Here is a 59,757-nt window from a genome sequence, read left to right on the forward strand (position 1 = left end):
CAGATCAGGCCCCGATGCTGCGAAAGGATCCACCCCACATGACGTCTCAATGACACCCAGACAGGCCTTGTGCCAGATCCAGGCCTTGAGTCAGACTCAGAACATGGAAATGTTCTAATCCTTCGGTTGGTGAGCAGCAGCACCCGGGCCTTTGGGTCCAGAGACAATACCCCTGACAGCATCTTTAAAGGGTCCTGGCTCTAGCCTGCTACCAATCCCGGTACCAAGGGGTGTATGGGGGAGGGATGCAAACAGAGGAGAGGGGAGTCATAAACCTGCAAGCGGTTTCACCTCCAGCCTCCTCCATTTTTTTCTGCCTCTGCCAGACCTGGTGCACCGGTGGGCTGGGTCTCCTGTGCCCCACCGGTATTTCTCTGGCTGTTCTGGGCACCGCCACCTGGGCTTCTCCAGGTATTTTATTCTCCGTGACCCACCAGGGTTTTACTGCACCACAGAATAGCAGTGGCCTTTTCCCCAGACAACCCTTCAAGAGGACCCATACGGCATTAAATAGCCAGATCCACCACGCCCGTTGTACTGGGTACTTTATTAATTCAGAACACGGAATATACCATAAGAAGCTGGGGCCAGACACCCCCCGCACACACACTTACTCTGCTGCACGCACTGGCTGTCTGCACATTCACAGTTGTAGCAGATACAAGATCCATATCCTCCTGCTCCAAAGCCACAGGCCTTAGTCTTTTAAGGTCAGTAAGAATCCCTGTTAACAGTATAGGGCCTATGACCCATAGTTGGAGCAATTCTGAGTCCATCCAGGAGAGGGCCGCTGAGCACACAAGCACTAGCGAGTTCCTCACAACACAGAGGTTGTTTTAGTGAGCTCGAGAGGTGAGAGATTTGGGGCAGAAAGAGACCACCATCCTTCCGCTCTGTGTACTCCTGCCAAGTTAAGAGAGTCTGAGCACAGTGTATGAAAGACTGAGTTGGTCAGAGCATGAATAGTCCTTGCCTGATACATCAGTGTAGCTAATCTTCCTTCCCTTATTCCTCCCTGACACAGCAGCTGGCATGACGGATTAACCATAACCTGGAACATCAATGAGGATCCCACAGACAATTCATGCCTGCAAATAACACTAGTGGCCACCAGGTGTCACTGTTGCTCTTCAGAAAGGCTGGCAAAGGAGTACTTCTCTGGCAGTCAAAAAATAGAAAAAATTACCCTTAAAGGAGCCATGCAGCTAGTTCAGTGCCTGGCTAGCACTCATGGTCCGCAGCCTCCAGACCCAGCTGGGAAGCAGTCTCCTAAGTCCAAAAGCAGCGTGAAACTTAAAATCTCTTTAATTGTATTCCTTTAGGAAAACACTGGGGCCTGAAGCTACGCTGGGGGTGGCGCCCTCCCTGGTGGGCAGCCGGATGCTCTGGTAGCTGCTGCCATTCACCGGGACTCGGTTCCTGGAGTCCTTCACCCGCAGGCTGGCGCCCCTGGTAATGAGGTCGGCGTAGCCCTCCTTGTGGGAGAAGGCATAGCTGGAGCGCCGCTGCAAGGAGCCCCTGCGGAAGTGCGACTTCAGCTCCACGGTGCTCTCCGCCACCCGCGTGTCCCTGAAGCGAATCTTCTGCAGGGGGGCCAAGGAGAGAAACGTCACCACCACCAAAGGGAGAGAACACTCGGGCTGAGAGAGGCAGCTTGGCCCAGGGGTGAAGGCACCAGCCTGAGAGATCTGGGGTCTGCCCCAGCCTCTCTGTCTGGCCTGGGACAAGTGTCTTCAGCTCTCAGGTTCCCATCTGTCACCTGGACAGAGCAGGTCCCCTGCAGTGCAGGCTGGCTCCCTCCCACCCGGCCAGCGAGCAGAACCAGGGGAAGGCAGCCTCCCGCTAGCGCTGCTCAACCCGGAGCCTGAGGGGGACATCGATTCAGCTGGCTTTGCTTCTAGGCCAGTGGGGAGCCATCAGACCTACCCCCAACTAGGAGGGGAAAGCAGGGGGTGCTGGCAATGTATATTCCTGCTCCTTCAGGCACAATGGGGGTGAACGGGTAATGCTTGGCCATTCCCACCACAATGCAATGAGAAAAGGCCAGGAGATTTCAACTCCAATGAACATACAGGATCTTGTTGCCAAGGACGGGATGGCATCACACTGGCAATACAGAAAACCAAAGGGCCCTTTCATAGATGCCATAGGACATGTCGAACAAGATCAGACTCCAGCCCAGCATCAGGGCTCCAATCATGGCCAGTACCTGACACTTCAGGGGAGCCTGTATCAATGTATCTTGCCGTGCCCGTGGTGGGTTGGCTCATTTCTTCCTGACCACCAAGGTGATCATCTGGTGCCCTGAAGCATGAGAGCGGATTGTCCTTACCCCAGCACGTACGGCAACAGCCAATCCCTTTAATAAATCCAGCCACACCCAGGCTAGAGACGTGCCTGCTCAGCGTGGCAATGGACCCTTCAAGAATAGCCCAGGGCCTGGATTGCGAGGGAAGGGCCTTCAAAGATGCTTGTCTCCCACCCCATCGCCCAGAGCCACACTTACATGCTGAATGGCGCTGGTGCCTGTGATAACGCGGAGCAAGCGGACGGTGAGGGAGGGGACGGTGTTCACCACCACACACAGCAGGATGACGGACAGGACATACGGATCGGTCAGGGCGTTCTGGGAGGCATCTGTCAATAGGACGCAGGCCAGGGTGAGTCACACAGGAGATGGGAAAGACCATAATGACTCTACCTATCTCCAGGGCCCGGTTGGCGGGGATAGAGGGTCTGAGACCGCACCCTGAGGCAACTGCAGCGTCCAATGCATCATCCCAGCTCACACGGCATCAGTACGCCGCTCTCCCAGCACAGCCCACCGGACCATGCGGAGGCAGGGATACAGCAGGAATGGATCAGTCATGGATTTAGGGCTCTGCCCAAGGCCAATGGGATCATGACTCAGATCCGCCGGGGAGAGAGGACTGGCATCTCCAAACACTCACAACACCCCCAGGATGTGGAGGGAAGCCTGGGTCCGACTTCCTGCTTCTGACACCGCTGAGCAGGGGGCGAGAGAGGAGGGCTCAGGATAAATGGGGCAGGAGTGGGGAGAGGGAGCGACCCCAGATGCGAGTCCCTCCACCATGGGGTCCCTGGGAGTGCCCTTACCTGGAAAGCGGAAGATGGTAGGGGCTTCTCTGAAGACCATGAAATTTTGAGTGAGGAAGGAGAAGAGGCAGAAGAACAGCAGGCTGCCTGCGACAGTCAGGAAGGACAGAATGGTCCAGAACTTAATGTCCATGATGATCTGTCCAGGAAGAAGCAGAACTGGCAGCCCGTTAACCCTTTAGACTCTGCAGCCAGCTCTGGGATTGAGTCCAGGAACCGGCAGCCTCCACTCCCCAGAGCTGCTCGCGTAGCCTTCAACCTAGGAGAGTTCTCCCAGGCCTTTGACACAGCAGGTGGGACTGGCCCCTGCGCTCGGCCCTGGCCTAATTCTTGGCCCGTTAACTCTCCTGCTGATTGCCAGGGGAGCAGTTAGGCCATGGCTGAGCGCTGAGGAAAGTCACTGCTGCCAAGTGGGCCAGTCCGGTTGGTGGTAGCAGGGATGGGCTCTAACGGTCAATGCAAGGGGGCACCCAAATCCAATTCGCCCTTTGGAAAACCTCCCTCCGCGCCGATTAGACCCACTCTGGAAAAGGCTGAGGGCGGGTCTACATCAGAGATGCAGCTCAGGCAGACATGCCCGGGGCAGCCTGGAGTGACCTAGTGCATAAAAACGCTGGGGCAGCCGCAGGGGTAGCAGGAGGGGAAAGCCGCCCCGAGGACACGCCTAGCATCTCAGCGGGGTTCGTCCTGGGGCGCTCACCCCTTCCTGCCACCCGCAGCACCAACTGCTGCACTTGCTCAATCAGAGCTCCTGCCGTTGGAAATTACACCTCCAGGGCCAGTGTAGCTGTTCCCTAAGAACACAGAGCTTGCCAGGGGGGCTTGTCTGGTGCTAGCAGAGTGCGGCCAGGGCTAGCAATGGCTGGGAAGTGTTGGTGTCACCCCCTGGCAGGGGTGTAACCAACAGGGGAGATCTCCAGCACTTCCCCTAACGGAACACAGGCTCATCTGGCTCATCTTATGTGGGGAGGGGTAGCTCAGTGGTTTGAGCATTGGCCTGCTAAACCCAGGGTTGTGAGTTCAATCCTTGACGGGGCCATTTAGGGATTTGGGGCAAAAATTGGGGATTGGTCCTGCTTTGAGCAGGGGGTTGGACTAGATGACCCCCTGAGGTCCCTTCCAATCCTGATATTCTATGATGATCTCCTAGTCTGGGAGGCTCAAAGGGGTTGAAAATGTTTTCGACAGAGGAGCCCACGAGGGAACGCCGTTTCACCAAAATCAAAACGTCCCACGGGGACGCGGTCATTTCAGTGACACTTTCTACGGGAAAAGACTAATGGGATCGTTTTGACTTTCTCGTTTCATTTCAATAACGCTGAAACATCTCCCTTTGCCACGGTCACAAGGGTTCAACTTCCTCACTTCAGTTTTACTTTTAGAGTACATGAAAAGTTCAGTGCTAGTGTCACATTTAACATTAGACGTGTCTATGGACTCGGATGCACTGAGGCTGGAAATGAGAAGGTTTCCAGCCGTCAGAGGGAGGTTCTGGAACCGCCTTTTAAGAGGAGCAGAGGGGGCAAACATCCGGAGCTGGCGATGTTTATGAATGGGGTTATTTGCTGGGCTTCCTGCAACAGCATGGCCTGGAATCAATCCACAGACAGTCCCTCCCTAAGTTCCTATATTTAATATACTAGAGTTGAAACGAGCAATAACCAGTAACGTGGAAATGACACGTCTGTACTTCTCAATCCCAAGCGTTGGACCGTTACTGGAACGAAACGTTTCGCTGGCCCTGACTAGAAATGTTCTCCGGATTTTCATTCCAGGGGAAATGCTGGTGTTTCACTCCGATCCAGAATAAACCGTTTGCCCAGAATTCTGGGTTCCAAACAGCTGTACAAAGCAGCTTCCTAACCCGGTGCCTCCTGGCTGCAAAACAGCCTCTTCTTCCTCGCCAGAGCCAGCCCCTTCCCCAACTCACGCCAGCCCCCCGTGATGGCTCATGCCAAGCCGAGCCAATCTCCCTTCAGACTGCTGCGCCTCCCCCCACGTGGCCAGTGGCTGTCTCCAGGGAACCCGTCCAGCCACAGATGGTTAGAACCGACCAGGCCAGCTTCAGCCCTTGACTCTGGTGGAACGACACCCGTTTGGTCCCCGTGTGTCAAGGCCTGGAAACTTGGGGTGCTTTTTAGGCCAACAACCTCAACAGTAGCCCACATGGTGCTGCTCAAGGTCCTACATCTGCTGAGATGCTGCTCCAAATGAGGCGCAGTTTATCCGCTTCTGCCCTGCTACATTTGTCCTGGAGGGTGCCCCCCCCCACCCCCGGCTCCTTGCTCTGAGATGGGGCAGGGGAGCCCGTGGCTCACCTCAGCAAGGACAGACAGGAAGGCCGAGGTGGCCACTGTTATGGCGAAGGACTGGTAATCGCCGACAACCCTGCTGCCGACCCTGTCTTCGAAGGCCCACAGGGCAATGAAGAAGCTCCCCAAGGAGGTGACGGTGCCATGAAGGAGGGTCACGCAGAAGACCCGGTAGTTGAAGAGCTCGTCTCTCTGGCCCACTTTGTAGAGTTCGGGGAATTTCAGGCTCTTCTCCGCGCTCACGTCCTGCCGAGCAGCCAGAAGAAAGGGAGATGGGGGTCTCTGACATGCAGATGCCACCCACATTAATGAGGTCACCCTCCCAGCCACGTTACACGCACACGTGATGAGCCTGGGGTGAGGAGGAGCCCACCCACATGAGCTTGGTAGAGGGGGGAGGAGATATAAAGGAGGGGCCGGTGGGGGAGCCAGCCATCCACCCACATGTGCCGGAGGGAGGGCATGAGAGTTTGCGGTACTGCAGCACCAGGGACACATGTGCAGTCTCTGTGTGTGGCCTTCATACACAGCTAGGAGCTCAGAATGCTGAGGCCTAGATCCCAGACCCCAGCAGATGGAGGAGAAGCAGGCTGAGAGGCACAGGGGAGATGGAGCGCAGCCCCCGCTCACAAACGGGGTGGCGTGAGCCCTTGCTACCATTTCCTAGTGGGGAGAGGTTCAGAGGCATGGAAGTACCATGCACAATCTGATCAAGGACACTTAAGAGGGACACAGCCAAGCCTGAAGGTAGACTGGGCCCTGCCTCAGCACAGTGGGGTGGACTAGATGACCTCTCAAGGTCCCTTCCAGCACGACCTTTCTGAGATTCTAAGTCCCATGGAGCATCTTGGAGGAAAGAAAGATGGAAAGACCGAGCCAGCGACGCTGCAAAGAGCTGACCCCTCCTTGGAGGGTCCATAACCAGGTTGACTGTGTCCTCCTCAAAAGTGACCCGCAAAGGGAAAGATCTGAGTTTGTGCCCTGCTTTGCTTCGCTAAGATTGCCAGTCAGGAGACTTGAAAGGTGCTTTTCAAAACAAGGTGGGGGGTTTCTGCCTGGCTGTTCACTTTAGGAAATTTCTGCTTTTTCTGGCGGTCTCATAGGAAGACCAAGAAATGGGGATGAGGAGTTTTCTTGGCCCTTAACTGAAGGTGCAGGAGGTGCTGAATCTTTACCATAGAGTGCTTTCCTCCCAACAGCTGGTTAGGTGTTTGAGTTAAAGAGAGTATCAACCAAAAGCAACGCGTGTTACTCAGTCCAGGTGCGATTTTCAGACTCCCATTGATGTCAGTGAGCATGGATTTAGGATGGCACTGAGGGTTTCTGGAAATCCCTCCTTCTGACCGCAATTCCCTTCCCTAATCACCCAGGGTCCGTTTCCTTGGCTCTTGCCCTGTCGTGCCCGGCTAGCTTCTCAGGCAGCTGCAGAGCTTCTCAGGAAAAACAGGGGAGGCAAGACCTGACATCGGAATATAGCGCCGGATTAATCCCCCAGCGTCCGGCCGGTGGCCCCACCCTCCCACTCTGCCTGCCCAGAGGCCCCTTCCCTGCTCAGCCTCTTCCCCCAAGGCCCCGCCTGCCGCTCGCAAAGGGGGGAGGGACAGAGAGGAACAGAGGGGTGGGAAGGGGGAAGAGGCCATGAGGGGGCAGGGCCTTGGGGCAGAGCGTGGGCGGGGCCTCGGGGGAAGAGGCCAAGAGAGGATGGGGCCTCAGGGTGGAGCAGGGGGGTGGGGCCCCTTCTGCATGTGGGCCTGGCGCCATGGGCGTCACTGTGAACCGGGTACTATCAGCACGTAAAAACAAGCAGGAAAAAAATTAGGGAAAAAAATCAAAAACATTTCAGTCTTTGTTTGTAAGCCAGGTAAGGGCACTAAGCCAGCATCAGCCATGTCCTTTGCAGGTCACCTTTAGCAGGGACTAATCCATCCGTGGTGGAAAGAAGTGTAAACGTCTAAAACACGAGTAACATTGCAACCAGCGTTTGCTATTTAAACCAGAGACAGCGAGGGTCACCCCTGCACCTTCCTGTGAGATACACACTGGGGAACTACGATGCCCAGGAAAGGAGGGATTATGGGAGCTTGATCCCATGATTCCCCTGGTGTTCCTGGGATATCTTACGATGCCAATCCCAGAGTGCACTGCTGCTGGGAGCTGAGCTGGCCTCTCTGGGATACACACGCAGAGGCCATTGTGGCTGGATAGGCAGGGCAGAGGGCTAGCATGCATAATGTGCAAATGTGCTAGCATGCATAATGTGCAGGGGTATTTAATGGGATTGAACACAGTCAAGTGTGGGCAGGCAGATCCCCACACGATGCAGACCCACTGAAGTCAGCGCCAGAGACACTGATTTACTGCAGCTGAGCAGCCTGCTCACAATCTGCGCTACGCAATGGCAAACACACGTATTCGATCCAAAGAATGGGTGGAATGAACCAAGGACCCCCACCCCACAGCCCGGCTGCAGGGCTGTCCCTGGCAGCATGCAGCAAGATGGAAAACGTTACCTGTTCCATCAGTCCCATGGAGAGCACGGGGTAGGCAGTGTAGAACACATTGTAGAGTGCAAGGAACCAGCCCTCATACAAAGGCTAAAGGGGGAGAGATGGGAGAAAGCAATCAGCACAAACCCAGACAAGAGGGACGTAAGAGGAGTCTCATGGGCCCCACAGCCAGAGGGATCTAAAAGAGTCTGATCCAGTGTTCACTGCAATCAGCACCAAGTCCCAGTGGACTCTGGATCAAACCCAAAGTGCCTGCAAATCTGTAGCAGAATGGAGGTTGTGCACTAGCTTCTGACACATTTAAAAAATTAAGGATTAACTATGAAATTGACGAGACAGTGCAGCCAGAGGCCCCAGGGTTGTATGATCTGAGACTGGTCTCCATTTCCTTTATCCTGGTCCTAAATGTTTAATTTTCAATTTGCCGCAGCATGCTGGACTCAAAGGCAGAAGTGGTTGGTAGAAGTTGTCAGTGGGGGAGGCGGCGGGTTTGGCCTCTGGGAAGGCGTGAGACGCCGTTTGGCTTTGTGGGATTAGCACTTTAGCTGGATCAGGATTAAGAATGTTGGTACATAAATGGTCATCACTAGGTTTCAGAGACAACACACCCGTTGAGCTGAATGGGGCAGCTCTCACTTCTCAGAGCTATTGTTTCAGACTCCCTGCGGGCCTCACTGCATCAACGGGCCCTTTGTTCATGTTTGGGAGGTTTTCTTCATGACCATAAGAGCTAGAAATTTAGCTCAAGGTTTTTGAAGGGACTAGTGGTTTTGGGGGCCCAACCTGAGACCCCCTCAAAGGGGCCTGATTTCCAGAGGGCGGGTGCCCAGCCCTTGCTGAAAATCAGGACCCTCTGCAGCATCCCAACCTGGGCACCCAAAGTTCAGGAGTCATTTTTGTAAACTTCGGCCTTATTGTTTTCCAGTGGAAGCAGAGATTCCTAGTGGACAATTCTGTAGCAGATGCTGAATGCTGTAGAAACTCCAGGGCCACATGGAACCCTGGGCACAACCTGGCCTGGATTTCTGTGCCCACCTGGAATGGATTCAGGGAGGCTTTCACCCCGAGGGGATTTTTCACTGCTGAGATGTTGCCCGTGGGTACCTTTGCTGGATGCTCAGTCAGCTGCCTTCCAGGTCTAACATTTAGCCCACTCCAGAAACTGTCCTGGGTCACCTTTCCATACCGGCAGCAGAGTAGTAAAGCAACAAAGCCAAGTGCCCTGTTACAGCAAAGCTGGGCAGCGCAGAAAGGGGCACATTACCAGGACAGAGACAAAGGATACACGTCCACCCCCTCGCAGGTGCTAGTGATGCCAGCCTCAGCCATGGCATGACAGCCCATCCTCCTGTGAGGAGAGGGAAAGGGCTGGCTAGGGTGGCAAAGGGTAGGAGGGGGAGAGAGGGTGCACGACGTGACCACACCCTCCCAGCACAGCCAGGACTGCAGCCTGACCTGGGCCGTGAAGCCGCTGTAGAAAGCAAACCAGATCTGCACCATCATGCCGGCGAAGGTCTTGTAGAAGAAGTAGCGGAGGAACTTGCAGATGCGCAGGTAGGACCAGCGGCCATGCACGAGCAGCAGCCGCTGCAGGTAGCGGAACTGGGCCAGGGCATAGTCGCTGCACTGGACAGCCTGCATCCCCTCCTGCCCGCTAATTCCAACCCCAATGTCAGCCGCTGGAGAGGAAGAAAGAGAGAGAGGCAGGGCTTAAGGGCCTCAGGGTAAACACTATACACGTCCCCAGGTGGGGAAATCAGCCCAGGTCCTGCGGGGTTGGGTTAGACTGCTTTGACTGACCTGCGTCTGCCCTGAGACCTAGCCCCTGCGGGTGAGCTCAGGACCGATCAGCAACAAAAGGGGAACCCCAGGACCACCTGGAGGAGCACGGATTCAGCCTGTGGCTGTAACATACTGGCAAAGTGGCTTGGCCACTAGAGGAGAACAGCTCACGACTGTTACCATCTGACAGAGTCACCCCTCTAACTCGAGTGACCGTGACCTGTGCTGAGCTGCAGAAGGCTACAGGGTGAAGTCCGGCTGATGACTTGTGGGAGGGGTTGCTATCCAGGGAGCCGGAGAAGGTAGGAGCCTGCATGGAGGAGGTATCTGTGCTGAGCATGCAGGGCTCCCTGAGCACACACAATCCCCGACCCGCCAGCTTGAGGCCTCACTCTTGATCATGTTCACGTCGTTGGCTCCGTCCCCGATGGCCAAGGTGATAGCACTCCGGTGCCTCTTCACGAGCTGCACTACGAGGGCTTTCTGCTTGGGGGTGACCCTGCAGCAGATCACGGCCTGGCAGCAGGTGGCCAGGTCTACAAAAGCCTTCTCCACCAAGCTGTCTGCCACTGGCTGGGTCTGAGCCTTGCAGCAGACCAGCCGCGCCCAGAAACCTTCCTTCCTCTTCACCTTCTCCGCAGTGCCCAGGACTTTCTCCTGAGGACAGAGCAGAGACACATGAGATGGCCTCAGACCAGCGGCGCCCCAGGGGCAAGGGGTGCTAGCCCTGTGCCCGAGCCAAACCCCACTTGGCTGGTGGGGACGGGGGAGGATGATTATGAGGTTCTGAGGCTAAGGACCGAGAGTTAGGACTCCTGGGTTCTATTCTCAGCTGCAACACCAAGTCTTTCCGCAACCTCCAGAGAGTCACTTCCTCTAAAACAGGGTAAGAATTGCCCACCATAAAGCAGAAGGGCTAGATTTTCCAAAGTGACCCCGCAATTTAGCAACGTGAGGCCCACGAATGTACAATGGGATCTGTGCTTCTAAACCCCTTGGGTACTTTGCAAACTCTCCCCCTCATTCAGCAAGCATTTTGAGACCCTCAGACTGGAGGCACGATAGGAAGCACAAAGTGTCCAATCCACAAGCCACTGCCAGCATCTCCTTTAAATGTCTCTTCAAGACCCCCTCTCCCCTGCTGCCGAGGAAAAATCTGCCAGGGACCGGTGGTTGGAGGGGCTGCTGGACACTTACGTTATTTATTTACAAAAAGAAAAGGAGGACTTGTGACACCTTAGAGACTAACCAATTTATCTGAGCATGAGCTTTTGTGAAATTGGTTAGTCTCTAAGGTGCCACAAATACTCCTTTTCTTTTTGCGGATACAGACTAACACGGCTGCTCCTCTGAAGCCTTTATTTATCTAGTTTTTTTAATTGCTAGTGTCTATAAGCATGAGTTAGATTGGCCTCCCTCTTCCTCATCCCCACCCCTCCGCTCTTCTTAAAGCGTGAACTCTTCAGGGCAGGGCCAGGAGCCACGCCTTCTCGTGTGTTCGGAGCATCACCAGCACAATGCTGAGACTGATTGGAACCGCTTGGTGCTACCGTCATATAAATGTTTGGTAAACATAACTACATTTGGCTTCCTTCCATTCCCGCTGCAGGGCCCGGTGGGGCCAGACCCATCTTCACTTCCAGCCCTAAACTGTTGGCTGGCATTGCTGTGCATTGCTAAACAGCTGCAGTGCTGCGCCCCAGAGGGAGCTGCATTCCAGTGGCAGGTGGGGTGATCCTGGGATCATTCGGGACGGGGAGGATTTGCATAAATTAAGCAATAACCTTGCGTTCGCCATGGGCCCCACCCCAGAATCCACGCAGGGCACTTGGGGTTGGGTTCCTGGGTTCCATCTCCCCCAGGCTTCGCTTAGGCTGTTTTTACCCCCTGCTTTCCTCCCTGCTGGACTCCAGTGAGATAACTACGGTCCATCTGGCACTGCACAGCAAAGGGGAGGGAGCGGCGAAGCATCACCTACCAGGAAGTCTCCGGTGACGACTAAGGCCATCTTCCCCTGGTGCAAGCCCCCCGAGTGCTGCTGGAACCTGCACAGGGCTTCCCTACTGCTGCCCAGGTTGTTGGTGCTCACCCAACAGGCTTCCAGCATCTCACTGTGCAAGAAAGGGGCAGGGAGGGGATGGAACGTGGGGTCAAAGCCAAGGCAAGCCCGGGGGCCACCCAGGGGAGGCTGGGCAGCTCTGGGCATAGGCTGCTGAACCTTCCACGTCTACACCCACACTAGCTGTGACTGTAACCTGGCAGCCAGGGTGGTCTGAGCTGCAGGGGAGACCAGCCACCCCAAGTATTACCCAGGGAGGGGATTGTACTTGGCTGGCGAGCCCCTCCCACCACTCCAGCGACACCTCTCTGCTTCGCACAAGGGCGCCATCGGAGCCAGCCGGGGTCCATCTCCCCGAGCGGGGAATTCACCTTCCCGCTCCAGGGCGGACGTCCGCGTCTGAAGTGCTCCCCCGTGGGAAGGCAGGCGATGGCTGCAGTTCCTAGTCGGCACGATGCCCCCTTCTCCAGAATCAGCCCCCTGCCTGGCACGCAGCCCCGCCCCGAACAGGCCATGCAGACGTAACTCCTAGCCCCTGGGGAAGGGGTGGCTGGGCGTTATGTGGGCTCATGGGGTAGGAGCCCTGTGGCTGCTTTTCCTGCTCACGTTCTGCAGGAGAATAGTGGGCTTTAGTCTCCAGGGGGGCTGCAGGTTGAGAGTGAGGGGCATCGCAGAGCTGTGGAGTGGGGGGGACCCCAGTGCTGGGATAGCAGAGGGCTGGGGGGGGGGAGTGAGGGGCATCGCAGAGCTGTGGAGTGGGGGGGACCCCAGTGCTGGGATAGCAGAGGGCTGGGGGCGGGAGTGAGGGGCATTAGCAGAGCTGTGGAGTGGGGTGGGGGGACCCCAGTGCTGGGCTAGCAGGGTGCTGAGGGATATTGTCAGAGCTCTGGAGTTGGCAGGGAGCCCAGGGCTGGGCTAGCAGGGGGCTAGCCGGGGTCAGGACTGAGGGGAACTGGCAAAGCTTGGGGGGGCTGGGGGGGCTGGGAGGAGCCCAGGGCTGCAATAACAAGACAGAGGCTGGAGATGCTCTACCATGGCTCTGAGTGTGGCTCCTATCACCCAGTGAGCGCTTCATCTCCCGCCTGCCACTCCACAAGACAGGCCTTGGGAGGGGCCGGGAACCCACTCACCAGATCTCCTTCTCCTCCAGGATCTGCATGTCGTCCGAGAGCAGCCGGCAGGCGAAGCCAATGTTCACCGCTGTCTCTGAAACGCACAAGTCACCAAGCTGCGGCTACAACAGGGGCCCCCTGGCAGCAGGGGAATACCCCAGCACTGTCCCCACTCACACTCCTAGCGCTTGCTATGCCACTCCCAGCATGGCTGAGCAGCTGCCACTTGCATGGGCAGCAGGAGACATAGGTTCTAGTCCTGCTCTTGCTGAGTGACCTTAGGCAGGTTGCTCCCTCTGCCTCAGTTTCCCCCTCTGTACCCATGGAAAGTGCTACATGTTACTGTCCCAGAAAGAGACCAGCAATGCAGAAGAAATTCAGGGAAGTGGGGGCCCTTGTAGGGGAGTATCCTGCCCCAAGCAAGAACAGGGGGTTCTAGTCCAGCTTTGAGGTTCCATGTGGCTCGTACCTTGTTTATCTCCAGTCAGCACCCACACTTTAATGTTCCCCTTTTTTAGCAGCTGGATGGTCTCGGGGACCCCATCTTGCAACTTATCCTCAATGGCTGTGGCTCCAAGGAGCTGGAGAAGGAGGACCGCAGGAGGGTTTAATGATCTGTGCACGCAGGATGGAGTGAGGTGGAGCAGGATGGGAAGGGGACCAGGATTCAGGGGTGGGGCTTGCTCCCTGGTCTACCCACCCACCCAGAAATGATCTCTCCATCACAGTTCTCCTTGCCACGTCCTGCAGACTCCAGCCCAGGTGGGGACTGACCAAAAGCCATTCCCAGCTGGTGGCTGTTCGGTGGCCCCTACATGAAATGAGTTGGTGGATTCTCAGCCCAGTCTCCAGGGGGCAGATGCCCAACATCACAAAAAACAGCCATGACGACTGACCTTGCTGTGGGCAGAGGGCCATGGAGACCAAGCGTCCCTCTCCCTCCTCCAGGTAGGCCCTGCAGGTCAGCATCAAGCAGGGGAGGCCTTTCTCCCTAAGCCCTACGCTGGCAAACTGTGGCACCATCAAGACCCGTGGAGTCACACCTGGGGTAAGACTCTGCAACAGCCATGCCAAGCCAGCCCTGGATCCTGCCTCCTCCCTCCCCTACCAGGCCCCCACTGAGTTCTCGGCCCTCAGAGAGCCTGATCCTACCTGGAGATCCTGCTCCATCTCCTCGTACACCTTATCCAGCTCTTGGGCACGATTCTGCAGCAAGACACTGGCCTCATGGTGCTTCTTGCTCCACTCAATGTAGTCCTCCTCCTTTACCTCCTTGCTGGCCAGGCACAAGGTCCTCAGGGTCTCCTCTGCGAAGCTCTGCAGAGGGGACAGACGGGAATACAGCAGGCAGGTCAGTTACACTGCAGCTAGATCAGCGTTAACGAGGCGACGGTGGCCGTCACATGACTGCCACCACATCACCACTGCCAGCTGCAGTGCTGAGACCTCTAGGAGGCTGCTCAGGTACAGTAACTCCTCACTTAGCGTCCTCCCGCTTCACGTTGTTTCAAAGTTACGTCAATTAGGGAACATGCTCGTTTAGAGTTGTGCAATGCTCCCTTATAATGTCGTTTGGCTGCCTGCTCTGTCCACTGCTTGTAAGATTTTGTGGAAGAGCAGCGACTTTACAAGGGCGCACTGCACAAGTTCCTCTTCTCCGCTTCCTCCCCCTCCCTCCCAGCGCTTCCCCCAGCTTCCCAGCGCTGCATCTCCGCTGCTCCCGCTCCTTCCCCCTCCCAGAAAGTCCTAAGCGCGAAGTGCTGGGAGGGAGGGAGAGGAGCAGGGAAGCGCCCCGTTTGGTGTTTGGTGGCGCTTAGGACTTTCTGGGGGCGGGAAGGAGTGAGGATGCGGCGTGCTCCGGAGAGGAGGTGGAGTGGGGGTGGGAAGAGGTGGGCCTGGAGTGGAGTGGCGACGGGAAGAGGCGGGTCTGGAGCATCCCCCAGCAAAGTCAGCCCCTGTTCTTCTCCAGGTAAGCTGCCACTGCTGCTGCGAAGGTGCTTCCTAGCGTCCTTGTCTGAAGCGGGCTGTGCCTGCGTGAGGTAAGCCGGGGCACTTCCCAACCACAGTACAGCACAGTATAGTCTATAATGCCTTTTGTCTGGCCCCCCAAAATTTCCTTGGAACCTAACCCCATGCATTTACATTAAATCTTATGGGAAAACTGGATTCGTTTAACATCTTTTCACTTAAAGTTGTGTAAGCAGAGTCAGGATGAGCTCCACCCTGACATCTGGTGGTGAGGTGTGGCAAGTTGTGGAAAAGAACTTCAGGGGCTGATCTCATTTGCATAGGCACACCCACCCCGCCTAGAATGAGGCCATAGCTGCCCAAATGGTCACTTTGGCTGCTGTGGGATCCCCAGCATCTCTGTTATTGGGGCAGGAAGAATAAATTGTTATTACCCTGATTATGGGAACTGTGCTTGGAACTGTACGTGGCCTTTTGTTATGATGGAGGGACTCGCCATCAACTAAGTAGCACTCGCTAGGCAAGGGTCATGGGTTCCAAAACTCTGTGAATTGAGAGAGGTTGGGGATAGGTATTTATACATGATGGCATAGTGTCCCTCCCCCTGTGAGGGCTTTACAGGCTAATTGCACTTCTTCCTCTCTCCACTGTAGAATATCAGAGCTAATGTTGATTCCATTAGGAGTCTAGTTACAGGCTGCTGAGCTGAGTTCACTTTGGGCTAATGGTGCACCAGCGCTAAGGCTCCCCTCCTACAAGCTGAAATCACAAAAGAGCTAAAAACTGACTAAGAGCTGAAATCACTGAGTGTTGTGTTAAGTAGTGGGGGAGCCTGACTATATATTGTGGAGCAGTTTGGGGGAGGGCTGGAGCAGCTTGTGGACCGGCTGGTGGAGCAGTTCATGGGATAGTAGGAGCTGCTTGTGGGGAGCAGAGCGGAGCGGAGCCGTTCATGGTCCGGCTAGCGGAGCAGTTCATGGGACGGTGGGAGCTGCTTATGGAATGCTGAGCGGAGCAGTTTGTGGACTGGCTGACGAAGCGGAGCGAAGCCCTGTGGAGCTGTGGGGCAGTCAGCTTCAGATATAAGGTGCCCCCTTACCTCTTCTTCCTCCCCCCCCATCTCCACCCAGGTTGGGAGGTAAAACTCTGCAGATAAACTTTCGAACTCTGGGGCTGCCCTGACCAGGGACAGAGACTTCTGGGCCTTGGGACTTTGCGTGATTTGGGGTTGCTGGACTCAAGAACCCAAGGGAAAGGACATGCCCCAATTTGCTTGGGGTGGGTTTTTGCTCATGGGTTGTGTTATTAATCCTGTTCGTGGTGTTTCCCCAACATAATGCCACATTGTTTATCTCTGTTATTAAAAGGCTTTTTGCTACACTCAGACTCTGTGCTTGCCAGAGGGGAAGTATTGCCTCTTGGAGGCACCCAGCGGAGGTGGTATATATTTGTCCCAGGTCACTGGGTGGGGGCTCGAGCCGGTTTTGCATTGTGTTATTGGAATGGAAGCCCTAGATACTGAACCCAGCCCTTGTTGCTGCCAACTCTGACGGGCAGAAGGGTTACAGTTGCATTTTTCAGGAACAAAACTACAACGTTAAGTGAGGAGTTACTGTACAACAGGATGCTCCAGAGGTCCATGCTGAAGGACCCTTCTGACCCCACCGGCGTCCGAACAGCCTGAGTCAGGCCCCGGAAAATCACGAGCGTGGCTCCAAAGTCATGAGATTTTTTTAACCAGTAACTCTGGGGTTCTCTTTCATGTGCCTTCTGGGTCTGAGCCTTCAGGGCCCCGTTTTCAAGCTTTTATCCGCAACCAGGAAGACTAGAAAAACTTCTTCTTTTTTAAATGAAAGCGGAGCTTCTCCAGTGGCAGATTAGCCACTGGGCCAACAGGGCCCATGACCAGGGGCCCTAGCCACTTGTGGGGGCCCGGAAATATGGGCACCCCCATACCCCGACCCGCTCCGCCTGGCACTCCTGCCAGGAAGCGAGGTCAGCACACAGGGACTTGCCCTGCTCCACCCACCTGGTGCTCTTGCCAGGGACCAGGGGAAGCCCCTGTGCCCCGACCCTGCTCCCCAGCAGGAGTGCCAGCCAGGCGGAGCCAGGGAAGGCCCCACGTGCAGACCCCACTCCCGGCGGGGGTGCCGGGCACGGGGATGGGGCAAGCCCCCACACCCCGACCCCATTTCCCCAGCACAAGCGTGGGGAGGGGGGACTGCAGGCAGAAGAGTTGAGGAGGGGCCCCCACTTGCTCTGGCCCAGGGCCCGACAAAAGCTTAATCCGCCTCTGAGTGTCTCCGCTAATCACATGACTCCAGGAGCCGGGAAAACACCAAATACCACGAGAGCTGCCATAAAGTCACAAGAATTGGTGATGCTGCTGTCAGAGTTCCAGGGTAACTGCACCTGTCACCCCTGGACGTGGACGCACCGGGGGGAGCCAGGAGCCAGCTCTGGGGAAGCAGAAGCAAACTGGCAGAGGCTTCTAGGCCTCGATCGCACTGGCAGCTTTGGGGCCCTCATACCATGCACGGTTGAGACATTAGGCTGAATCAAATCACATGGAGCTAGGGAGACAGCGAGAGTGAGATCACACCCGGGCCGCAGGGAAAAAGAGAGAGCACTAGCAGCCGTAAGCCCACCCCTTCTAGGGCTGGTCCCGCACTCACATCCAGTGCCAGCTGGGTGAAAGCCCTGGTAGGCCCATCTTCATGCAGCCTCTCTAGGATCACCACGTCCGCCCCCTTCGTGTAGAGCCGGATCTTCCCCTCGGGGTCTCTCACTGCGGGGAATGAGCCTGCTTAACCACGGAGCACTCTGCGTCTCCCCCTGCCCTGCGGCCCCTCCCCGGCTGCCGAGGAACCTGGGGGCGGAGGGCAACACCATGGGGGTTGGGGAGACATGGCAGCGAGCAGACGGCGCCGCCCTGAGATTATTTCCTCCACTGGCAACGCAACGACATCACCCGAGTTACTCCTGATTGTCGCTGGCGGGGCAGGGGGGAAATGGGTCCCAGGGACCCCTCTTTGCTCCGATCAGTCTCCTCCAATGGGGCAGCCCCTTTCTGGCTATCTCGGCCCTTGAAGTGGCAGCTCACAGACCCCCGCACCCTTAAAGGCCAGGTTTGCATAAAGGCACCAGAGGCGACCAGCAAAGCGAAGGGAGACTCTCAGGGCTGGTTCTCGGTGGCCTGGCGCCTTTTGCCCCACCGCACCCCCTAGGATGACCGCTGAAAAGTGCCACTCCCATTCGGAGGTCTTCACAGGTGGGAGCGATGCTGCCCTCCAGCGGCTGGGCCCGCAGCAATCTGCAGTGACCAGCAAGTACCTAGCCCCCAGCCGGCCGGCTCACCCAGGATGGACATCCTCTTGCGGACGCTGTTGAAGTCCAGCATGGCCAGCAAGCTGTACGTCCGCTCTGTGCCCAGCTCGCTGAGGGTGATGGTGTCCTGTGTCCGGGAGAGGAAGACATACCCAAGGTTCCTGGCTGCCATCACCAGGGCCTCTTCGTCCGGCGAAGCTGCCTGGTAAACCAGCTCACCTGCTAAAGGAAGAGAGTAAGAGACAGACAAGGCTCTTCCCATTAGGCTTGAGCTGAGTCAGCACTCAGAAGGAGACTGGCTTTGCCTACAGGGCCATGGTCAATCTTCAGCTAGGGCTACAGTGGCTTCAAAGCTCCATGCGAACGGCTGTGTCTGGCCTGTTCATTCCCCTGGCTCCTGGATGGCACCATTTGGTTGCCTCCCCCCTCCACCCCCCCGAGTAAAGCAAGTTCTGCTCAGGGTTGCAGGGATTCACTTGGCCTCACGCCATGATGGTTCCCCAGAAGTCAGAGGATTTGCCCCCCGACGCCTTTGTTCCCCGGCTCGTTACTTCTAAATGAACACCCCAGTGTGGAGCTAATCCCCTGCTTCAGGTGGGCAGAAATGCAGCGTGGCACATGCCGGGCACTGTGCTGCTTCCTGGTCAAAGCTCGCTGCTCCTGCTGCTCGGAGGAGCGCCCCCGCAGGCCCTTGGCCCAGGCTACGTAAGGCTTTGGGCCACTGGAGCGGCTACATTGATGCTGGTGCAACCCACTAGTATTGACATGACCTGGACCAGTGCCACCCCCTAGTGTAGACGTGACCTGCCTCAGCACCACCCCCAGCATTGACGTGACCTGCTCCAGCACCCCCTCAATGTAGAGGTGACCTGACCCAGTGCCACCCCCCAGAATAGAGGTGACCTGACCCAGCGCCACCCCCCAGCATAGATGTGACCTGCCCAAGAGCCACGCCCAAGCGTTAATGTGCCTTGCACCCCAAGATCAGACTACCCCGTTTCACACTGCCATGCTGTGATGCTTTGGGGGAAAAGGTCTGGGTTTTCTTGACTGTTGCTAGAAAAAGAGTTGGTTGTTTTCTTCCACGCAGCAGGAACCTCAGTCCAGAGCAGAGCCCCGTTTCACAAGCCGAGGCGAATCACCTGCCCTCTAAGTCTCTGGAGACACCCCCTGCCTTTGCATGCTCTTGCTGAACGGTGTGTGTTTGGGAACAGTGCACAGAAAGTACCAGCTCTAATCAAATCCAACCAGGGTGAGAATGCTCTGGTGGTTTCCCCTTTCGCTAGGCTTGGCATCAATTCCGTATTTGGTGTGGGGGGTGATGAGTGACTGCCGCGATCAGAGGAACCTGGGCAAAGCCCACCCACCACCCAGGCAAGGGGAGGGCTCCCACCGTTCCTCCCCCACTTTGCGGCAGCATTCCCCCTCTGATCTGCCCTGAGGAATCTCTTATCCCGAAGGAGGCACTAAGCCCTCAGCTGGGGCCAGGCGCTGTTGGACCTGGAGCCATGCCCCCCATGACCCCTTCCCACCCCACACAGAGCTCTGGTGCACAGGGGGAATGGGCCTAAGGTGAAGATCCAGGGGATACACTGGGTCTTCCTTTAGATCTGTGCAAAATGGGGGGCGTGGTGTGTGTGAAACAAGCACAAATCAGAACTCGCCACTCACTCACACCAGTGCTGACTGTCTCCCCGCCCCCGCCCCTCATCCTGCACATAGGCAAAAGGCCACGCGAGCTCCTGCCCCAACGTATTATCTCCTCGACCGCAGTCCAGGCTCATCTTTAAATGCACCGGCCTCTGGCTTCGGACACGGTTGCTGAAAGCGGCTGAGTCTGGGCAGACGGACAGGCCTGGTCAGAGCCTGGGGCCCTGTCAGAATTCTGCGGTGCTCCCTGGCCAGCAGGGCGTCATTTTCAGACCCAACTCACTGTCTTTCTCCTCCACCATGACGGTGTGGCAGAGGGCCAACAGCCTCAGGAACTCCCTCATCACCGGATCGTCGTTCTGCAGGACGGCCTCCAGGAGTGAGGGGTCGTGAAACTCAGCCGTCCTGTCCACGTAGGGGTTCCAGCTCATACTGGCTTTCTGCAAGAGGGGCAGGCCAAGACGTTCATAGGAGGAAGGAGCAAAATCAAACAGCCAGGCAAACCCGGCTCAGCACTGCAGGGAGCACCTTTCTCCAGAAGGAAAAATGGAAGAGCCTGTCTACACTAGGAGCTGGGGCTGGGATACCCAGCCCGAGGAGAAAACACCTGCGCTAGACCAGATTGCACTAAGGTCCTAAAACTGGAGCGTAGCTTCGGCAGCTCCAGCAGCGGGACGGGTTAGCCACGCTGAGCACGAGCCTGAAGTCTCAGACGGGTACGTACTTGGGGCAAACGAGTCCGTACTCTGGTTTCAGCACCTTGGCTCAATCAGAGCTAATGCAGGTACGTCTCTTTGAGCAGGAAATCACCACCACCCCCCGCCCGGCTCCAAGTGCAGATGGACCCTAAACTGGTTCCATCTCCCTTAGCAACCTGTCTCCTACCATCCATTTCCCCTCTAATGGGCGAAACAGGCCAGTATCTCACCCTTTATATTAAGGACCTGTTTATAACGCATTAATACATGATTAAGAGATGGTTTTAATAACCGACTAATCAAGCGTTCTAGAGCCCAACTGATCAATAACTTATAACTGTGGTTTATAACCATTTTATAATCCACACTACTCATGCTTGTTACATGTAACATGCCTATGACACCTATTCATTGTTTATTAACCCTTTATAACCATTAATAAATGGAACCTTACTGTGAAGTGTGATGCTGGTTAGCACAACATTGTGATTAGAAGATATTTACAGCAATGGGCCCCATTCTCCATTGCTTTGCACCTGGTGTCATCGTTCACCCCTGCGCAGAATGGGTGTAAAACGCTGCCATTCTGAGCTGGTACAATTTGAGGGGCATTTTCACAGGTGTAAATGACTGTACCAGGTGCAGGGGGATGGGGAATCAGGCCCCAAACCAGCTATGCGTTTCCAAGCCCTCTCTGCACCCCAGGACTACTGACCAGTCCAAAACCACCATCAGCCCACGTGATGAACCAGGTGTGTGGAGACAGTTATTTCCTGTGCTGGCCAATGTGGGGCTAGGACAGGGGCGGACAAACTTTCTGGCCTGAGGGCCACATCGGGTTTCTGAAATTTTGTGGAATACCAGTTAGGGGAGGCTGTGCCTCCCCAAACAGCCAGATGTGGCCCGTCCCCCGCCCTCTATCCAACCCCCCCCGCTTCTCACCCCCTGACAGCCCCCTGGGACTCCTGCCCCATCCAACCCCCCCTGTTCCTTGTCCCCTGATGCCCCCCCGGGACCCCTGCCCCATCCCCCCTCCCTGTCCCCTGACTGCCCCCTGCCACCCCCTCCTCTCATTCCTGACTGCCCCCCAGGGACCCCTGCCCCATCCAATCACCCCTTCTCCCTGACCACCCCCAGAAACCCTGCCCCTGACTGCCCCCTACTGCCCCATCCAACCCCCCTCTCCTTCTTGACTGCCCCTCCAGGACACCTGCCCCCATTCAACCTCCCTGTTCCCCATCATCTGACCGCCACGACCCCTATCCACACCCCTGACCACCACCCCTCTATCCAACCCCCCTGCTTCCTGCCCCCTTATCCCGCTGCCTGGAGCACTAGTGGCTGGCAGCATGGCACCGGTACAGGCAGCCATGCCGCCCAGCCGGAGCCAGCCATGCCACCGTGCAGCACAGAGCACCGGGTCAGGCCGCGGCTCTGCAGCTGCACTTCCCGGCAAGAGCTTGCAGCCCCGCAGCCCAGAGCATTGCGCCGGCAGCGCAGTGAGCTGAGGCTGCGGGAGGGGGGATGAGCCTCCCGGGCCAGGAGCTCAGGGGCCGGGCAGGAGGGTCCTGCGGGCCGGACGTCGCCCGAAGGCCGTAGTTTGCCCACCTCTGGGCTAGGAGCATCCTCAGAGATAACCCCTGAGATTGACAGGCCCAGTTTCCTCCCATTCCCTGGAAGTGGACAATGGCTCGCTGTTACTGTGTGAAACACTGGGCAAAGGAACAGCTAGCACAATAAGGAGTGTACGGCTCTGCTGTGCAGAGGATTCTCGGCTCTGCACATATAACTACTAAAACTACGCATCGGATAGTTACGCACCGGAGCTTTGTTTTCACCATTTGCAGATCCTGTTGGGAAAAAAAAAACAGTTAATAAATAGTCTGCACTGAACGCTTCTTAGCGGGTGCTCAGGCCGAGATGGTCAAACGTGACCTGTGATTTTGGGGACCCAGCTGACGACACCTTGACCTGACTGTCAAAAAACGAACTGCGTCCACCCTCTGGAAATCAGGCCCTTTTAGGCATCTCAAGTTGTGCGCCCAAAAATCACTAGGCATTTTTGCAAATCTTTCCTTAATTCATTAGAGAACAATCTTCTCCAGCACTGGCCACCTGCCCTCCCAGTTCTCCCACCTTCATCACTGCTTTGTGGGAGTCTTGATCTCTTCTGGCTTCTCACTGCCAAGCTCCTCCTTAATCTCCTTCCCGAATACCCGGCTGAAGGATCCAAAGAACAGCCAATCCCTAAGCTCCACCCACTAGCTGTAGAGTTTCAAGGTGACTTGAAAAAGGAAAAATCTGTGGACTTTGTCCTGTTATTCGCTTGGATTTTTTTAATTGGGTCAAAAATAAGGGGCGTTTTTGGTTGGTTGGTTGAAGTTTTTTGTTGGGTTTGGGTTTTTTGCATATTTTTAGCATGAGAAATTCAGTTCTCACCTGACCTACTTTCCCTGGGAAACTTGGGGCTTTCCCCCTGTCTGTTTTTGTCAACAAACCTTTAACACAAATGCACTATATGCAGTCAGGAGAAAAGCTCTCTATGCTAAAGATTCAATACTCCCTGCCCTGCAAGTCTCATCAATTAAGAGTGGAGCCAGAGAAAGCTCCCAAAACCATGAGAGACTTCCAACTAGTCATCCAGCAATACAAGGGGAGACAAGACCTGACAATCCTGATATTTCTAAGGGTTAAAAAAAGCATAAAAATAACTTTAAAAAAGAAAATGGGGGGGCTTCTTCATCATAAAAGAACAACCACTTTTCTTTCCCTCCTTTGCAGGCCACATTTCAGAAGAGCTCTTGAAGTAAAGCAGGGGAAGGCACATGAATGCATTCTGGAGTGTCACAGGAGAGCTGCAGGTGGCTGGAAGGAATTTACAAAAAGCAATCATTTCTGTGCTAAACTCCCCTCAGCACTCCAGCTGGGAGGGACACAACATTGACCAAAAAGGCCTTTTCAAGCAAATTGCAGAAATTTCTGTTTCTGTTGAAATTTCCGGGGGAGGGGAGTTTGTCAAAAACCTGAAACCCAAAAACTGTTGAGTTTTCGAAAACCAGAACTGAAAAACACAGGGTTTGCAGGATCTCAATGACCCCCTCCCTCCCCAAATTCTGTGAAAAAATTCATTTCCTCTCAAAATGTTTTGTGGGAAATAAGATATGTTTCCAGCTCTATTCAGCTCCCAGTGGGCCTACCTCCTTTTTCAATGAGCACCTTTGCCTGCCACCTTCCCCGCAGCCTGCCCTAATCAGGTCACACGTCATGCCTCAGTTCATCGAGTGTCACTAGGCCAGCCGAAGGCTGCTGTGCCAGAACGGAGAGCAGCCAGTTGCTGATGGGTCTGACAGGAAGTTCAAATCTGAAACGCACCCCTGCTCCCCTCTCTCTGAGGGAGGTGCTGAGGTGGATCCTAGGCAGAGCTTCGGGGCTTGGGCCCTCTCTAGCGACTGTATGCTGACAGACATTCCCCAGCCCGTGTGGGGCTGGCCCAAGCCTTGACCTTCCTTTCCCCATGCAGGGCGGGCATTGCTGCTTGCCCGAGCCCTGCCTCCCCACCACGAGGGGCTGGCATCGCCGCTCCGTCCCCCTGCACGTTCCTCCACACCCCGCTTTTTTGACAAATGTGCCTTTGTCCCGTAGTTGGCAAGAGCAAACAGGAAAAATGCCCACTATTGCCAAAAAAGTCGGGACAGCCAAGACAGGGCTTTAAAAAGGGTCTGTCCCGGCCAACACGGAACGTATGGTCACCCTAAGCCACAGATGCACCACGCAGTTAGGAAGATCACGAGCAAACAATGGGACAATACTGACCAGCATGAAAAGCAGCAGCCCCAGCAAACCAGCTGCCCAACGACATCTGACATAACTGCATGCTGAATTTCTACAGCACCTGCTACTTGAGGACCTCAATGCACCTTGCTAAAATTAATGAACTGGATTAAATTACTTGCTATGGGTTGCCCAGCGGGTCTGTAGCAGAACAAGAAATAGAACCCAGGTGTCCTGCAGTGCACCCCACAACTATTCAAGGTCAGCCTCCCCCAAGAACCTATAGAAACCTGCTTCCACTCAGAGGTACCATAGGTGATCCCGTTGATGCAACATTTCTTGAAGGTCATAATGTTCTGCGTCAAGGTGCCCGTCTTGTCCGAAAAGATGTACTCAATCTGGCCAAGCTGGTCATTGAGGCTGGTGCTCCTGGCTTTTGCTGGAGTGTCCTTCGCAGGGTAGTACATCTCCAGGTCCCAGTCAATAAAACAGCTGTTCACCATGTAGATGAATTCAAACCTAGGAGACCCAGGGGAAAGAGACACAACAGGCATGATAGTTATTTTAGCCACAGAGCTAGGGGCATTTGGGAATCTGACACCCCCCGCCCTTTCTCTTTGTCTTACAGCTCGGAGCCTGCTAAAATCCAAAACAGTGCAGATCACTCAGGGTCAGAATTTCATGGCTCGGCATTCTGGGTTGGGAGCAGGTTGGGGGCTAAGCTCTTTTGAAAATCTGCCCCTAATGGAAGGTGCTGAGAACATCTGTCACTGAGCACCTTTGAAAATCTGGCCCTTGATGACAAACCTCAAATGTCTGAAGGTTCAGGTAAGGGCCAAAAAGTTTGGAAGCTGCTTCTGACGTATCAGACCTCTGGTGTCTTCCTAGCTGGGCTGAGAATCTCAAGTCACTGGGTGAGCAAGAGATTTCAAATCATTCCTGTCTCTGGTCAGGATGGAAACAGAGATGTCCCAAAGATCTTCATCGCTCCTACTTCCCCGGGGAGTGAATGTGCAAAGTAATGGGCAGAGGAGAATGTTAAACTCCTCCAGACTCAGCGAAAGCTCAGGTCAGGTTTAGAGGGGGAGGGAGAGTCTACTCTCTCCTATCCCTAGCCCTAACCAGCTATCCCATTCGATCCTCCTCACCCTTCAATCTAACATCCAGTTACCGTACTAATGATTACCGAGGGAGGCCCAGGCAAAGGAGTGGGAGCCAGGAGTGCTAATCCTGACTTGGTGCCTCAGGAAAGTCACTTCTCTCCTGTGTGCCTCAGTTTCCCCACTCTGTAAAGTGAGGTTAAGAACACTGACCTCACTGTGACAGGGGAGGATTCAGTATCTAATTTCTGTAAAGTGCTTTGCACATCCACAGTGCAGCACGTTATCTGTATTTAGGCTCACAGTTGTGTCCTCATCAGAATCACCACGCTGACATTTAGTGACCAAATATTATCTTCGTCATCAAGCTATCGCCACCAGCCTAGCCATAACTCCAGACCATACAGCCTCCTGGGCGCTTCTCTAGTGACTTTCATCTGAGGATCCCAAAGCACTTTACTAACATTAATGAATTTGAGCATCACAGCCCGTCCTCTGACCTAGGTCAATATTACCCCCCCTTCCACGGATAAGCAAACAGAAGTGACTTGCTCGAGGTCAAGGCAGAGTAAAAAACAGACCCCTGACATGCTGACTCCCAGTCCCAGAGGCACCGATGTTCCCCGCTGCACCGAATGGCAGGCTGACCCAGGAGGACAAAAGGGCGAAGTAAAAGACAGCGACTATTTATAAGCAGCACAGAATCCACTCTGAGGATCTTACGTTATGTACATGGACATCGGTATGATGATGCTCAGAAGGATCATGAAGCCCCAGAAGGTGAAAAAGGCCTGCGTGGCAGGGCTTGTGCCGACATACAGAGCGGAGAGGTAGCTGTGCTGCGTGTGGAACTTCACGGCCCAGAATCCGGCGGCAAAGGCGAGACATAATGACGTAATGACCAGCATCACGAAGATCTGGGGGCAGGGGAAGAAATCCACCTCTCAAGGCACTGTGCAGGATTCCACCAGGCTTTTCTCCAAGAGGGTTCATGGGCCAAGCAGCGCCACCCAGGCTTCCAGAGAGGCAGGAGTGAGGGCCTGTCTGCATTAGCCATTTTAGTAGCAGTGTAGCTAAACTGATGCTCTCCCCGGGTAGACAATGGGCTACACTGGTGTGAAGCAGGGTAGTTACACGGGTGCAGACAGGCCCTTCTTTGGTGTGAATTTAAACCGCTAGATCCTCGGCTGGTGTGTCTTGCTCACATGCCCTGGTCATACATGGCCAGATTCGATGTCAGGAAGGAATTTCCCCCTAGGTGGCGAGCCTGGGGTTTTTTCACCTTCTTCTGCAGCCAGGAGTGTGGATCCCCTTTTGGGATCATCTGGGCATCTGTCACCTAATCAATTCCCTGCCATTGCAGGGCCTTGGGCATGGGTGGCACCTTGGTCTCTCCTGTTCTCGCTCCTGAGGACTGAAATGCTTTAGTCTAACTAAAGTCTTTGGGCTCAGTGCAGGGGTTTCTGGGTGAAAATTAACTATGCAGGGAGCTCAGACTAGAAGTTGGATGAAACCATGAATCCTGGTATAACCTTTGTGTGGACACTGTTATTCTGGGCCTTTTTTCAGGTTACTGTATGTCACTTGGGAAGGGGTTTAAAACTAAACCGAAAAGAGCCACTCTTATACCGGAATAAGAGTGTCCACGCATCGGAGGTTTATACCAGTATAACTAGATTTGGATAACTGGTAAAATGTTCCCATGTGAACAAGACCTTCGACACAGAGCCTGAGTTCTCCAGCTTTGCCCTGCTGGGGGAGCATATTATACTTAGATGGGAAGCTCTTTGGGGAAGTGACTGTCATTTTGTCCTCTGTCTGTACAGCGCCTAGCACACTGGGGCTCTGGTTCATGAGTGGGCTCCTCGGTGCCACCGGAATAAAATTAATAATAACGTAATAATAATTACACATAACAGAGTCAATAATAATAATATAGATACATCTCATGGGCCCCTCCCTTCCCAATTGCTATGGCTTAGACCCACCCCTGCCCATCCATAGTCACATAACATCCCCGCAGCAGGTGCAGCCAGTGGCAAAGCACCGTTAGGAACGTACTTAATGCACCTTTCGTTTCTCTCAATGCACCTGGAAAGCAGGAGGAGGAGCCGGTGCCACATGACCATCCACAGACCTCCCCCCCAAAGGGCCACAGAGCATCATGTGGGAGCCACCGACAGAGGATGGAAGGACGGAGCCAACAAGGCATCGTAGCTAGAACGGGTAACTGAGAGTGCTGCCTTTAAATAGAGACTTCAGGGCAGACAGGATGGTCTTGTGGCTAGGGAGATGACTCTGGGGAACTGGGTTTTGTCCCGTCCCCCCCGAAACCTTGGGGACAAGTCAATTCCTCACTCTCTGTGTGGCAAAACCTAATTCGTTCCCGTTTCTGATGTACAATGGTGCTGAACACCCGAGATGGTACTATAAATAACCGTGGACCATGTTATCTCAGAGATAAACACAATACAAGGCCCCAGGGGTAGCTGGTATCTCACCAGATATCCACGAGGAATAGTTGCTGTTTCTAGGGTTGAGGTAAATAGGCCTGATGGGTCATTTGGTTGGAAAATTACAAACACCTGAAAGCAGGAGCTTAGCAAGCCACTGCTACAGCTCATTTGTAGCTATCAACACAGCATCATCAGCACCATGGTCCTACAGCCACGTTCACCCATCTGCCTGCTGATTCCTCTGCAAACATATGTGGCCACAGTTCTTCAAGACAGCAGGACAAGAATTAGTGTTTAAATTAGAATCTACAGCCAGAGGACCTTTTAGTGGCTCTACACTAAGGGCCAATGGAACATGACACTACGTTCTCCAAGCCAGATCCTCAGCTGGGGTACACGGGCACAGCTCTACAGGGAAGCTACGGTCAATTTCCACCAGCTGAGAATCTGGCCCCTTTGACGTCAATGGAGCGAGGTCGATTTATACTTGCTTAAGACCTGGTCTTCTTATTTAATTTAAACTGCAGTGCTGGGGAAAGGGGCTGGTCTCTCTGTCAGAGTGGGTGGGCAGAGCCCACCAGGACAAGGTGGGAGGGGAGGGGCCATGGGGAAAGTGCCACTTTGACCGCTGCTGAGAACGAAAAGCAACGCAAGTGTCCCAGCTGCACTCAGAGGCGGCGAGTTATATGGGCCCGGGGTGCCCATGCTCCAGGAATTTTCAGGGTCCGGGGGCCTGGCTCCACAATGTTCGGGGCCGGGTCTCTCCCCCGGCCCCACCTGCCGCCCCTGCACCTCCCCTGGCTAAGGGGGCTTCCTGCCCAGCCTCGCTTTGCGCCACTCCCAGAAGTGGCCGGAACAGCCCTATGGCCCCAGGGAGGGGGTGTCTCTGCGCGCTGCCCCCACCCCGAATGCCGACACCGCAGCTCCCATTGGACAGTAACTGCAGCCAATGGGAGTTGCGGAGGCGGGGCCTGCACACACCCCCACCGATAAAATGCTCTCAACACCAGTCCCACAACTGCCTTCCACTCCATGCTGAACCAGAGACAGAGCTACACCCCTGTGGAGTGAGAGGTCAGGCAGTGAGAGCTCAGCTGGCCAGCCCATTTCTGGTGGAAGGGATGCACTTACTACGATCACCAGTCTGTCCATCAAGCGGTCCAGCTTGGTTTTCTTCATCTTGATCTTCCCACAGTTTTTCATAATTTTGGAATCCAATCCTGGATAAGACACATTTTAAAAAGGAAAACAGAAAAACACCTGACCCTGGCAATTGTTTAGCTGCTGGAGAATCATGCTGGCTGCATCACACCCACTTTGCTCTCCAGACTGGGGAGAAATGTCTCTCATGCCCCATGATGTTGGTGTCATCACACTGTGATAGGAACTCATTCCAAGGAAGCCTGTTCCACCATCCCACAGCGTGGTCTAGTGGTTAGACCAGGGGCCTCCTAGGTTCCATTCCCAGCTCTGCCTCCGACCTACTTTGTGATCTTGAGCAATTCAATTCACCTTTGTGCCTTGGTTTCCCCATCTATAAACAGGGTATAATTATGTGTAGCCCTTTGAGAGCTCCAGGGGCAGGGAACTCTAGGAGTGTCACTTGCACAGGGATGGCCAATTTTGCAATTCAAGGGCTGCAGAGGCAACTTGCCAAGAGCATACGTGTAATTTATTCCTTCATTCCTGTCAGAATGGTGCAAAGGGGCCTTAATGTAAATGAGAATCTGGCCCAAGGAATCGACAGCATTTCTAGTATATCCATGCCAATGGTATTGCTTAGATAAACAGAAATCGCTTGCTGGCTGATGTTGCCAGCAGTAGACACCTGCCACTGATCAGAACTGTTCTCACCCCGAAATTAGCAAAGAGCTACAGAGTTGGAAACCTCAGGCCACATGTGTTAAGGAAAAGTTAGCACATGTGACTCCATTTTGGTTTGGGGCCCACCATTGTTTAAATGCCAGCACATTATACACCAGGAGGAGTGATCCTTAGATACTGAATCCCTGTGAAAATCCTCCTCCTTGTCTCCAGCCTGCCTTGACTCCCAATATCTGGTTTTTGTCAGTCTCTAACTCCCTGTCTCTTGGCCTTGATGTGAGGCCTCCCATTCTGATAATAAAAGTTACTGATGCATGGCTTTAGGACCATGCTGTGTAATTAACATACTGGTATAGCACGAGGAATGCACCAAGCAGGGATAGGTGGTAGATAAGACAAGGGTTTGTTTATTGGCTAAGGTTTCCGATGCACGAGGCCAACATGCTTTGCTAAAAAGTATATAACCTTTGTATAATCTGTATTCAGGGTCCCCCCCTGGCTAGCAGGGGGGCACCATGCTCGAGCGTAATAAACTTAGTGTCTTTTGGGAACTCTGCAGTTGTGGACTTTGTTTCTGTGCCTCGGCCTAGATTCCAACTGTGCGTGACCTATCAGGTATAATTCGTAGCACTGGTGTGTGTGTCCTATCAGGTATAATTCGGAGCAGTTGTATGCATGTCCTACCAGGTGTAATTCGTAACACATGGAGCCCTCAAATCCCACCTTGGGAATTTTTGACATCCGGGGACAGTGGCAGGAGCATTAACAAGACCAGGTGTCGCCTCGTCCTCTGCCCTTATGGTAGGGGTTTAATGAGCTCTCCAAAAGGCTGAAGAATCTTCACAGAGTCAGGCCAGAGGGACCGTTCTGTCCTCTAGTCTGATCGCCTTCATAACACAGGCTATAGAATGCCCATCTGTAATTTCTGCACCAAGCCCATATCTTGTGGTTGAGCTCCAGCATATTTTTGGAAAGACGCCTAATCTTGCTTTAAAGACTCTGTCATGGAGACGCCATTGCATCCCATGGTCAGCAGTCCCAATGGTAAATTACACTCAAAATGTGCCTTATTTCTAGCCTGAATTGATTTCACACCAGCTACCAGCCACTGGATCTGGTCATGCCTTTGTCTGCTACACAAAAGCAGCCCTCTACTGTCAGACATCTTCTCTTGTAGGTACCTATAGACCAGGATCAAGTCACCTCTTAACCTTCTCCATGACAAACAGATTGAGTTTCCTAAGTCCTTCACTGTAAGGGAAAATCTGAAGGGAGCCTGAGAATGTGAATCTAAGCAGTGAATCTGCAGGTGTTTGTTTGCATGACCAACAATGCTGCTCAAATGAGTCAGAACAGCACCTGCAGTTACTCTTTTTACAAGCATAAGCTAGGCATCAGGAAGGAATACCCACATTGTGCAATGGTCTGGCAACTCCTAGGCATGTGTGGACGTCATACATGGGGTGATCTGTGAACTGGGCTGTGATCGGTGCTGACACCGTATGAAAAGGAGTGACGTTTTACTGATGGGTTAAACACAGAGGCTGTGCTGTACCTGGGGCTGATCGTTATTTCAAGTCCAGCATCCCCTCTCCTCCCTCCAGCAGTGGTCTATTCTTGAGGCTTCACAGGGAGGCAACCCATCCCCCAACACCATAGTGCACCTGGCCAGTTACACCTAATGCACGTGGAAGAGAACCAGGCCTCCTGCCGCGCCCATCCAGTGAGCAGCTTGCCCTGCCCTTTGGGTGGCGGCCTGCTTCCCACTGGGCCAGTCTCCGTACTCAGGTACACGGAGCAGCTTCAGCCGGGATGGGTTAAGGCAGGTGAAGGCTGGCTGAGGGGCATGACACCGTCACCCTGCTCGCCGGCAGCAGCCCCACGTGTCCGTTTGGCCCACCAGGCCAGAGCCTCCTCCAGCATAAATCAGCAGAGCTCCCATTAACTTCGAGGGAGCTGTGCTGAATTGATTTCAATGGTGCTACAGCTGATTTACCCCAGCTGGGGATCTGGCCCCTTGTGTCCCTGCGTCTTTTCGTCCCTGCCTCCTCCTGGCAGCCGTTGGCACTCACCCGCATAGATAACGAGGCCGTAGCAGGTCTCGGTGTTGCGTATCCTGCAGCCTCGCAGCAAGATCTTCTCACTGTCCAGTGAGTACTTCTCCCCCCTCCACTCCAGTGTGCCGACGAAGCTGTGCATGCGGCTGTTGGGCTCCTCGCAGGTCACTTTCCCTGGGATGCCAACAGCAAGGAGGGTCTGAATCACCCCTTGGCTTTCTGGGGAGAGACTGCAGAGAGGGGGTCCCTCCTCCCATCCTTCACCCCCTTCCGCCCCTCCTGCCTCATCGGGGAAGCTGACACAGCTTCTGTGGAAGAAACGCAGACCAGGGAGAGACGGGGCTTGCCCAGGGTTCGTCAGGGAATCGCAGGAGGCCACTGTGACCTGAGAGAGATATGCCAAGGGATGGTGGGTTGGGGGATGGACATGGGATGAGCTAGCCCAGTGACCTCCCTGGGGAGCAATGAAGGAGGGCTTTATGGTTGAACGTTAACCCCTTCATCCTCAGAGCCCCAGCTTTGGGGTAGTTCAGCATCACCCTGCGCATTGCATGGCTGGGCAAAGTGAGGCCCAGCACGATCGAATGAGCAGCCCTGTGTCCAGCCCAGAAAGTGGGGCAGCTGGGAATAGAACCTAGGGAGTCCTGACCCTCAAGCCATTGATAGCTGCTTGGTGGAAGCATGGGCAAGAATGGAGAGCAGGGAGCTGGAGACACGGCTGAGGACAATCCTTGAGAACACAGACCTAAGTCCTGAGGGGAGGAAGGGGAATGGAGGGAGGGGCAAGGGTTGGTTGTTTTTATCCCAGTATACAATAGATCAGTCAGATTCTGATCTCAATTACACTGGTGTAAATTCACCCCAGGGCTAAGGCCCTGGCAGAGTGGTCCTAGGGGCAGAATGCTGAAGGTGGCCACAACCTCCCCTTCCATCTATCTGGCCTGGAATCTATTTGGTCCCTTCACGGCAGCCTCTGAAAGCAACTTTGCTGGGAAGGGGCCTGCAGGCCACCTGGGGGAGCCCAGAGAGGGGTGGTGGCAAATACAGACTAGGGATGCACTCTTTACCCATTGCAGCCTCCCATGCTGGAATCCGCTGAAGCCAACTAATGATACTGCCTTGTTCCACCAGCCCCCATCCCTGGCACAAAGAGGTGCGAATCTGGCCCCCTGCAGCACTTTCCTCTGCTATACAATGGGCCAAGAGCACTAACACCAGCCTCCCAAGGGGGCTCTGCATCAGTCACATGTCTGGGCTTTTGCCCTCTGCACCAGGGAAGACTCACGTGCCTTGGAGTGTTTCATTTTGGCAGGGTAATTAAATAAATATCCCTGTTGCTCCGGGTTTATATTGGAGCCAGCGAGGCGAACACTCACCATCAAAGGCAGCCATGCTCGCCTCGCTCACCAGCTCCTGGTGCGTGGCCAGAAGGGCCTGTCTGAACTTTAGGTTGGTTTCCCTGCAAACAAGAACAGGTCTGAAAACAATCTGAAGGAAAAGCCACAAAGCAGGGTGGTGCTGGTCACTCCCCTAGGGCAGTGGGTCTCGATCTTTCCAGACTACTGTACCCCCAAGTTTCACCTCACTTAAAAACGAATTGCTTAAAAAATCAGACATAAACATACAAAAGTGTCACAGCGACTAGGACTGAGACATCGCTCACTTTCTCATTTCTCCCTTATAATTATAAAATAAATCAACTGGAATATAAATATTGTCCTTACATTCCACTGTACAGTATATGGAGCAGTGTAAACAAGCCATTGCCTGTATGAAGTTTTACTTTGTACTGACTTTGTTAGTGGTTTTCATGTAGCCTGTTGTAAAAGTAGGCAAATCTCTAGATGAGTTGATGTACCCCCTGGAAGAGCTCTGCGTACCCCCAGGGGTATGTGTACCCCTGATTGAGAACCAATGCCCTATTGTGCCCAAGGGTTGGAGAAGTGTGGGGTGAGAGGGGTATTATTAATTATTACGATTTATGTACATTACAGTAGCACCTAGAAGCCCCAGTTGAGATCAGGGCCCCATTGTGCTGGGTGTAGCTTATACACGGAGTAAGAGACAGCCCCTGCTCTGAAGAACTTACACTCTAAATACATTATCCCCATTTTATAGATGGGGAACTGAGGCCCAGTGAGATGATGTGATTTGCCCAAGATCAGGCAGGGAGTCTGGGCAGAGTGGGAGATTTCACCCAGCTCTGCAGACTCCCAGGCCAGTGCCTTAACCACCAAATCATCCTCTTTTGGCTCCTGTAATTATTGGGGTTACTCTGTACCCCAAAAGCCTAGGTCCTAGGAGCATGCCAAGTGCATGCATCTCAGAGGCAAGGCCTGCAGGTGCTTCAGCAGTGAGGCCTTGTGGGCGCTAGCCCCGATGGGTCCCAGACACAGGGCTAAAGGGCAGGTTGTCACTGGGGCTGGCAGGACGGGGAAGGTTGCAGATACCCTTGGTACAGAAACTTACACAGTTACAGTCACACTGAGCGACAGCGGGTCCTGTTCGGGCCCCGGCCAGTCCCATCGAGGGTCAGGGCTGGTCAGCCCTAGTGCCCAGGGCACCACTCCAGTCCAGTCTCTATTCCTGCAAACGGGCATTGGCAGGTTTCCAAGCCAGGCTCAGTTAGTGCCTCTCATTGGGGCCCCTCCACCGTGGCTCCCTGCCCAGCCATTGCTGCTCCCACATTAAGTCCCAGACAGGCCTGCATCTGGCAGTCACATCTGGCAGTCAAGTCCGGTTCAACATAGAATCATAGAACTGGAAGGGACCTCGAGAGGTCTCCTAGTCCAGTCCCCTGCACTCATGGCAGGACTCCGTATTATCTAGACCATCCCTGACAGGTGTTTGTCCAACCTGCTCTTAAAAATCTCCAGTGATGGAGATTCCACAACCTCCCTAGGCAATTTATTCCAGTGCTTCACCACCCTGACAGTTAGGAAGTTTTTCCTAATGTCCAACCTAAACCGCTCTTGCTGCAGTTCAAGCCCATTGCTTCTTGTCCTATCTCAGAGGTTAAGAACAATAACTTTTCTTCCTCCTCCTTGTAACTTGTATGTACTTGACAACTGTTATCATGTCCCCTCTCAGTCTTCTCTTCTCCACACTAAACAAACCCAGTTTTTTCAATCTTCCTTAAGAGGTCATGTTTTCTAGACCTTTCAACATTTTTGTTGCTCTTCTCTGGCCTTTCTCCAATTTGTCCACATCTTTCCTGAAATGTGGTGCCCAGAACTGGACACAATACTCCAGATGAGGCCTAATCAGCGCAGAGTAGAGTGGAAGAATTACTTCTCGTGTCTTGCTTACAACACTCCTGCTGATACATCCCAGAATGATGTTCGCTTTTTTTGCAACAGCGTTACACTGTTGACTCATATTTAGCTTGTGATCCACTATGACCCCCCAGATCCCTTTCCGCAGTTCTCCTTCCGAGGCAGTCATTTCCCATTTTGTATGTGTGCAACTGATTGTTTCTTCCTAAGTGGAGAACTTTGCATTTGTCCTTATTGAATTTCATCGTATTTACTTCAGACCATTTCTCCTGTTTGTCCAGATCATTTTGAATTTTAATCCTATCCTCCAAAGCACTTGCAACCCCTCCCAGCTTTGGTATTGTCCACAAATTTTATAAGTGTACTCTCTATGCCATTATCTAAATCATTGATGAAGATATTGAACAGAAACGGACCAGAACCAATCCCTGCGGGACCCTACTCATTATGTCCTTCTAGCATGACTGTGAACCACTGATAACTACTCTCTGGGAACAGTTTTCCAACCAGTTTTGCACCCACCTTATAGTAGCTCCATCTAGGTTGCATTTCCCTAGTTTGTTTATGAGAAGGTCATGCCCGACAGGATCAAAAGCCTTACTAAAGTCAAGATATACCACATCTACCGCTTCCCCCCATCCACAAGGCTTGTTGCCCTGTCAAAGAAAGCTATCAGGTTGGTTTGACATGGTTTGTTCTTGACAAATCCATGCTGACTCTGTGGCTGTGCACATGGTTCCTGGGCTTCTCTCCAGCCCCCTTCTGCCATGTGGCTCCTGCTCCCCAAACCGAGCCCCGCCTGGTTCAGGACCATTCCTCTCACCCAGTCAGGGGAATGGGAAGTGCAAAGCGAATGGGGCCGGTAGGAAATATGGTCCCTGCTTAGCCAGGAAAAAGGGGGTATACAGAGGAGGCTGATGAAACTTGTAGTCCGCTGCTTTGGAGATGCAATACACCCCAGGTTTTGAATTTTGGGTGTCCCATTTCAGAATCCTTCAGGGCCTGATTTTTGAGGGTGCTGAGCACCCGCAGCTGCCAGGGGCTTTACCCGGAGTTTCAGGCACCCAGCACCTCTGAAACCCTGGCCAAGGTGTCTCCAGCTGGACTCCCAAATATGGAGGCCTCAGACCGTTGGCTATGGTGTCTCTGGGCCCCAGCCGGTGGCTGTGGTCTCCCAACGGTCTCTCCCTCTGCTTACCCATCAATATCCGCTGTCTCCACGTAGCACAGGCTGCTGGGCTCTGAGCTGGACAGCAAGAGCAGGTCAGCCTTTAAAAGCAAGTGAAAGAGAAAAGGCCTCAGAGAGACTTTCCTGATGAGGCCCCCCTCGTCCCCGCTCCCCAGCATTACGGCCTCGGAGTGAGGGGCCTGGCCCAGCATGCGGGGCCTCACGCACCGGGACGAAGCTGTCCTTGCGGAGGCAGACGACGTCACCGACACAGATGTCCCGCCATTTCTTCCAGCTAAAGCTGCAAGAGAAGAATGAGCCACTGAGGGAGGGCCCAGCCCTGCTGAGACGCGCTGAGCTGACAGCCCTGGTGGCCTCTCTCCATGGGGCGGGGGCCAGCAGCAAGGTAAGTTTCACTCCCACCCTCCCCCAGCCTCTGCGCCTCAACCCTGACCTCCAGGACGAGAGGAGACTTCAGTCTCTGTGGCCCATCCAATCCTTGGCCGCTCCGCTGAGCCTGCCAGTGGGGAGGCCAGCTGGGCGGGTGGTTTCATGGCATGGGAAACCGGCATGGGACCCACCAATGCCTAACAGGCACGCCGCCAAGCAGCCGACGAGGGCAGCGCCTTTGGGCTGTTGGGGAGCTGGGCTTAGAGGCCCATTTCAGTCCCTTCTGCACCCTTCCGCCTCCTGATAAGAGCAACCTCAAGCTGGGATGTCACGCTGTAGGGCCCCACTTTAGGAGCCCTATTAGTCAGAAGTGGCAGAAACTCGCTGGATGCCCTTCCTAGGAAAGGAAACTCCCTTAGGACAGGAGGAGGTGTCCCATGGAGCCAGGGCCACCTGGATCCCCATCCCAGCTGGGACTGGGATGTGTTAATCCCAAGCATGGAGCAAATGAGGCCTGCCCCAGGTTGTGGCAAAGTGTGTCTGTGTGGGGGAGCCTGGGGGTGATGACACATCACAATCTCTTCTCTGAGCACAGCTGCTAAATTGGGAGAACCCTAGGGCTCAGACAATGCCACAGAGCTGCCACCACCCCTCCCCCTGCTTCTTTGAACACATGTTGGAGGAGAAAACGACTGTAGAGAGTGAGTTTTATCCTCTAGCTCGCAGCTGGACATTTCTCAAGGCCCCTAACCTTTTCCCCACCAAGATTTCGCAGGGCCTGCTGTTGATCATCCAGTCGCTCCGATGTCGGGCCTGCAAAAATAGGAGAAAAGACAGGGACAGGCCATGTCGGGCTTCCCTGTTCACCAGGGCTGCAAGAGAACATCCCTGTTAGCACCGGGCTCTGTCCGGGAGTTCCAGCCCCAGAGTGAGGAGATCTGCCCTTCACTGGTGTGATACTGGCAGGCCAGATGCCAGCTCTTGCCCAGGCTGCAGGCATTAGCTAAGAACTGACTAATTCGTTGTTGGAGGCCTGACCAGTTCACTTATGTGGTAGTGTTGCTCAAAATAGGTATTAATCCTATAAGACAGGTTTCAGAGTAACAGCCGTGTTAGTCTGTATTCGCAAAAAGAAAAGGAGGACTTGTGGCACCTTAGAGACTAACCAAATTATTTGAGCATGAGCTTTCGTGAGCTACAGCTCACTTCATCGGATGCATACCGTGGAAACTGCAGCTATGCATCCGATGAAGTGAGCTGTAGCTCACGAAAGCTCATACTCAAATAAATTGGTTAGTCTCTAAGGTGCCACAAGTCCTACTTTTCTTTTTGCGAATCCTATAAGAATGTATTTACTAGTATTACAACTCAATTGCATGTTTGTAAGTTGCTGCATGCATTAATCTTATTTGAAATGTCCGTATTCCAGGAAATATGTAAGTTTTGCTTTATAACTTTGAAAATGTTTGCTCTAAACTTGTGAACCCGGATGGGAAGAGTGTTTACCTCCACCTCTACCCTGGTGGCCAGAAGAACTATCAAAATCAGATGATCCATCAAGGAACATCAAAATACGAAGATTTGGTGAATGGGTCTATCGCCCCTTGGAAACACTACGTCCAAGGAAACTTATCCTAAGGACTTGGAGGCTGAACGAAGGAAATAAAACAAAGATACATGAACATTTTCCATCTCTTTGTTGTTTGAACTCTGACGGCCAGAGACATCAAACTGAAGCCAGAAATCCCCAGGGGTTACCCCTGGGTCCACCCTGAAAGACACTTTGAAGTGACAGATCACTACAGTTCTGTCACTCTTAGGATTTATTGCAACTCAATTGGTATCTATATCTGCTTGCTTTAGCCTGGAAACAACTCTCTTATTTCTCTTTCCTAGTTAATAAACCTTTAGATAGTTTATTACAGGACTGGCTACAGCCATTGTCTTTGGTGTGAGATCAAGGGTACCAACTGATCTGGGGTCAGTGACGGGTCTCTTGGGATTGGAAGCAACCTGAATATTTTGTGATTTTTTTTGTGTAAGTGACCATTTATCATCATTTATAAAGTCCAGTTTGCCAGATAGGCTGGAGAGTCTAAAGCAGCGGTTCTCAACCTGCGGCCCGTATGTGGCCCAATTAGCACACAGCTGAGGCCCAGTTGTGTGCTAAAGGCCGCAGGGCCCACATGCAGAATCCCAGCTGCCCTGCTGCCCAGCCCGGGGCAGCAGGGTTGAGGCTGCCAGGCTGCCCTGCCTTTAGTGTGTCAGGGTCCGGGCTTCCGGGACTGCCCTGCCCCACAGGGTGGGATCCGGGCTGTTGGGGCTGTGCTGCCTCGCAGCCCTGCAGAGTCCGGGGCTGCCCAGCTGCCCAGCCCCGCAGCGGGATCTGCTCCTGCCCCACTCTGTGGAGGGGTCTCTGGGCGGGGGCTTGGGTGCTGAGCATAGGGGTCTGTAGGAGTGGGGTTCAGCGGGGGTATGCTGTGGTTCTCAACCTGCGACCCAAGTAAGTAAATAGGTTGAGAACCACTGGTCTAAAGGGACTGTCTGTGACTCCATGGTAAGACCGTGATAGTGATCCAGGAGTTCACATTTGGTTCTGGGTGAGTAACAGCTACTTATAGGGGTGTCTGCCCAGATATAGGCACTCACAGTCATGAGCCCGTCCACGCAGCATGACACAAGGCATGCCCAGTGGGTCTGAACGTGGGGAGTAGGGGGGCGGTCAATATATCTGTGGATCTAAGAGGGAGTATGTCCATTGGCTGGGACCCCAAAGAGCAGGGGAGGGGAGTGGGTCAATCATGGAGAGGCCAGAACAGGGGAAGGGGCCAGTTACTCATCCCCGCTCCAAAGGGAGGATGGTAGATAGTCACAGCCCCTTGTCTCAATGAAGGCATTGTGGATACACGTAGGGTTATGAGGCTTAAAGATGCAGGGAGCGCCAGGCTTCTTCCAGACTTTTCAGCTCAGTCCTGGGCTCTCCGGCAAGCCACACCATGCACTGGGCCCCTTTGTGGATTTCCAGCCCTGTAAACTGATGGCATACTCACAATGTCATCAATCAGGTCCCGTAGGCCTCTGAGGAGAAGGAGGGAGCTCAGGGGCAGCAGCAGGGTGAACCAGGGCAGGGTGGAGATTTCAGGAACGGTCTGAAATGGGAGGCAAGAGAGAAGAGGAACATCACATTGCTAGGGGCGGGTAGGGGACCAGACACAGCTTCACCCCCCACCCTGAAGCACTGACCCTTTCTGAGTGTTGGAAGAGTTGGGGTAACTTCCCCATTCTTTCTATGGGAGCATCTGAATTTCCTGGTTCCACCTGGGACCAGACTATTGGTTTAAGAGCAGCTTATTTCAGTTTATCTTAAAGATCTTCCTAATCAATTGAAACTAAAACAAACTAAGGACTTGTCTACATGGAGTGTGATGCTGGTAAGTGGCAAGTGCCAGCTCTGGTGCCTAGGCATCAGCTGAGAACTGACAAACTCACACCTGCAAGCCAGGCCAGTTCATCTGCATGTTAGTAAAGTTCAAAGTAAATGTGAAATGTACAAAAATGTGTTTAGTGTTTAAACTGCATGAAGACAAAGCCCTGGCTGGGATAATTTAACTGGGAATTGGTCCTGCTTCGAGCAGGGGGTTGGACTAGATGACTTTCTGGGGTCCCTTCCAACCCTGATATTCTATGATTCTATGATTCTAAGAACTGGTGGGATGTTGCAGGCATTGTTTTCCTTTATCTGTACCCTGTTATAATGTAATAGCAAGCTTCTGCATTGTATATACCCCAGTAACTAAGGAACTCATCAAACTGAGAGGAGCCTTGTGTAATGCAAATGAAGAACTTGAATAGGAGAGTGTTAATTCCTGCGCATTGAAAGCAAGTGGTCGTTATGTATCAGATCAAAGATCAAAGTCTCCAAGTGCATTCCTCTTTTCCTGCCATGAAGAAAGAACCCACGTGGGGGCTGTCCTGACAGCTCGGTTTCTGTGAGAAGCTATAAATATGGACCCAAGGAACAATCTTCATCTCTTGTCTGTCTGGATTCTAACAGGGCAGAAAACTGAACAAGGAGGCAGAGATCCCCTGAGTTATTCTGGGTAGCCCTGAAAGACTTTTGGGAAACTGGCAGAACACTACGCCACGGCTAGATTTTGCAATTATAGAGTGTGACTCACCTGTACATATATATTTTACCTGCTTTAATCTCTCATTAACTCTAATTTCTTTTTCGTAGCTAATAAACCTTTAGTTAGTTTACTATAGGATTGTCTTTGGTGTAAGATCTGGGATACAAATCACCCTGGCTGAGTGTTGGTCTCTTGGGACTGGGTGTTACCTGATTATTTTGTAATTGTTGGTGTAAGTGACCATTTATCACTTAGTCCAGCCTGCCTGGATGGCAAGATAGACTGAAGCGTCTACGGGGACTATCTGCGACTCCATTATAAGAATATTGTAGGACTTTAGGAGTTCACATTTGGTGCGGGGTTGGTGAAATCTAATTATAGAACATACGACAGGTCTGGGGTGCCGGCCCTGCTTTTTGACAGTCTGCCCGGAGGTTGGCCCTCACGCTTGTGAGCCACTCCAGGCAGGGTGACATGGGGAAATTGATCAGAATAGCTATTGCAGAACAAAATATTCCACAATAGCTAGAACAGCTACTGCAGAATAGCTGCTGCAGAATAAGCTATTCTGGTCAATATCCCCCCATCAAGACGTTAAACCAAAGCTGGGTTAAACCAAAATAAGAGCTTGCCTAAACAACCGAAATAACGGTCTCTTCTCCTAGCTTTAGGTCAATTAAGCCAGTTATTTCAAAATGGAACACTCCTGTAGTGAAATGAGAGAGCCCCACACAGACGGACGCTAAAATAACTAAGGGGATGAATGAAAACCCATATGGTTATTTTGGTTCCCATGTGGCCAATCCCTAAGAGCATCCGCATGGCCTTTTGCGCCAGTTTAGCTGAACTGGTTTAAAATCTGGTACAGTAGACAAGGCCAAAGCAAAGAAGCTTTGATCTAATGACTTTCAAGGGATTTGGCTCCTAACTCGCATAGGAACTTTTGAAAATCCCATCCTTGGTGATTAAAGGACTGGAAGCCAGGACTCCTGGGTTCTGTGCCCAGCAGCTCACTGTGTGGCCTTGGGCAAGACGCTTTGTCACAGTCTCTGCAGCTAATGTCCTTCCTGGGGGCAGTGTGAGGAGCGGAGAGTATTTTGTGGTCCTTGCATGGAAGCTGCTACTGAAACACAGTCTTCTTAAATTACCCAATGGCTAACCCAAAATCCCCATAAACCGGAGAGAGAGGGAGGCTGCTCTAGCCCAAACGGAGGCCGAGAGAGGTGAAAGGACTTGCCCCAGATCGCGCAGCGATCCTGTCGCAGAGTTGGGGTTGGAACCCAGAAGTCCTAACTCGCAGTCCCCAGCTCCAAGTACTAGACACGGCTCCTTCTTTAGACAGCCTCTCTCTCCCCTCTGTGCCCATCTTGGGGCACTGGCGTGGCAGGCCCAGCAATCTCCCCCCGACCTCCCGCGAGATCTCACCTGCAAGAGGATGACGAAGAGGAAGTAGAGGTTGGCCAGACGATGAAACTGCTCATAGAGGTTGAGTGGCAAGAAGGTCAGGACGTTGTATTTGGCTGTCCTGATGGCGTTATCCTGGAAGGAGCATTTTAAAGACTGCCATGGCTGGGCTTGCTCAGGACACAGCAAGAGCTGGGCTGGGGCAGAGCTGGGCTTTCTGCCAGCCACTGGGATCTCATGGGGCACAGGATATCCCAGCGAGGCATCCCCTTCTTCCCAGGCTAAATTCTGGATTCACTCTGCAGTGGGGCTGCTGGGCCTAGAAAGTGCCAGGGATCTAGACCAAGGGATGGGGGTATATGGTGGAAGCAGAGTTCCTTCCCCCCACACCCACTCCTCCACCTCGGGCTCTGCGACCCTGCGTCATCTTTTACGCCAGTACAAAGCACTACCAAGTCAGAGTGGAAGCATCCAACCCCCGCTTTGCAGCCAGTGAATGACTGCTCAAGGTGCAGGGCAACTGGGAATCTGGCTCTTACTCTTCATGGTCCAGTTCCTCACATGTGTTTAGGTGCCTAACTCCCTTTGAAATCAATGGAAGTCAGGAGCCTAAATACCTTTGAGCATCTGGGCCTATCAGCTCATCTCCCAGTCTTATTCTGGGTGGGTTCAGCCAGCTGGCATTGTGGCTGACACTAGGGGTCGAAACAGGCACCTCCAGAGCTAAAAACAAGCTGCTCTAGCTTGAGCTAAAGAGCCAGGTCTAGCCACAGACTCGCATCCTCAGTGGATCAGGCACAGAGGGGAGCATGTAACACAGTCAGTGGGTTACACACCCCATCCTACCCTTTCTTATCCCCTCTCTCACATGCAGGCTTTTTGGTTTTACCTCTGCTGCCAGGTCCCACGGTAACAGATCCTACCCAGTCACCGCACAAAACTCACACACCTCTGAAGAAGCAGGACAAGAAACTTGCTCCAAAAAACCCCCCCAGCGGCTTCTATCACTCAAGCTAAGGGAGCCTTCCGTTAGCAGGGAGCATTACCTGGTCCCTTATGCTCTCTACGGACCAGCCACTACAGGTCACGTGGCTCCCTCAAGCACACAAAGCCACAACTCCCTTCTCGGAGAAATCTCAATGGCCCAAAACGCTGCTCCGGACCGTGACTGGCAAACACTGCAGCAATTGTATGGCAGGCCAGTCCCCCCTCCTCATGTTGAATGAGACACTCAGGAAAGCAGCGCTTCCAGTCAGCTGCTCTGGAGACCTGTCTGCTCAAGCCCTGTCCACAGCCAAGGGGCTTGCACGGCCAGCTGGGAAATCAGCAGAGACGCTACTGGCCAAAAATAAGCACCGGCTTGAAGCAAGGTGACTCACCTCATATTTCTTCCTTGTCAGGCAGAAGGCGACTCTCTTCTTGAACTGTTTGTGATAGGCTCGGTCGTTGGCCTTCACCTCCCAGGTGAAATCTGGAAAAGCAGCCAAATGCTGAGCCATTAGCCAATCTCTGGGCAACAGTCTCTGGCCCGTGGGGAAACGAGGCAGAACCAGGACAGATGACAGCACCATAAGACCCACAAGGAGCTTCGGGTACTGCTTGCTGCTGGCATGAATGGCTTTCCCCGAGGAGGCAGGACCTTGGGACCCATTGGGATTGGGATCCCACAGGCCTGATTAGAGGTGGCCTTTGGGGCAACTGGAGCAGAGCAAGAGTCCATATCAGCCAGACACAGCTCCAACCCCGGTTTTCTCTTTGCTCCTCACTAAGCACTACATTGTGCCCAGCCCGGTGTAGAGACTGCAAGGGGACAGAAAGAACAGGAGTACTTGTGGCACCTTAGAGACTAACAAATTTATTTGAGCATAAGCTTTTGTGGGCTACAGAGAACACCGGAAGCCTTCCCTTGCCACTCACTCCTGCTCCGGAGCCTGTTGCAAGCTCGGCTCTTGGATTTCTGGTGCCTGAGGACTGAGGGAAACCAGCACTTACATTGGGGTTGGAGTCCACTGGGGAAAATCAAGCCGAACAGAGCTGGCATAGGATGGGCAGTCCAGGCTTTCCAAGGGGGCAGGAGGGGTCTGTCTCAGTCCTTTACCCACAAGAACAATCCTGGGGCAGAGGTGGTGATTTAATGGCACAACCAAAACCTTGGTGAATGAATAGTCCCCCAGCCAAAATTATTTAAATAGATCCTACAATACCTTTTTTTAGTAGCAGGGTATAGCTACAGCTGAGCTGGGACGTTCTTAGCCAAGGTTCCTAACTCTCCCACTTTCTATGGATCCCTACACATCATACTCGCCTGCCCCATCTCCTGTCCCAATCCATGCTCTCCCAATGCCAAACAACCCAGCCATGCCATCTTGCACTGACCTAACTGCTTCTTACTTCCATTCAGGTGGCTCTCGAGTGACTCCTGGTTAGTCATGCTGCCGGAATCTAGAAAGCAAAGGAACCAAACATCTTTACAATAATGAACAATAAGCATAGCAAGGTTTTATCGTTCTACAGCTCTTTTCCTTTCGTGGGATGGCAACTCACTTTAACTGTTTCAGAGGAGCAGCCGTGTTAGTCTGTATTTGCCAAAAGAAAAGGAGGACTTGTGTGTGGCGGTTTAATGACAAGACAGCACAGAGCTTTAAGCAAGCAAGCGAGCTGGTCTGCTAACGGGCTTTTGCCTGTTAGCTTTTTACCTTTTATTTTATTTTTTTTTTGTGCATTACATTTTTCAACAGATAAAAGGGATACACTGGCTTTGTTTAACATTTTGATTTACCAATTTTTATTTACCGCATTCCTTGCTCTCGGGCCTTGAGCCCAGTTCTGGGAGGCTTCCCACGGTTCATGTCATCTGGGCGAGATTCCAAGGTTCGTGCCCTTGAGAAGAGCTGTGTGTGCACAGCTCCTATACAACACTCCGGGTGTGCCCTGAATGTTGCCAAGCGCATGAACCTTGTATGAATCCTACACTTGTGGCACCTTAGAGACTAACAAAAGCTTATGCTCAAATAAATTTGCTAGTCTCTAAGGTGCCACAAGTCCTCCTTCACTTTAACTGTGCTGCCCTGGTTCTTTAAGCTCTCTGGGGCTGATACCCCAGAATGCAATACCATGTGGAAGGAGGTAGAAAAATTGGAAAGAGTCCAGCGGAGGGCAACAAAAATGGTTAGGGGACTGGAACACATGACTTATGAGGAGAGGCTGAGGGAACTGGGATTGCTTAGTCTGCAGAAGAGAAGAATGAGGGGGGATTTGATAGCTGCTTTCAACTACCTGAAAGGGGGTTCCAAAGAGGATGGCTCTAGACTGTTCTCAGTGGTGGCAGATGACAGAACGAGGAGTAATGGTCTCAAGTTGCAGTGGGGGAGGTTTAGGTTGGATATTAGGAAAAACTTTTTCACTAGGAGGGTGGTGAAACACTGGAATGCGTTACCTAGGGAGGTGGTGAAATCTCCTTCCTTAGATATTTTTAAGGTCAGGCTTGACAAAGCCCTGGCTGGGATGATTTAGTTGGTGCTGGTCCTGCTTTGAGCAGGGGGTTGGACTAGATGACCTTGTGAGGTCCCTTCCAACCCTGATATTCTATGATTCTATGATTCCACAGTGGAGTAATTTCCTCCTGACCTCAGACAGTGATGAGCTTCTGCCCTGAAGCCTCATATTGGCTAGATTTTATTACCCCAGCATATGTAAATACACGTTATTCACACTGACGTCCAATTCTCCTTAATTAACTCCTTGTCTCAGTTTTTATTCCACAGCAGGTTGATTATGTGTTGTATAAAAAAGTATTTTCTTTCCATCTGTTTTAAAGGCAGTATCTTTTCATTGCAATGAGGGCCAGCAATCCCATTTGTTATGCTACATTCTTCCATCACATTTCCTATTAATCTCCTTTCTGCACAAAACAGTCACAGTGCCAGACTCTCTGCTGGCTTAAGTTGATGTCAGTCCAGCTGGGTTGAAACTACTTGTGGCAGGACTAAATCTAGTTCCTCAGCTTTAATTTCTCTCACTCAGGCCTCGAGTCATTTTCACAGCCTTGCCACCTAGATGCAGCATTCCAAACTGACTCGAAGCCTACTTCCCAACTTCTCCAGAGTTCATGATCTCTTCTCTGGATCAAATATCTGCATATCTCTTTAGGTCCTGAAGCAATGTACTGGCCTTGTGCAGGAGTAAATGAGTGACCTAGCTGGCCTGCAGAAATCAAATGGGTCATCATAGAACATCAGGATTGGAAGGGACCTCACGAGGTCATCTAGTCCAATCCCATGCTCAAAGCAGGATCAACCACAACTAAATCATCCCAGCCAGGGCTTTGTCAAGACGGAACTTAAAAACCTCTATGGATGGAGATTCCACCACCTCCCTAGGTAACGCATTCCAGTGTTTCACCACCCTCCTAGAGAAAAAGTTTTTCCTAATATCCAACCTAAACCTACCCCACTGCAACTTGAAACCATTACTCCTCATTCTGTCATCTGCTACCACTGAGAACAGTCTAGATCCATCCTCTTTGGAACCCCCTTTCAGGTAGTTGAAGGCAGCTATCAAATCCCCCCTCATTCTTCTCTTCCACAGACTAAACAATCCCAGTTCCCTCAGCCTCTCCTCATAAGTCATGTGCTCCAGCCCCCTAATCATTTTTGTTGCCCTCCGCTGGACGTTTTCCAATTTTTCCACAACCTTCTTGTAGTGTGGGGCCCAAAACTGGACACAGTACTCCAGATGACGCCTCTCCAATGTCTAATAGAGGGGAACGACCACGTCCCTCGATCTGCTGGCAATGCCCCTACTTATACAGCCCAAAATGCCATTGGCCTTCTTGGCAACAAGGGTACACTGTTGACTCATATCCAGCTTCTCGTCCACTGTCAACCCTAGGTCCTTTTCTGCAGAACAGCTGCCTAGCCATTCGGTCCCTAGTCTGTAGCAGTGCATGGGATTCTTCCGTCCTAAGTGCAGGACTCTGAATTTGTCTTTGTTGAACCTCATCAGATTACTTTTGGCCCAATCCTCTCATTTGTCTAGGGCCCTCTGTATCCTATCCCTACGCTCCAGCGTATCTACCTCTCCTCCCAGTTTAGTGTCATCTGCAAACTTGCTGAGGGTGCAATCCACACCATCCTCCAGATCATTAATGAAGTTATTGAACAAAACTGGCCCCAGGACCGACCCTTGGGGCACTCCACTTGATACCGGCTGCCAACTAGACATGGAGCCATTGATCACTACCCGCTGAGCCCGACAATCTAGCCAGCTTTCTATCCACCTTATTGTCCATTCATCCAGCCCATACTTCTTTAACTTGCTGGCAAGAATACTGTGGGAGACCATGTCAAAAGCTTTGCTAAAGTCAAGGAATAACACATCCACTGCTTTCCGTCATCCACAGAGCCAGTTATCTCGTCATAGAAGGCAATTAGATTACTTAGGCCTAACTTGCCCTTGGTGAATCCATGCTGACTGTTCCTGATCACTTTCCTCTCCTCTAAGTGCTTCAGAATTGATTCCTTGAGGACCTGCTCCATGATTTTTCCAGGGACTGAGGTGGGGCTGACTGGCCTGTAGTTCCCAGGATCCTCCTTCTTCCCTTTTTTAAAGATGGGCACTACATTAGCCTTTTTCCAGTTGTCTGGGACCTCCCCCGATCGCCATGAGTTTTCAAAAATAATGGCCAAAGGCTCTGCAATCACATCCGCCAACTCCTTTAGCACTCTCGGATACAGCACAGGTCCTGCAAGTAGCATCAATTACAGGAAGTCTAGCTTAGCCTAAGTAGTAAAGGCCTGTATGTTTACAGCAAAATCTAGCAATGATTCCCCAAGTGCATGAGCAGATTATTCTGGAAGAAGTTGACTTTCAGTGCTCCAAGTCACATCCTTGGGATATCCTAAAATTCCACCCAGTTACCCCTGCATTGAGCCCAATAATTTAGATCTGAGCAAACATCTCTTCCAGAAAGGCAGCCAGTCTGGATCTGAAGGCATTGAGAGATGCAGAGTTCATCACTGCCCTTGGGAGTTCGTTCCAGTGGTTAATCATAGCTTTGCAGCTCATGAATTCATTACAGCTATTCAGACTTTGCAGGGACAGGACTCCCACTCAAATCAGAGTGGCCAATGCCAAAAGAAGGGCTCCGGGATCTGGCCCAACATTGATGTGGTTTTCTCTGGGATGAGGTGACCAAACCTGTATTTAAGATGAAGCCAGCACTAACAGTTGACACAGCAGCATCAGCATGGATTATCTTCTAGCCCCACCTTAGTCCAGCCCCAGATGCTCAGAACAACTCCTTGATATTTCCCCCCTCAAAGGGTTACAAGAAATTGTTCGGGACCATCATTATGTAGGAGAAACTCTGTCCCCTCCTGCAATCCCAACCAAGTGTCTGTCATGCCCAGAGAGCAAGTGCCTTGGTCAATTACAAGATTGGCTTTATGCCCAGTAATCCAAAGACCTTCTGCACAGGTATGTTGTGTAGTTTAATTACTGTTTGTGAAATGCTTTGTGATCTTTAGATGAAAGGAACTAGCGAGGCGTGAAGCGTTAATTACCTCATTAGGTAATAATCCCACACAGAAGTCTTCCCTGTCATTATTTTTTATGCCTTCCCTTTGATCACCTCCCTTTTTTCCTTATTTTTCTCTCTTCTTTCCCTGCACTGTCTCTTTCTCTCTCTTTTCCTTTTTTCCTCTTCCCATCACTCTGATTACAACACAGTGCAATTTAGTTGGATGCTGTTTGCCCCGACACACATGAGCACCAAACACTTTAGGTAGACACTCACAACACCCCTGAGGCAAGGCGACATCTGACAACCCCAGATCCAAACTCGCCTGAACTTTGGGGACATCAGTTCTCTGTAGTGCAGCTCCAATTCGGGCATGGCTGCTGAGTCCAGATCAAGGGCTGGTGTACATACAAACTTGCACCAAATAAGTGAATCTGTTTTAGGTCATATCTTTTGTTACCAAAATAGGACACTTTTACTCCACAATAAGCATTCCCCAAAATCCCAAAGGTGTGAATTAACACCCCAGTGTAGGGGATCCCTGTGCAGTGACACTGGACAGCACTGGCTAGGCGCTTCAAAGCCAGAGAGAACCACAAGGCTTGTCTGTGTCCAGCAGCCTCAATAAAGAATTCCCTTTGAATACAATACAGCCCTGCCTCATCCCTACAGCTGTCAGATCTCAGCTTCTGCACCCGAGGCCCAGTGGTCCTCCTAGTGGCCCAGAGTCAGCTGTGGGTGCGGCAGGAGGCATGTTGCCCTGCTAAGGCTGGTGCAGCGGCAGTGCCCACCTTCCCCAGTTGGGAGCCCCTGAGGAGGGGGAGAATTGCTCCTGCCCCTCCCACTCCTGACACTGGCTATGGCAAAAATCTCACCGGCAAAGACAGCACTTCTTTTTTTAAAAAAAATGGGTTTCTCCAGAAATAAACTAACCCTAGAGAGGATCTGATCATACATCTCACTGACTCAAGCTGGAATGCATAAGGAGGGCCATGTGGTTCCTGCTTTGGACATGACTGGCCCCTTCAGAAGGGGCCTCTTGTGCTCAGAGAAAGTTCTAATATATAGCATCTCCCTGATGCACTTGGCATTTCTGAGCCCCATTGTACCAATGAATAATTTTTGTGTTATTATTTTCTGCTTGGATTGCTCAGCAGCTCAGAAATACCGATGTTCCAAGCTGCTGCCAAAAAACCCCAAACAAACAGCACAGCTAATTAAGCACCTGCAGCTGGCAGAATTTGAGGCACACCATTGAAATGGAAGCTGGGTGTCTGCGCGTGTAAATGCATCGGGATTACCAGCCCCCAGAATGGGCACAACACAAATCTTGCTGCTGGGGAAAAGAAACCGGAGTCAAAACCCAAAAAAAAGTGGGGGCAGGGGAGAAAGAACAAAGTTCAAATGATCCATGAAATATTTCCACAGAAAAAAATACACAGCAAGTTTGGTTCCAAGAAAACTCTCAGCCTGCCATAAATATCATTCATCACCCAGGTAATTACAAATAAAAATTACAACCCAGCCACCACTTGCATAATCCAGCTCCTCTCGAGACTCAGCTCTCACTTCTCACAATCGAGGAAGAAGGCTTTATTGGTTCAAAAAACAACCTGATTTAGAGGGAAGGAGAAGGCCACTATAAAGAACAAACAATATATAAAAAAAGTAGAAAAAATAGGAAGCAGATAATGAATATAAAACAGAAGCTAGGAATTATAGAAAACTGATAAACAGAAGCAAAGGGACACAAGGAAACGTCTATGGCCAGTGACTTAAGGACAACAAGGAGGATCTTTTTAAGTATATTCGGAACAGAAAGAATCCTAACAATGGTATTGGTCCATTATTAGATGGAAATGGTAGAATTATCCAAAAAAAGGCAGAAAAAGCAGATGTGTTCAATGAATATGGGAATATATTACATGATAAAACTCTTTCCATTTCACTAGTAACTCCAGAGGATGTCAGACATTTTTAAATCAGCAGGTCTGGATAAGTTGCATCCAACAGTTTTTAAAACAGCTGACTGAGGAACTTGCTGGACCATTAACGTTGATTTTCAATAAGTCTTAGAACACCAAAGAAGTTCCACATGACTGAAGTTGTGTCAATATTTACAAAGGGTAAAAGGGATGTCCCAGGTAATTTTTGGCCTGTCACTCTGACATTGATCCTGGGCCAGATAATGGAGAGGCTAATATGGGACTTGATTAATAACGGATAAAAAGAGGGTACTATGATTAATGCCAGTCAACATGGGTTTATGGAAAATAAAGCATGTCAAATTAACTTGATATTTTGAATGGAATTACAAATTTGGATGATAAAGGTAATAGTGTTGACTTAGACTTCTGTAAAGCAATTGACCCAGTATCTCATGGTCTTTTGATTAAAAAATTAGAAAGATATAAAATTAACATGGCACACATTAAATGGATTAAAATCTGTCTTACTGATAGGTTTCAAAATGTAACTGTAAACAGGGAATCATAATTGAACAGGTGTGTTTCCAGTGGGGTCCTGCAGGGATTGGTTCTGACCCTATACTACTTAACATTTTTATTAATGACCTGGAAGAAAACATAAAATCCTCACTGACAAAGTTTGCAGATAACACAAAAATTGGGGAAGTGGTAAATAATGAAGAGGACAGGTCACAATGCAGAGTGATCTGGATTGCTTGGTAAACGGGGCACAAGCCAACAATATGTATTTTAATACGACTAAGTGTAATGGGTGTATCTAGGAACAAAGAATGCAAGGCATACTGACAGGGGGACTCTATCCTGGAAAGCACAGACTTTGAAAAAGATTTGAGGGTCGTGGTAGATAATCAGTTGAATATGAACTCGCAGTGCAACACTGTGGCCAAAAGGGCTAATTCTTGGATGTATAATCAGGGAACTTCAAATAGGAGCAAAGAGGTGATTTTACCGCTGTATCTAGCACTGGTGCGACCGTTGATGTAATCCTGTGTCCAGTTCTGATGCCCACAATTCAAGAAGGATGTTGGAGAGGGTTCAGAGAAGAGCAACAAGAATGATTAAAGGAATAGAAAACCTGCCTTATAGTGACAGACTCAAAGAGCTCAATCTATTTAGTTTAACAAAGAGAAGGTTAATGGAGGACTTGATCACAGTCTATAAGTACCTACATGGGGAACAAATATTAAATAATGGGCTCTTCAATCTAGCAGAAATCCAATAGCTGGAAGTTGAAGCTTGACAAATCAGACCAGAAATAAGGCATAGATTTTTAACAGTGAGACTAATTAACCACTAGAACAATTCACCAAGGGTCGTGGAGGATTCTCCATCACTGACAATTTTGAAATCAAGACTGGATGTTTTTCTAAAAGATCTGCTCTAGGGATTATTTTGGGAAGTTCCCCAGTCCATGTTACACAGGAGGTCAGACTAAATCAACTCAATGGTCCCTTCTGGCCTTGTAATCTGTGAACTTCCTCCATCTCCCCTCTATGCTCTTCCCAATCCTCTTGCCTTCCTGCTTCCACTTCTTTTCCCATTTCTGCTTCTTGTCATGCTGCCCCCTCTGCCTGGCACAGCTCTTTGGGACAGACGAAGCTCCTTCCTCTAGGAGTGTAAGTCCTGGTGTGAACTGGCGGGGCTATACCGGCAGGTCTTATTGCTAAGCACGGTTCCAGAAAGGAGACTTCCCATCCCACTGATTCCTCAGGTCCAGCTTTTGTGCAGCGGACTGCTTATGAATGCCTGCTCATTCGCAGTTGACCCTGCAGCGGTCATCAGCAGAGCCAGCATCTGTCAATGCCATCAAGGCAAACAACGGTGCCAACTTATGCGGCATTAACAGGATTGTTTTGAAAGTTCTGACCAGCTACACCTGTGCAAACCCATTGACAGCAATGGCAGTATCACCCACTCCAAATCAGGAGATTATCATTAAAAAATGGTGAGATTTTGGTTTCTTAGCTTTAGGTTACCCTTGGGTCACATTTCCAAGATTTTCTCTGTAGAAACCATTCTCTTTTTTAAGGAAAACCAAGATTCTCATTTATTCCCAGGACTCCAGGAGCCAGGGCTTTCAGAAAATTACAAGACTCTCAATAAACTCACAAGAGTCAGCAACACCACAATGAGGCTGTACAGGGGTCACTGAGAATAGAATTTGGCCAGCAAAGTCTTTACTCCTGATGATGATAGATTACATTACAAAAATTGACAGGTTTCAGAGTAAATTAAATTAGTACCCATATTACAGCAGCAAGGGGGGTGGTGAAGAGGCCCACATACTTAGCTATTAATGTAGACAGGGCTCAAACATCTTTACCACCGCCTCAGGAAACCCATTCAGAACAGCAGCGAAAACGTCTGAGTTCTTATCCCACTTCTACCCCTAAAACTAACCCCAGTGGTGGCAAGGGGAGCATGATTCATCCACTAGTTTTTCTAGGGCAGACAAGACCTCAGAGTCCAGGGCTTGCAGGGCCGGCTGCTAAACGGATCATTTTTGCTATGGATAAACACAGAACCCCACACGCCGGTGTCGCAGAGTGGAAACTGCATAGGACACAGGCAGGAACACAAGATAAAACAACACTGAACAGAGCGGGGCACACAGGAAGCCCCCGCTCCTGCAACAGTGAGACATCGCTGTGAGAGCAACCTGCCGTAGAGAGAAGCTGCCCACCCACAATTTGCATGTGACTATTTCAGGGTGAAAATCCAGGCTTAAAGGAACCCACAAAAAATCAGGCCTCTCCTCTAGATCCTTCCCCTACTCAGCCCATTGCCCTCCCCTATCAACCTCCTTCCTCCCCAACCTCCCCACCTCACCCATCAAATTCTGTCCACATTTCCATTTCCCTCAGTCTCCGGACCCCCTCCCTAGATCTCCTGCAGTCTCTGCCCCCAGCATGCTCCTGTCTCCAACATCCTCCCTCCCTGTCCCCTCCTTCTCTCATCCTTCGCTTTCTTCCTCAAATCACCTCGCTTCCTGCCCCCCATAATCTCCAAGTCTCTCCTCCCCCACCCCACCTCTCTCTCCCCCACATTTCTCAGCCTTCTGTCTCCTTCCCTTTCCCCTACATTCCCCTCCCTCTGCAGCCTCCCCCTTCCCCAGACCCTGGACGGGCCTCCCTGTATTCATTTGCCCCCCCCCCCGTCTCCTGCCCTGCACACCCCACCATTCCACTGCCCCAATCTCCCTCCCTGCCCCCATATCCCACCGCCCCCACACAGCTCTGCCCCGACAGCTTCCCCTGCGCCCCACTTCCCCCCACAGACACACATCCGCCTTTCCATGCTCGCCGGACCCCACCCTGTCTCCTGCATGGGACACACATGGTGAAGGAGGAGCAGCCATCTTCGTTGAGGGCAGCCTGGCTTCAAACAGCAGGCAATGGCATCCATCTTCAGTCAGGGCAGCCTCTCTGCCACCTGCCAGGGGGCTGATGGTGGCCATCTTGATGGTGGGCAGCCTGTGAGCTTCACCATCCATTGAGAACAATGGGGAGGCCTGCAGCCATTTTTAGTAAGGGCAAAAACTCATGGCAAGTCCCCACGGTTTCCCCACATGGCATGCACCTGCTGGCTCATTGCTGGGTACCTGCCCCCTGCCCAAAGGAGCTGGAGGGAAAGGAACCAGGATCCCACAATCCCCAGGAAAGGGAAGGGGGGGCAGGCCAGGGAGAGAGCCAGGCTGGGACCAGCCAGGTGGGAGCCAGCTGCGGGGGCAAGGCCAGGTAGCGGGCAGCCTCGGCGCTGGGCCCAGAAAGCCAAAAGCCAGGCTGGGCAGCAGCCTTTGGGAAGCCGGGAGGCAGCAGTAGCTATGGGTCGGGGGGGGCGGGGGAGTTACATGGGCACCAGGAGGAGGATGCCACGACAAGACTATGAACAAAGGACCTGAGCTCTGGCCAGTGGGATCTACAGCTACAGTTGTATTGCCTCTGGGAGAGGGGTGGATTGCAGGGGGTACCCCTGGCATTAGGCCTGAAGAGACCCACAGGGTGCTGTCACCCTTATACCCCTGTACTGGGCTGCCCCTAAGGGGCCGGATTAGGAGCTGTTGGGTGGATAGTTGCTGAAACCGTGTCCAGGGTAGATGCACCTTTGATTTTCAAGCCGCCCTAGCAAAGGAAGCCAGAGCATTTTGTGGGAACTCTCAGCGTGCATGGCATACCTAGCCTGCGGCCAGACACCGAGAGGGACAGGTGAGCCCCAGCACTCCCAGGGGGGATCAGTTACACAACCCTCCCCCAGATTAGGGGAGGAACCGCTGCTTCCTGGTGCAGAGAGTTTCCTGGTTCGATCTGCGTTAACCCCTGGGTGGCTGCAGGAGGGGAATCCTTCTGCAGAAAACATCATGGATTAGTCATTATTTCTCATCAACAGCTCACATTTCTCAAGCCTCGTCACCCATGTGTCAGTAATGCAGGCCAAAATGGAGGCTGATCCTGAGGTTAAGGCACTGGGTGGACTCTGGAGAGGTAGGTTCGATTCCTAGAACTGCCCCTAAATCATTTTGCCTTATTGTGTCTGCAAAGGGTGGATAGTAATCCTCTTCTGTCTTGGCTATTTAGATTGTACATTCTTCAGGACAGGGACTGTCCCTTACAATTTACAGTGCCTTGGGGTCTCTGGCCGGTGCTGTCCCACTAATAACAGTTCGGAGATTTTTCGACCTTTTCTCCACACTGATGCCCATTGCTTGTGACTGAGGATTCTAGCAGGGACTTGCCTCCTACCCTTCTACTAACAGCAGAGCTTCAAAAAGTACTTCTGTGTGTCAAGTTTTGATTTATAACAGAGTAAGGAAACCGCACCAACACCAGGGCTATGTGAAGAAACAGCAGCTGCCTTTCAAATCCGCATAGCGTCTTCTAGCTATTCCACTTACAGCTCGCTTGCCCTCCTGCATCAGTTTTAACTGAAAGGCCCAACATCCTCTTCTTGCCGGAGTGGGAAGAAGCAGAGAGCTGGACAATGTCCATTTCTCTAGCCTTTGGATGGGGCTGTGCACTCTGAGCGTGGCCGGCCACCTTTGTCATTTTTGTTTAAAATCCACAGAATCAACTCTGAATTTGTCCCCATGATGTAATGTGAACCTGACACTGAAGCACAGAGGGTAGAGCTGAAAAAGCCCCATGAGGTGCCATCTGTAACATTGCTCACGGTGAAGGACCCACAGGGCTGACCTAGGTTGGAATGAACCTAAAGTGGATTCTGTGTTGAGGCTGGTGGACACAGACAGCTGCTGTGGGTCACAGGAGATCTGCATTCAAAGGGTTTCCCCTCTGTTATCAAAAAAACACCCTGGGGTGACGATACCTATGCCATAAAATCAATCTGCAGACAAATCTTATGTGCAATTTGAATTGTATTTGAAATAAATACCAGGCGTTCACCTAGATGTCGGTCATGATGAGAGCCAGATGTTTTTCCTTCTCTCATAACATCAGGTTCTGACCACTGGCCAGACAGGTCACTGGCCTATACTAGCCCAATTGCATGTGTAATGATCTGTCCCTTCATGGCTTCTATCCGAGTGTAACCTGAAAACTAGGGCTGTCAAGTGATTAAAAAAATTAATCGCGTGATTAATCGCACTGTTAAACAATAATAGAATACTATTTATTTAAATATTTTTGGATGTTTTCTACATTTTCAAATGTATTGATTTCAATTACAACACAGAATACAAAGTGTACAGTGCTCACTTTATATTTATTTTTATTACAATTATTTATACTGTAAAAAACCAAAAGAAATAGTATTTTTCAGTTCAGCTAATACAAGTACTGTAGTGCAATCTCTTTATCATGAAAGCTGAACTTACAAATGTAGAATTATGTACAAAAAATAACTGCATTCAAAAATAAAACAATGTAAAAGTTTAGAGCCTGCAAGTCCACTCAGTCCTACTTCTTGTTCAGCCAATCGCTCAGACAAAAAAGTTTTGCAGGAGATAATGCTGCCTGCTTCTTGTTTACAATGTTACCTGAAACTGAGAACAGGCATCTCATGGCACTATTTTAGCCGGTGTTGCAAGATATTTATGTGCCAGATGCGCTAAAGATTCATGTGTCCCTTCATGCTTCAACCACCATTCCAGGGGACATGCGTCCATGCTGATGACAGGTTCTGCTCAATAACAATCCAAAGCAGTGCGGACCGACACGTTCATTTTCATTATCTGAGTCATTTTTCTTTTTTGGTGGTTCGGGTCCTGTAGTTTCCGCATTGGAGTGGTGCTCTTTTAAGTCTTTTGAAAGCATGCTCCACACCTCGTCCCTCTCAGCTTTTGGACTCCATTTCAGATTCTTAAACCTTGGGTTGCGTGCTGTAGCTATCTTTAGAAATCTCACATTGGTACCTTCTTTGCATTTTGTCAAATCTGCTGTGGAAGTGTTCTTCAAATGAACAACATGTGCTGGGTCATCATCCGAGATTGCTGTAGTATAAGGCAGAATGTGGGGAAAACGGAGCGGGGACATACCATTCTCCCCAAGGAGTTCAGTCACAAATTTAATTAACATGTTCTTTTTTTAACAAGCGTCATCAGCATGGAAACATGTCCTCTGGAATGGTCGCCAAAGCATGAAGGGGCAAAGGAATGTTTAGCATATCTGGCACATAAATATCTTGCAATGCGAGCTACAAAAGTGCCATGCAGATACCTGTTCTCACTTTCTGGTGACATTGTAAATAAGAAGAGGGCAGCATTATCTCCTGTAAATGTAAAAAAACTTGTTTGTCTGAGTGATTGGCTGAAGAAGAAGTAGGACTGAGTGGACTTGAAGGCTCTGAAGTTTTACATTGTTCTGTTTTTGAATGCAGTTATGTAACAAAAAAATCCACATTTGTAAGTTGTGCTTTCAGAATAAAGAGATTGCACTTCAGTACTTGTATGAGGTGAATTGAACAATACTATTTCTTTTGTTTATCATTTTTACAGTGCAAGTATTTGTAATCAAAAATAATATACACTTTGATTTCAGTTACAACACAGAATACAAAGTATATGAAAATATAGAAAAACATCCAAAATATTTAATACATTTCAATTGGGGTTCTATTGTTTAACAGTGCGATTAAAACTGCAATTAATCGCGATTCATTTTTTGAGCTAATTGCGTGAGTTTACTGCAATTAATCGACAGCCCTACTGAAAACCCCAGACCCAACAGCTGCCACAAGCTGCTACAGAGCATTGAGCTGGACTTTTATCTGGAGACAGTGTAAGGAAGAATGGCCCATGATTAGGTGCCCACCTAGGTTCAGTTCCCTGCTCTCCCACACACTTCCTGCATGACCTGGAGCCAGCCCCTTTGGCTCTCTGTACCCCAGTTCCCTATCTGTACAATGGGGATAAAACATTACAAATTACGACATGCTCAGCTCCTATGGTAATGGAGGAAGGGGGAGCAATGAAATACCTTGGCTAGACGGATAGCCTTGGCTCCCTACAGAGCAAGCATGTGTGCGAGCTACAGCGTAATGGCTGCAATTAATGGATTTGTTACAACAGAACCTATGCAGGGAAAGAAGGAAATAAAGGTGAGGAAAAGTGTGAAACAACGGCACTGAGCCTCAGCAACGAGGCACCATCACTCTGAGCTTTGTCACTCAGACCTGCGCTGCGTTACTTATATGACAGTAACACCTAGAGGCCCCAACTGAGATGGTTTCCCACTGTGCTAAGTACTGTACATACAGAGTAAGAGACAGAACCTGCCCCAAAGAGCTTACAATCGAAACAGACATCTGACTCCAAGGCAGTACCCTACTCACTGCCCCACAATGTCTCACTGTATAGTCTCAGTGCCAAAGTCCTGACTCGGTAAAATCCATCCGGAATGGATTCTCTGGGCGCCCATCTCTTCTTCGACTGTTCCAAAATCCTGGTCTGACATCTAGAGGGGATGTTCTCAGGACAGTTGAGAAGGGGACCAAAAAAAACATGAAAGTGTGGGGATTTTCAGCACAAGGTCCATCTGTCACAATCTGACCTGGGGAGGCAGTGTCACCCAGTGGTTAGGGCATGTGACTTCAAACCAGGAGAGCTGTGTTCTGTTCCCAGGTCTGCCACTGATCTGCTGAATGGTTGTGAGCAAGTCACTTTCTCGCCACCCACCCCCAACTTTTGTCTGTTTGACAGCAGCTCTCTGGAGCAGGGACCCTCTGTCTCGACGTGTTTGTACAGTGTCTAGCACAATGGGACTGCAAACCTGACTGGAGTCTCTAGGATCCAATGCTGGTGACCCCCTTCTGACAACAAAAATTACTACATGACCCCAGGAGGGGGACCGAACCTGAGCCTGGCCAAGGCCCCCTGTCCGGAATGGCGTAAAGCCAATGCCTGAGCCCCACCACCCCGGGCAGGGGGGCAAAGCCCAAGGGGGGCCTGTCACCTGAGCCTCACCACCCAGGGCTGAAGCCTTTGGGGTTTGGCTTCGGCCCCCGGTGGTGGGGCTGGGACTTGGGCTTCAGCCCCGAGCCCCAGCAGGTCTAATGCCAGCCCCGGTGACCCCATTAAAACGATTTGAGAATCGCTGATCTAATGTATAAATAACACTGATCTGCTCCAGCGCACTCTCCCAGATATAAAGCCGCTCATTCCTAACGAACGTTCTTACTGGAGAGAGGCGCGTTGCACTGGGGGCTGTTGACACCCAGCGCATGTAGATTGCCCTCAATCTGAGCAAGTTACGTTCCTTTGCACAAGACGGAGGGCAGCAGACCGAGTGCTGGGTTAGACACAAACGTCCTTCTCCTGTTAAGCTTTGTACTTGTTCCAGGCTGTCCCCCGTGGAGGGAGAGTTGGTGTTTGCACAGATGCACATGGCTGGGATCTAGGATCCCCCCACGTGACCAGAGAAGCTGTGTGCTAACATACCACCTCACTAGTTCCAAAGAAGCCCGTTGCTAACCAGAGCTAAGGCAACAGACGACATAGACGGGCCCAGGCCAACACTCGTCGCCTGGCATCGCACCAAGCAGAACATTTCAAACATACTCTAGTCTAGTCCTGTCAGCCGGAAAAATCAAACAATGAGCAGCAAATCCAAACGGCTCACGAAGTGAGGAGAGAGATGCCGCAGACTTGAAGAAAGGAATGTGTCAAAAATAAACAGAAGGAAAGAAAATC

The 59,757-nt window shown here is 51.7% G+C and overlaps 1 protein-coding gene across 1 annotated transcript; it reads right to left on the bottom strand.

The window, feature by feature from the left end:
• Positions 1 to 577: 577 nt before the first annotated feature.
• On the bottom strand, positions 578 to 44,538 carry ATP8B3 (ATPase phospholipid transporting 8B3). Its single transcript, XM_073324681.2, has 27 exons — positions 44,484 to 44,538; positions 43,487 to 43,578; positions 42,129 to 42,242; positions 39,624 to 39,722; positions 37,325 to 37,386; positions 36,412 to 36,484; positions 36,214 to 36,284; positions 33,117 to 33,199; positions 31,756 to 31,914; positions 28,991 to 29,079; positions 26,127 to 26,320; positions 24,614 to 24,822; positions 22,354 to 22,382; positions 20,118 to 20,274; positions 18,215 to 18,406; positions 17,533 to 17,645; positions 14,042 to 14,206; positions 13,359 to 13,470; positions 12,908 to 12,983; positions 11,697 to 11,829; positions 10,111 to 10,375; positions 9,392 to 9,615; positions 7,940 to 8,023; positions 5,436 to 5,675; positions 3,118 to 3,256; positions 2,507 to 2,637; positions 578 to 1,583 (listed from the first exon to the last, which is right to left on the bottom strand). The coding sequence occupies exons 1-27, from the start codon at positions 44,536 to 44,538 to the stop codon at positions 1,305 to 1,307; spliced, it is 3,639 nt and encodes a 1,212-aa protein (XP_073180782.2). The 3' UTR covers positions 578 to 1,304.
• Positions 44,539 to 59,757: the final 15,219 nt, after the last annotated feature.

The sequence above is a fragment of the Lepidochelys kempii genome, chromosome 25 (assembly GCF_965140285.1).
Source record: "Lepidochelys kempii isolate rLepKem1 chromosome 25, rLepKem1.hap1, whole genome shotgun sequence".
Lineage (NCBI taxonomy): Eukaryota > Metazoa > Chordata > Testudines > Cheloniidae > Lepidochelys > Lepidochelys kempii.

What these genes read in the sequence shown, in the direction of transcription:
- ATP8B3 (XM_073324681.2), bottom strand. Translation starts at nt 44,538, where the DNA reads ATGACTAACCAGGAGTCACTCGAGAGCCACCTGAATGGAAGTAAGAAG. An exon ending in GGGACCTGATTGATGACATT is followed by an intron (nt 37,387 to 39,623) that starts GTGAGTATGCCA and finishes CTATTTTTGCAG; the next exon opens with GCCCGACATCGGAGCGACTG. An exon ending in ACAGCGGCTTCACGGCCCAG is followed by an intron (nt 8,024 to 9,391) that starts GTCAGGCTGCAG and finishes CTCCCCCTTTAG; the next exon opens with CCTTTGTATGAGGGCTGGTT.